This window comes from Ammospiza caudacuta, chromosome 1 (assembly GCF_027887145.1).
Source record: "Ammospiza caudacuta isolate bAmmCau1 chromosome 1, bAmmCau1.pri, whole genome shotgun sequence".
Classification (NCBI taxonomy): Eukaryota; Metazoa; Chordata; class Aves; order Passeriformes; family Passerellidae; genus Ammospiza; species Ammospiza caudacuta.
Window position 1 is genome coordinate 142343271 of NC_080593.1, and position 72089 is coordinate 142415359.

General features: G+C 42.3%; 1 protein-coding gene across 1 annotated transcript; it reads right to left on the reverse strand.

Moving 5' to 3' along the window:
* Positions 1-12981: 12981 nt before the first annotated feature.
* Positions 12982-32279, reverse strand: HAS2 (hyaluronan synthase 2). The gene is made up of 4 exons (XM_058806200.1): positions 31701-32279; positions 22484-23110; positions 17906-18007; positions 12982-15914 (listed from the first exon to the last, which is right to left on the reverse strand). Exons 2-4 carry the CDS (start codon positions 23108-23110, stop codon positions 14982-14984), a joined length of 1662 nt encoding a protein of 553 aa, XP_058662183.1. The 5' UTR covers positions 31701-32279; the 3' UTR covers positions 12982-14981.
* Between the last annotated feature and the right edge of the window lie 39810 nt (positions 32280-72089).

A 72089-nucleotide genomic window follows, 5' to 3' on the forward strand; every position in this document is an offset into this window, starting at 1 on the left:
TTAGTCCCAGTACACCTGATAGATAGGCTGCTCCCAAAGGCTTTCCAAAATATTTCTACTCTCAGGTCTTTTGCTCTACTTCACCTGCTCAAGATAAGACTTGCTACTGAGTCCAGGCTAGCAGGATCATGTCCCAGGCCATGCTGGCAAATAAGGAGATATTTTGGTTTCATGTATTGGCACTCAAATTTTAAAGGACACCTTGTGCTTTTAACCAAACTAATACAGGACACCAGTGATGTCTTTTTATTCTCCTTTTCTTTCTAGAGGAACTAGTTAAGGTTGGGGTGGGTTGATTGATCTGTCAAGTCACCTGGCACTATACAGACTTACTTATGATTAAAGGCTACGATTAATAATCCAAGTGGGTTTCATCAGTTGTATGTTTCCTAGTATAATACACCAGAACAAAAAAATAAAAGGCTCTTTACCTAAAACCCTAATTTATAGAATGGCCCAGTCCTAAATCACATATTATGAACGATTTTTTGAATGTGTTACAGTGTTGCTCATGTGTAAGTTTGCAGCTGGGACAGAATGTGAGTGGATTTAGCGTGTCAATTAAAAAAAATCCAATTCTCATTATGCAGTTTGATTTTTTTTTTCCCCTCAGGACAAAAATATAGGTATTAAAAAAGTTTTTTATAAATAATTATGGCCACTGTTTGTTTACACTTTTCATTTCTGCAATTTTTTTGTGGACAGAGCCTAGTAACGAAGAAAAATAATTTCTTAAATTCTTATTTCTTTCAAGTGGAAGGTGGAGGATACGTTCAGGGGAAAGATGTCACAAAAGAAGAAGCAAAGGGAGTGACAAACCAATGACCCATGGCGGCTTCCTGTGGAAGTTATACACTGAACAGATCTTAATGCCCATTTACAAACTGGGGAAATCTGGAAATGTCTCCGGATTTCACAATTGGCTTCTGTTTTGTCCTGAGACCAGCTGAATCCCCACATCGAAATGCTTTCAATCTGTCAGGCTCCCCCTCAGGCCCAAGGCTGTCCCTCACAAAATGGAAACATTCATCCAGCACAAGTGCCCCACTTCCAGCTGGGCTGTCACTGAAGGCTGCCCGCTGGGCTGGTTCCCAAGCAGGACAGAGCCCTCAGGGAGGTGTCACTGTCAGAGTCAGGTGTTGGGATGATCCATGGCCCCGGGGAACACCAGCCCAGGAGCCGGGATCATCCATGGCCTCGGGAATACCAGCACAGGAGCCGGGATCATCCATGGCCTCGGGAATACCAGCACAGGAGCCAGGATCATCCATGGCCTCGGGAAGGCCAGCACAGGAGCCAGGATCATCCATGGCCTCGGGAAGGCCAGCACAGGAGCGGGATCATCCATGGCCTCGGGAATGCCAGCCCAGGAGGCGGGATCATCCATGGCCTCGGGAAGGCCAGCACAGGAGCCGGGATCATCCATGGCCCCGGGGACCTGAGCCCAGGAGCCGGGATCATCCACGGCCTCGGGGACCTGAGCCCAGGAGCCGGGATCATCCATGGCCCTGGGAACGCCAGTCCAGGAGCCGGGATGACCCATGGCCCTGGGAATGCCAGCCCAGGAGCCGGGATCATCCATGGCCCTGGGAATGCCAGCCCAGGAGCCGCAGGCCACTCGGGCTCCGGAGCTCAGCCACATCAAAGCCGGGCCATGCCGCGGCCTTCGAGCATGGAGCAGCCGCCGCCGCTCTTCAAGTTACAGCTTTCCCTTCTCTGGGAAGGCCAGGGATTGTCAGGGATGTGTGTGAGGATCTGGGAAAAATCTGGGATCGTTCAAGCTGGAGCTGAGGACCAAAAGAGAAGGGCTCTGACTTAGTGAGGCTCGATGTAGATTTTGCTCAAATTAGCTGGAAATCAGAATATGTGGGGCATTGCTGCTTCACTTTGCTTTTGCACTGGCACAGGGCAAATTCACTTCAACTTCTCTTTCACAGTGCAGTAGACAAGGAAGAGTAGCTCCATCTTGTCAGTGCAAAAAAAGCTATTTCAGGGGTCCAGGCCTTGTACCTCAGTATGTGTGGTTTGTTCAAAGACCATATCTCTTTCCCACTCCTTGAATTCAGAGAATTTGGGAGTGAAAACAACTTCTTGAGCTTTTTTCCCTCCTGTTTTTAAAACCTAAGCAAAAGTTTGCCAGGTGTGTGGAAAAAACATGAATTTTACTAAAGCATCTGTGTGGTGAGAGGGGCAATGGACAGACCTGGAGCTGTCAGGGGAGGGAGAGCAGAGATGGGAAAGACTGGAAACCACTGGTCTGGATGAGATAGGGCATGACCAGAAAAAAAGAAATTTGTGGATTTTAGTTCATTTAAAGTTTTGAAAGCTGTTGATGTTTAGTTCATGATTGAATTATGTCTGGAAAAGTGATACCTTTCCTTCCAGTTCCATTTAAATGTATATACAAACTCTGTACAAAAGATGTTTATCTATACATATCTACATATGTCTATAACTAAATATATTTCTATCTATCTATCTATCTATCTATCTATCTATCTATCTATCTATCTATCTATCCCACCAGTGAAGGAGATATATGAAAATGTTTCACTGCCACTGAGTGAGTAAACAACCAGAGATGTACCTGTGTCTAGGAGACTGTTCTGGCAAGATGTGAAAAGAGTAAAAAGTGAAGAAGAAATGAGAAAGAATTAAGAAAAAGAAGGGGGGAAAATGCAGTTCAGAGCATTAAAATGAATTTTGCATTTGATTTACATGGCAGTCATGATTCATTTTAAGCTATGTCATTGTACAGTCTTTGAAATATATTTGTCAGCCCATAATGTCTGTAAGAAGTTTTATAAGACCAACAACAGCATTGAATAGGCTGTAAATAAACTTGCTTAACACTTTTGCTACCGCACAGCTGAGTGCAGCCCTTGGGGAGGTGAACACTCAGCCTGGGTCACGTCATAGGAAACTGTGACATCCACTGCTGGATGTTCCTGCCAGTATTCCTCTCTGCCGGAGTTCCCTAGGATTCCTCATATCTCCTTTTCTTCACCTTTACCGTGCTTTTTGAGTGCTCCCAAGTCAACCTGAAAAAAATTCCTCCGGGACAGGCAACTTAAGATGGGTTTGCCTTGCTCTGCAGTGGCTAAAATGTGCCCAGGACATAATTGCTCTGTAAGCAGGCAACACAAGAAGGGTACATGTGCTCAGTCCAGGTTTTTGATCTGGAACATACTGTAAAAAGGACATAATGTGATGACATTTATCAGCACTGGCCATCTAGTTAACAACCCTTTGAAATGAACAAGCAAATAACACCTCAAACCTATTGTTTTAAATGAAGTTGAAACAAACCCATAAACCTGTCCCACTTGCTCTGGGTCTTTGCTTCAAGATAACCCTAGCTGGGAGATTTTTACTAAAATCTGATTATCTAAGTGACAAGTTAGCCCCCCACAATACTTGCAGATGGCTAGCATGGTGCTGTCCGACTGTGAAAAGGTTTTGCCCATTTTTCCAGCTGTGAAGGCACAGTGGATTAAATTCCATAAAGTTCCACAGTGGATTAAATTGCATAAGGAACCAAGTGGTATTTGCACATCCTCCTTAAGTTCTGATATCAAAAAGCCACCTGTGGATATCATTGCTGAAAGGCAACAGGGAGTACTGCAATTGAATGTCCATGAGAACAAAATTGATCAACAAGGTTTTCTGAGTAGGCCAAGGGGTAAGGAAGGTCGTGCTATGTTATGCATATGTTATGCATGTTGGGATTTCTGGCTGTACCTGTTGTTGCTGTTAGTCTATGGGACTGTCGTTCCCACAAATTTCACACATATTAAGCTTGATTAAAAACAACCAAAGGAGTATTTAACACTCAAAGAATCCTTTCATTATGGAGAACACTGAGATGCTTGTTACATTTACACTTAATGAAGTGCATAAAAGACAGTTGCTAAAATATGCTGCACTCGGGCATGTAGCTCAGTTAACAGAATTTGAGAGGGGGTTTGAAACCTGGTCTCAACCCCAAATCTAAAAAAAAGCAACATTTCTGAAGGCACCAATCATACCTTGACAAAAGTATGAGAGGACCAAATGGGCTACAAATAGCCAAGTAGGTAGAAAAAGCCTGTGTAGAAATTCTGTATACCTTGGCAAAAATTCTGTCAACTGTCTGATCTCTTCCAGCAGAGAAGTGGAAGTTTCCACCCTGAACTCAAATGTTGTTACAAGGAGGTAAAAGAGCAAATGAAGGAATGAATTGCTCATAGTAAGGCACTCACTAGAAAATAGTAAACAGATAAGATAGAAATATCACAGAGCAGTACATGCTGCATATACCAACAAGAGGCAGCAGAAGGATAATTAGCACTTCAAAGAATTTTTATTAAGACAAGTAAAATAAAATATAACAGTCTTTCCTCAGGCAAAATGCACATTGAATTTAGACCTGTAGATGCAGGCAGAAATCACTGCCTCCTCCACTATATGTATGGGCTTAGTACCTCACAAGACTGGACCCGTAGCTATGCAACACTGGACCAGAAACGTGTAGCAGTTTTACATGGAGCTACACTGGGAAAAGCCTGCTTCTGAATTGAATACCAGTAAATTTGAGACTGGATTTTATGAAGTGTGTGGGTGGTGGTATGTGTCAATTAGGTAATTCCCATTATCCTAATGTCCCTAGTGACTTAGAATATACACATCTTGAATTCATTAAGTCCTGTGTTGGTCTAGGAAAGAAAATGAAGGGAATCCTCCTTTAGCTTACAGATAGAACTGATTAAAGGTTTAAGAACAGCACAGACTCAAATTTTCATCATTGCACAGTACATTTAGATAGAGGATGTAAAGTGCTCTGAACCACTCCAAAACATGTTGTAGCAACCACCTGCTTTCAGTTCTGGTAGCTCAAGCAAGTGAAGTAAGATAGACTTGTCAGGGAGAAGAAGTGAAATTAAAGATTTGATTGCCACATTAAATGTGGAAGAGAAGATTAAGTTTTGTTGGGGTTTGAGAGAACAGATGGAGAAAGCCTTAAACTCATTATTCACCTCCATATTTTTTGACGTGGTTGTGGTGCTTGTGTTTGCCTGAATATTGGTGGTGGCTCTGGACCATAGTTGGGAAACTATCTCCGAGCAAGGAGCAGAAGGCACAGTTGATAGGACTGGAGGTAGTCCAGCTTCATGTGCCTTCTGTTGACTCCTACTCAATATCTACAGTCTGGCCTGAAAGGAAAGACTGTGCTGAAAAAGCTATTTATGCAAGTGAGCATGGCCTTGAGCATTCACTGAGTTAACACAAAACCTTTTATGGACCAGCAGGAACTCTCCTGGACATGGTAGTGGATTGGAGGCTGGCATCATGGAAAGGAAGGCAGGAGAAAAGCAAGGAGGATAGAAAACAGTAAGTAATAAAGTTAGCTAACATGTCCTTTTTTGGGAACAAATACAGTCAACTGCAACAGCAGAGAGAGCATAAGAGAGGGAAGCTGTACACATCAATTTCTCATTTTGATGAAGCTTTCAAGACGTTTCACAGGACATGTCTTGAGCAAGGACCTATGATCCAAAGGAACCACTATAAGTTACATGGTTGGTGAAAATATATAGATAACCAATATATGACACCTAGTTGAAAAAAGAGATAGCATTTCAAAGAGGATGTTTCAGCAGGGGTACCATCAAGATCTGCCTAGAATCCATATTATATTTATGGCATTTGGGGATCAGTCAAATGGTGACTGAAATTTTATTCAAACTCTAGGAAGTGGTAATGGTGCCACAACCTAACCTAACTGGCTATTATTCAGCATTGAATGATGCCAGTTGATGCATCCTCGAAACATTTCACACAGGTTTATAAAATGTTCTTGAAATCTTAGAGTTCCATTGGAGGAAATCTGGTTTAATTGAACATTTATATGTACAGAATACATATAGAGTTAACAAACATACTTAGAACTTTAAGTGGAAAACAGTTTCTGAGGACTCACATTTTAACAGAGGTATGTTAAATGAGAATGCATTTCACTGGGCTTCAGAGTTCCTTAAATGGAGAATTTCTTACCTGTCTGCTAAATACTAAAGCAAAATTAGTGTTGAATTTAACACGAAGAAATTCAACAGTGACCTTATAGCCATTAGAGTTGGGAAAAAAACTCTCTTCAGTTCTCTTCAGTTTTCAATTAACTCATGGGTGAAAGTTACAAAAAAACCTGCAGAAGTCACAAGCTCACCTCTGCTGCTGGTCTCTTCTTTTAACCCATCTCCTCTGAAAACAACCAGTTTTTGAGGACTATCAGAGTTGTGGGTTTGGAACATACTTTTCCAGAGTATTCTGCTCCTATGTAAGTAACATAAGACTGCTCCTTTTAGCCTTTTAGCATTTGTATGTTCCTGTTTGCAATGAGTTGTGGCTTGTCTGAATTGTACTGTCTGAATTTTACTGCATGAATATAATAATAGGACAATCTGTGGAGGAGACCTCTTCTATTCTACTCTTGAACAGACTTACTGTGGTGTAAGAATGGCTTTTTTGGCTTTGATTCCAAATAACAGAGGCTTAAAAGAAAAAACAAAACAGGTGTGCCTGAATAAACTCTCAAGAGTTTCATTGATCTATTTGATTAAAATAAATGACTTAACATATACTAAATAAACTGACATGTGCAGACAAGGTTTTTAAAATATGCAGCCCCTCCCTCTCAGAAGTTTGGCAGCAGCAGCACAGAATGATGCCAGCTGGATTACAGTCTACTGGTATCAGGGCAAAGACAGACAGTGCTTTCTGATGGAGCTGTAACTCTCAAAGAAGTAAATAACCCTGGCTGTTGGCTGCTGCTGTTGCCTCCACAGCTGGGATCATAAAAGGGACTGAGATTGATATTTGCCTGGATAATGCTATTCAAGTATTTTACCTGAATAAGCACTGATGAGCATGGTTTGCATTAACCTGGCTGACCTGATGCTGAATCGGGTGAGAAAGCAAAGCATAAAATTTCTATGGCAACAAGTATAAAGGTGGGAGCATCTTGCAATGCCTCACCTATTTCTAAATCAATATATACTATTTATCATCAGTCTAGATGCAAGTCTTTTAAAGCACAGTATTCCTGGGCAAGTTATTTTAGTGGTTTGTCTCATACAAACAGGTAAAAGCTGCTCTGCTAGGATATAGTCCTCCAGCATAGCATGCTTTGTAGCCTAAATGGATCTAAGGAATGATCCATTTGCTTCTTTTTTGCTTTCTTAGAAAAACATGTGTCCCTGCATTGGTGACTTGTCCTGCCTGTGGTCAAGATGACAAATCAGGAGCAAATTATTTCATATGCATTAAACTCGTGCTAATTGCATGATCTTTTTAAACTTCTGTTAATGCCAAGGGATTCAATGTAGGTGAATCAAACCAAAGGTTTTTTCCAACTATTTTAGATACATGCAGAAGTACATGATAAATGTACAAAAAAGAGGCATCACTTAACCAATACTGGAAATGTGGCCTTATCTCCTTTGGAAAACATCTGTTTGTTGTTATGCAGCTGTGTTTTGGGAAAAGGAACCTTCAGAGCAGAGAAATACCAGTTCCATTCAAGCTTCAGGAGCAATTCAATTAAAACAAGTGTTAACTACTGGAATTTATGAATTGTTTCCTGCCTAATCTTATGAAACATGTGTAATTGCTATGGGTGGTTAAGACTTTAGCTTTATACCTGCCTGGCTGTGCTGATTGAAACAGAGAAGTAACAAATTAGATTTGAGGAAGTGGCTGGAAAACAAAGGGATACAGGTGTCCCATGCAATGATGCTGAGTTTCCCAGGGCTTTCCTTGTTAGTGCATAGGGTATGACCCAAAATTCACAGGAAGAGACCCACAAGGATAATAAGCTTTCTGTTTTGTTTTAACACTGGGTTGATCAGAAGACTTTCCATAGTTCTTGGCAAGCTGAAGTCAATGCCAGATATATTTCCAAATTAATGTTTCACTGGTTAGTTGTTTTAAAAAACCAAAACAAACAAAGGGTATGGAGTGATCTATCACATGTGCAGAACACTCTTGCAAAGACCAGCACTCTCCCCAACATTTACCACCATGCTACAGCAATGTATTACTGAGGAGTGCATTTCTGCTGACAGATTCTTTCCACCACAATTACAGAGAGAATAATGGCTGAGAAAAAACACCCATATGTGCTCATTAACTTTGCAATCTGTCTGTACTTACAAAGCCCTCATCACATCTCAGATATTATAGTGAGAACGGGAGAGATTAGACAGACTTCAAAGCTGCAAGAGAAATGTGAGTGTTGATTCCCAGCCATGATTAATTTGGCCAGAACCTCACACTCCTTTAATTTAATTAAGAACATAAGTGGCAATCAGAGCAGTGACAAAGCAAGAGAGGGACCGAGCTGGCAGCTGAGGACAACACAGGCTCCCCAACAGGTAAAGACATCCATGTGAGATCTGTCAGGCTGCCAGGGGAGTACACCCTGCTGGGGGTGGGCAGCATCCTCCATGGGATGAATCCAGTCGATTACAGCATGTGTTTTAGAACTGGAATTGTGTTAAGCCAAATGACCATCAAATAATTAATTACCAGAATTAAAGACTAATAATTAAAAAAATTGAAATTAATGGATCTGGCAGCTGCCTGCGATCATGCTGCCATCTTGCAGTATGTATAAAACAGTCTGTCAGGAAGGAGTAAACTGCTTCCAGTGGGCCAAGAGGACCATGCACCATGACAGCTGCACCCAGCACAAGGCACTGTAGGTTCACACTCTTTTCCCCCTTTGGTAACACACTTATATGCCAGTGCCAGAGCACACCACAATTCACTTCACAAGTCCCAGGTGTCTTTGTATGCACAGGGCACAGGCCCCTGGCTCACCCAGAAAGCAGCCCTGAGCAGTTTAAGGTACATATACATCTAAAAGCTTTCTATAGCCTAGAGCATGAGTTTACACTGCCTTAATTATCATACATTATCTGTCCAGTTTCCTCTCATGCCCTGTGGCCAATGCAATGTAACTAATGACTCTGACACTGCAGGCTTAAGCTACCTCAAGCTTACTGCAAAGCAAGGATTTGCCCAGGGCAGACCTCATGGAAAAAAAGTGCTGTAAATTCACTTGGCTTATCTTATGGTAAATCATGTGAGACTGATCTGGCATAGGCCCACACAAAAGTGTCATGTTTTTCTGCCAGTTTGATTTAATCAATTCATTACCACAATTTAGGTAAAATTTTCTTTGTACAGGCTAGTAAACAAAAGTTTCAGTTTCACAGTTGTGAGCATAATTTCCCAAGAAACATAAATCAAACCAAACCAAATATAATAACACTTAGACTACAACAAGTGAAATCACAAAGATTTTGGTTATGTTACACTTTCTTGTGTAGACAAGGCTTTCAGGGTGCATGTGTATTTACACTTTTGACCAAATCTGAGCATCTACAAAAGTCAGCATTTAGGGAAGGGCTGTGCTAACTATGGGATAGACTCTTCTGTTGGGTTGCTTTTATTTCAGAGCTATCCCTACTTTGAGCAAAATGTTGGACTAGATGATCTTCTGAGACCCCTCCAACCTGAATTAAACTATGAACCATGATCTGAGCTGGCCACTGAGCCTCCCTCCATTGGCAGTGAACAGCAGCAGCCATTTTTAGGGAAAAAGGTCTATTTCTCTTACAGTATAAGCATGAAAGAAGCATTCTGTGTACTGTGCAATTCTTTTATAGCTCTGTCATCAAATGTTTCCTTTCCTGAAGGAGGAGCCCTCTTCTATGATCTTCACAGACTTTTTCTTTCAATGCTGAGCTCTCTCCCAATGCATCTCACAGTGCTGTCAGGATTATCCAGGTATGATAGATGGTGGCAGAATCCAGGTCAGGACCAGCTCTTAGGAAGGCAGTGAAGACTGAGCACAGACAGAATTCACTGGTATCTGCAGCATCAACTCTGGATGGGTTCAGCCCATAAGCTACATTCATTAGAAAGAATCACTATGGAAAACTTGAGAACAATTTTGAGGAGCAGATACAGCCCACAATCTCATAACTAATTTAGAGCAAGCTGCCCACTTGATCTGTTTTTAGCCACATTCATCTCATTTCTTCATGACTAAGTGTTCCATGTAGCAGTATGTCCCCAAAGTGCTGTAGGGTCAAGACATAGAAAGAAGTGCTACTTTTACTCATAAAGACTATGAAATAAAAAATTATTTGGGCAAAAGAAAGGTGCGAAAACTGCAGAACTGAATGACATCTAAGGATCTCTTGAGAGAATAAGATTCCACATGATGTCAGGTAAATGCATGAGCTGACTTGCCTTTTGCTTCTGAGTGGGGTAGTGATAGCTTCTATTTAGACTGGTAAAAAACAAAAGCCAGGACTCTTTTCAATCTGGTCATCTTCTGATGATGGGGATCACACCTAAACTCCACAATCTCCCAGACCAGGCTAGTTCCTGCTCCATGTATCAATACCACCTGTGTCCAGCATTTTCTGGGGCAGGACTCTCTGGCCTATGGCAAAAACATGCCACAGGCTGTATTTACACTTCAACAGTAGAGGATTCTGTACCAAAGCACAGAAAGATGCCTGGATCTCTCCTTTATTTAATGACAATGTAACTACAAGGTTATTTTCCTCTAGGCAGTTTGGTAAGTTATAGAAATCTTAGTGCTATTTTAGGAGAGTAAATTGGATTTATTTGGCCAAGACAAATATTATAGAAAGTATAATATTTATTCTAAAAAGTATAACATGCTTCTTCCATAGCTAGAAGAAGCAGAAACAATTTGTGGCACATCATCCATCCATCCATCCATCCATCCATCCATCCATCCATCCATCCATCCATCCATCCATCACAAAGCTGAAGCAGCATATTTAAGCTAAATAAAATTTTGGGGGGGGGGGGGGGGAATGTACATTATTTAAAATAATTGTGTTAACTCCAGAGAAAAGTGGCATTTGCAACAAAGCCTCAGTACTACCAAATCTCATAAACAACTTTCAGTAGCTTTTACTCCTCTTTACCATCCTAACTCTTGCTAAGAAACAAATTCAGGCCTAATTTCTTAATAGACAGATTCACAACAGCTTGTGCATCAGGACATGTTTGGCAGCATGTGTCTGACAAGAATTTTTCTGCCTCCTAGGAAAGTTCTGCTAAATATTCATGCATTTCTCATTGAAAGAAACCTGATTCTTGGCCAAAATGAAGCTTATTAACAGACAAAAGAGGAGGGGTCCTTCCTCCCTGCTGCACCTCTGATTATTGTAGGTTTTGCATCACACCTAGTCTCTGCAAACAGTTGCTCTCAAACCCAAATTAGTCTACTATGGAAATGATTTATAACTTGAGATATTGCCAATTCATGGAATTTTTTGATTTTTTTTAAAACTTTTATGTAGAATTCATAATTTTTGGGACTTTTTTCAGCACCATCTGTCTATCAAAGGTGACTAAAAAAAAAATCTGTGTTTTTAAAAATGTTCAAAACAGACCAAGAATATTTCTTTTAACATGTTTTCTTCTTTTCACAGAGATCTCAAAAATATATTTACTATTAATGAAAAACAGGAAATGTTATTAAAGATCTTAATTTGTTTGAGAACACTTTCAATATGAACTGTTTCATACTCTATTTTTCTGCTGAAACCTTTTCCTAAGTGGCCACAAACATGTTGAGGAGAGTGACCCAGTCACAGGAAGGGCTCTGATGTTTTGGGTACTCAGTACCAGCTCTGCTGAGCTATTTGTGCCTGGGGTCAGGATGGATGTGTTTGGAACAGAGACAGAATGAGCGAGCCTCTGTGCAGGTGCAGCTGTCAGCACCTGCTTCAGAAAGGATGACAGGAGAGTTCATATCTCTGCCCCAACCCTTGCCTAAAGTAGGGGCAGCTCCAAGGTCAGACCAGGCATCTCAGGACTTCACCCAGTTTAGCCTTGAAACTCCCTCAGGATGGAGGGAGGATGCACTGCCCTGGCAACCTGCTTAGATATCTTCATATCCAGGCCAAACCCTGAACCTTGAACCTCTCCCCTTTCAACTTGGAATCTTCATCATCAAACCAAGCAGCCCTGTGAAGAGCCTGGAACCATTTTCTTGGAAACCTCCCTATAGGTATTGGATGTGACCTTAGGGTCCTCCTGCCAAAGCCATCCCTTGTCCCTCCCAACCAGTCAGGTGTCTCAGACACCACTCCAGCTCAAACCAACCTGGACTGAACTCACTGCAGTTTATCAGTGATGTCCCTGTCCTGGGGTGCTCAGTACTGGGCACAGTACAGACACAGGGTAACAAGCACTGAGGGCTGAGAAAGCTGTCTCCTAAGTCACTGACCTGTGGCATGCCTGTGTGAGATTTCACTTTGCCCCCTGTGTCCCTGCAGCAGTGGCTGCTGCCCATAACCTTCAGTGACACAAAACATACAGCTGCCCTTCAGCTGTGCCAGGGCAAAGGGGGCTTGACAAACAGCACTGATGAGGAGCAGGGGAAGGCCATGGGCCTGTCCTCCTCTGCTTCCCAAGCTGTGGAGGGTGATAATTTCCAGTGGACAGGAGGGCAGGAAAATATCAGCTCCTATGTAATGTTCTAAAGTACTTTGGCCATAAACTTCAAAGTGCTTCCCAAAAGAAAGCTGGACTGCTATTCCTGTTTTGTAAATCAAGAGGCTGAGGAAAAAGGGAAGGAAGTGTTCTGACTGAATTGATCCAGCAGCTGCTGGCACAGACTCTGAGTGCTGCCTATGCCCTGTGCTGCCTCTCAGAGCAGGTCCCAGCCCCTGCCACCTCAGGCACACACTGCACTCCACAGGTGCTCCTCGGCAAACTCCCTCTTGGAAATCAGGCTGGTGACATTAGAAATACAGCCTTCAAACTGTGCAGATTTATGGCTTCAAAGTAAAAGTGCTGGTGAGAAATATCATGAATTAGTCATAATCTTATCAAAAATATTTTATTTATGAAAGTAACAATTATACTATACAACCTATATTGGAAATACATTGAATAATTGCTAGAATAAATACAGGCAATTAATTCAATCTTTTTATAGAATGAGAAGATTTATTTGACATTTGAATGTTAACCCAAGCTTTAATTTACATCATAAATAGTTAAAAGGCATAGTCAAGTTTTTTTGATTTTTACTGTTTCTCTTGCTTTTTTTTAATACTGTTCTATTTTGTAATCAACATGAATCAACTCTCCAATCATTAACATAACATTAGTATGACTTTCAAGCAATCATGTACCTCAAGATAATCAGACAACAAGGTAGTGTGTGTGCAGTTCATTCTACAGCAGAATCTATTCATGTCTGCATAAAAAAGAGAAGCTGAAAATGCTTCTAAGTTCTTTAAGCATCATATGCCGATTTCTGCTTTACCACAGTGCTTTTAATACCAGAATCTAAGAAGGGCAGCTGGTCTTTCTGTTGCTCATAAAGTATATTAGGGCTCAATGCCACATTCCTTTGGCTGGTGAAGGACTGCAGAATTTAGTCCTGAATATTATTTCTCAAAACTATTGTCCAAAATAAATGTCCAGGACTGATTATTAGGCACCAAGGAAGTGATGCATTTGCTAAGGCTTGATGTTTTCTGATAAAAAAATTGGCTTCTTTTCTGGTAGATATGCTGTAGTCAAAAACAAATTATTGGGCTCAGTACTGGGGTCTGTATTACACTGGATGTCAGAGAAAGGGATGTGTTTATTTTCTGTAAACTGTATGAAGGACTCTGCAGAAGTTTCATAGTACAACACACACATTTTGAAAATGTTGATAAGTTCTTCCTTCCCTGTTTTTTTTTTTTTTTTTTTTAATAAAAACCTGAACTCTTTGCTTGGTAGTAGTAGATTATGGACAGCTAGGACCATCAGTGAATTCAATAGCAGTTTCATGTGCCCAAGATTTTTCCAAGTCAGAAGTTTTTGACTGCTCAGGTCCCATATAAAATCAGTGGGATGCTTTCCATAGCAATGTCTTTTGCAGTGGCATGGAGGCCTGCCTTGCTTTACGGTTTATTCTGCATGCCAGGGATATTAAGTTCTCAGCGGAGAAGCAAATTTCCCTTTTAAAATGTTATCAAAACAAAAACCCCAAATTGCACATATCTACCCCTTTGGCCTTTTTTTTTTATGCACAAATGTGTTTGTATGCAAAACCTGAAAATTTCACGCCTTTCCTAATAAATGTCTTAAAAGAGCACATTTAAATGCTTTTTCACAGAAACAACCATTCATTAGTTGCAAAAATGCAGAGAGACTTTTTATTCTTTCTGTTGTGAACAATACCATTTCAGCAGAAATTTGGGAGGAGAATGTATGATTTTTTTTGTCCCCAAATATATTAAAAAAGGCTAAAGAACAAAATGTTGGGGAGGCAGCTTTTTTTGGCAGATAGTAAAATATAAAATATGTGATTTAAAAAAAAAGTTGGCTTAAAAATACACACACACAAATAATACAATAATATAAAAATACAGCTCAGCCAATGGCCTCTTAAAATTTACCTTTGGCATTACATTTGGCAGCCTAAAACAAAAGACCCTTCCTATAAACAGAACTATAAAAAAAGAGAAGTTCATAAATTAGGTTGCAAGGGGTTGTACAGTCCTTTTCTTGATTCTCCAAACTCCCTTTCTTTCCGTCCACACACATAAGCATGACCAGTGAGGTATATAGAACGTAACACTGTCAGGCATATGCACAATAAAAAAAGTGCATAAACACAGAAGTTCTCCCCTTTTCTTGTGAACAGGTCGTAACTGTGTGGTTTGCGTCCTTCCCCCCTTTGGAAACAAAACCCCCTTTTTTTTTTCTTATTTTTTTCTTTTTTTTTCTTTCCTTACTTTGGCAGGACGAAAAGGAACCCAGAGGAATATAAGTGTCCTATTCCCAGCAGCAGTGATCCATTTCCCTTGGCAACATATGTCTGATGCCACAGATACTACAAGGTCATTGGGTTGCTTTACAACTCTGGGTAACTTCCCACGGAAACATCATACGTCTAGCACCATGTCGTAGTGTTGTTGCTCTTTCTTCCGCCTGCCACATTTGTTGATAAGAACCATGTACAAAGTCAAAAGCAAAACCCAGTAACATGCATAGAGTATTGTGCCAATGATGAGAACTGTCTGTTTTGACTCAGAAAATGGCTTTTTTGATTCCTTGTAAATAGTGAAAATTACGCCACCTAGGAGGATTGTAAACCAAATGGAGACTGGAATGAGTCCTATAAAATTAACTACAATGGTTTTCCTTCCTGACGTGCCCCACCCTGCTTTGTTTATCGTGGCAATCGCAAACATCTTTGCTGGCAGTAAACTTGACATGTACAACACTGAGTAGAGTGACATGAAAACCATCACAATGTTGCCCCTAAGGAAGCTGGCAAAGGAAGACTTTATCAGGCCAACTAACTGAACTGTCAACAGGAAGAGAAGAATGTTCCAGATTTTTCCCCTGTAGAAGAGCTGAATGACTGTGGCAATAAGGAAGAAAGGAAAGAATCCAGTGATTACAGCTTCATAGGTCATCCACAAATGGTGCTTGTGGAACCACATGGCATTATAAAGCCACTCTCTAAAGTAGGATTTACTCCAGCGGGTCTGCTGATTCAGCCACCTGAGATACTCTATCGGTGTTTCCGTAAGGCACTTGGATCTAGCTGTGTATTTTGTTGCATAGCCCAGACTTAGCACTCTGTTAGTTAGATGCCTGTCATCTCCAAAGCTGCACTGGGAGCCCATAAACTCTTGATTATACCAATCTTCCACAAATTCATGGAGTAAAGAGTTTCTGTACATTCCCAGAGGTCCGCTGATGCACTGCACACAGCCAAAGTAGGACTGACAGGCTCTTTCGATGTTAAACGCCATCCAGTATCTCACGCTGCTCAGAAAGGAGATCCAGGAATCATATTTGTTCAAAATCTGCAAAATAAAAAAAAGTTTTCCTTTTAGATGAGCTCTTAAAACAGAAAACATGCACATTGGATCATTAAGGAGTTTTCTGAGATTGGAGCACCATTAGATGAATTGTGATAGGAACCTCACTCCTGTGTTCAACTCATGGCAAACCCAGGAGCTACACAAACATTTCAGCCAGGACATTGACAGGAAGGGTGAGATGAAACCTTCAAATGTCTGTTTCACCAAGAGGTTCTTTTTTTCCTTGCAACTTTTCCTATTCTCCACAATGAAATTTCCTTACTTTCTGTCTCATTTTTCCTTCCCTTTTGCCCCCAATTAGACCTTCCGGATTTAGAATTTACCAAGAAGAGCTGGTGAGTTCATGGCCTCCTGCTGCTTTCTTGCCCATACACATCTTTGGGGCTCACAGGACTCCTTCCAGTCCTCCCAAAACTATGCTGGAACATAAGAAAAGCAGAGCCCATGGTCTATGGTGTCTGCCCTACATTTTTGGTATCACAAGTCTGGCCTTAAAGGTTTAACCTTGAACTGTATCCCCATGTCTAGCATTCCTTGGAGGAGCAACCTGTCCTGTCTCTGCAGTACCAGCCTGTTACCTTGTCCTAAGCCATATGGTGATACTCCAGCAGAGCCTTCCTCAGGCCCACACAGATGTCTCAGTCTTTCTCTTCTGCACAGCCCAGCTGCACATCCAACCTGAACACTCAGCACATGCATGAGCGCAAGTAGATGTGCAAGTGTGTGGCTTCACATCCAAGTTCTCAACATGCACCTTGTGCCAGAGGATGTGACAAGGAAGTGTGTGGATCTTTGGCCTTCTACAACTATAAAACATTGCCCTGCAACTAGAAAAATAGTCTTTTGCTCTGATGGTCCTAATTTCTGTCAGTTTTAATTCCAGAACATATTAGAAGCAGAAGGGCTTGCTGGGAGTATGCTGGAAAATGAACTGGGGGAAAAAAAAGCCCAAAGCCTTCATTCTGTCACCTTTCCTCAAAGAGGGCACACATCCTTCCCAATGCAGATGCTTATGAACCCTCACTGCCACAGCTGAACCTGTCCTGCCTCCCTTCACTTGTACTCACACATGCCTGGAATTTCACATGCATGGGCTGTGTAGCCTGGTTTGTGGTCAGTCTAGAGCTCCAAAGCTATTCAGGTTTCTGTGGGAATCCTAATTTCTGCAGTTATGAGCCACATGCCTGAAATACTTCTGACTACTTGGGCGTTCATTAGCAAGTTCTTGCTCATTTACATAGCTCTTTCTCCTCTGTCTCACATAAAAAGTCCAACTGAGTACAGGGGATTGATCTTAAGGCTAACAGAAATATTCATACACACTTCTCTTTACAAATTGCAGCAGAAGGAGTTGTTTCAAAAGGCACCACCAGCCTTTTGCTGTAGCAATCAGCAAAACTCAGTAATGCTGAAAATCCTAACACACATGGAGCTGGTCTGACTTGGAAGTTTTTATTGCCCTGCTTGACAGAGATGGGAGACCCAGTAACACACAGAGTGCACACTGCAGAGCGTTTCTAAGTTATTTTTTCTTTCTAACAATCTTGGCTGCCAGTAGTAATATAATTGAAGTGCTTGAGGTTGCTGGACATGGCTATGGGACACCTGTTCTCAATTTCCTGCCCCCCTATAGCTTTTCTTTGGTACCTTGAGCAAGCAGCTATACTGAGAGACTCTAAGATGCCACAACAATCCTGACAATGCCAGTGCCCCCCTTTTCACATATTGGGGCAGAATATTATTTTTTTTGCTTGCTATGGATGTTAAAACCATACAGTGCTCACATCCAAGAAGAGTTTCCAATCAATGGACAAAAAGGTTAAGGTATGAAAAGAGCATCTATAATGGCATATTATATATGCATATAATACATACACATATATTATATTTAATGCTATTTCAGGCAGAGGAATCTATTGCAATGCAAATAGTTGCTGAAACACCTCTGTTAATCTGAAAATTGTTGTAGTCACCTGCACATCACCTCCAACTCCTCCAACCATTGGATCTTCTTCTAAAACTTTTACCATCTCCACTGATGAGGCTGGATCAAGCATTGTATCTGAATCACAGACCTACAAGTAAGAAAAAACAAGAACAAAATGGGTTAAGGAGTTCACTACAGAAGAAAATAAAAATCATGCAAGTGATTATAATGACTCTAAATGCATATTCTCCTGAATGCAATTAAATCTGACTTTGAAGTCTGCACTGATATTTCTGCTAAAGGTCACTTGTACCAGGCAGCAAGGCATAGTGCTGCACAAAACACAGAGCTTGTTAATGCTGTGCACACAAACAATCCTCTGTATCAGCTCCATTTGTTTTACTGGCACACTGGACTGACTTCTTCGAGTAAGATATGGGGCACTGCAGAATAAGATGGTGTTTGTGGGTGTGCAGCAGATTCCTGTTCTACTCTGACATAGAATTTCTCTGCATCAGCTGCACAGTTGGAACACCCTGGTTAAATGTTTCCTACTGCCATATGAGGGAAAGAGCGAGGAGTTAAATCCCAGGCACTTGTTATTAAAAAGAAAAAAAACCAAGTAGGAGTCTGGGAAGAAACCTAATCGTTCTTTCACTCACAGAAGGGTTTAGCAATTAATGTAAAATATGTATCTTATATTTCAGAAAAAACTCATTTTAATTTTAGATGCATGATGTATTACTACTAGTGCAGGGATTTGACATTTGATGTAGAGAAATTATTTGCTATTTTTCTCTGGCATTTTTTTAAAAAGATATGTAAGGCCAGAAGGCGTGAGTCCCGAAGTTCAGTACTCCAAAAGACCAAGGCAGAAGTAAATGACACACAAGACATTTCAGCTACACAAACACTCCTAGTCAACTAAACACTGTGTACATTAGGAAATTGGCTTTCCCCTGGAGAGTAGGAGGAGGGCTCAGACAGGCTGGCTGGTCTGTGAGACAGCTGGCATTGCTTTCATTTGCTCTGAGGAGAATGACTCGGCTGCAGCCTGTTTAAAACAAGAGGGTGTCTCCTTGTTGTACTGCTGCAGCTGAAAGAACTGGCCACATCGTGTGTGAACTCATTTCACAGACACCCAGGAACTGGAGCAGAGACTGTCCCAGAAACCCCAGAAACACCCCTCTGACTGACTGAATCCCACCCTAAAAATTCTCATACTGCCTCCAGTTTGTCCCCACATTGCATTCCTGTGACTTCAGACAGGGTCAGTAGGAGCAAGTCAGTGGCTCTGCCTAAACAGCATATCAAAACAGATTCTGCTGAGGCTTTGTAATGGGTATCCGACTTTTGGTGTCTTTTCATGCAAACTTTCAATTCAACCTAAGCCCTGTCACTCCAGGGGAGAGGTAAGCTTTACAGCTGCTCTATGAAGGGGGAGAGCACTGGGGCTTTGCTGTGGACCAGACTCAAGAGGAGAGGTTACCCAGGATAGTTGGACTGCATAGTTTGGGATGAGCTGGGACTCTGCCAACATGCTCCCCTCCATGCCCACTCAGAGGGGCCCAAGAGGAGAAAGGTGATGAAAGCTCTCATATCTCTGTCAGGATAAGAGCCACAAGCCTCTCCAGCTTCCGCTAACTTGATGCATCCATCCACAGCATCTTTGTATCCTGGCCAAGGCCTGACTCCAGCTTTAGTGGAAAGCTGTCATCAGTGGCAGCACTGGGTGATAGAAAGGGAGCAAAACAATGAGGGAAAACAATGTCTATACTTTTACTTGGGTCTTCCTGGACAAACCTGTTGCAAAGTGCTTTGCACAGGGAATCTAGTTTGCTGAATCCCCAGGGTGCTCAGGCAGTGACAGGCATGTCATTTCTAGTGACCATGAGTGGTGGGCTGGGATCAGCTGCCTCCCAGCCCCTCTGCTTTCCCTCCAGCACCTGCCACTTGAGCAGCTCCCACCCCATTAGATGTGTTTACCTGTGGCAGAAAGGCCTGCCCATGAGCCACATCACTAATATATTAGGGATGAGGAATCCTGAAAACACTGGATTTTTTTAACAAAACACCATCACATGTCCTGGGCATGCTAGCACAGTGGGTATGTCTGGGTTTCTGGGAAAAATCTAATAAGCCATCATTTTCCATCTGGATGAGGTTTTTGCAGGTGAACAGAGGACACACCAGAGAAACACAGACACTTAGAAGCCCAAAAAAACACTGACACCTGCCTAGCCAGGGTGTGCCCAGGACAGCCCTGAGAGACAATTTCCACATAAGGGCTGAGTGACCCAAACATCACTGCTTTGGGTCACAGAGTCACATGAAAGGGACAATTGACCTTAAGGGAGCTGGTTTTTAACTTGCTGTAGGCAGTGACAGTTTATCCCAGCTGCTCTGAGTTCAGACTGCACTACACTGTCCACACAGGCACGTCCATCAAGCCAAGATGAATTGCACCCTGGTTACCTCACAACTCTGCATTGATAATACCTGCCAGATTAACTCCTCCACCTGATTACCTACACACTCATAAACTCTTCTAGGATGGAAACAAGCCTTCAGAGCAGTTTGCAGTACTTAATGAGACACCACTACTGAGTAACAGCCCGTTATCTGCACTGGTCTGACTGTTTATGATTGCCTGTTCATAATTCCAGGGTGTCTTCTAAGAACTGTAAGGCTTACAATTTTGAGGGTGGGCAGTGGTGCTGACTGGCCACTTTAAAAAGTGCTTAATCATTGTTGCAGACTGCTTAGCCCTTGAAATATAGGGCTTGTTTAAAGTAATTTACCCTGGGTCTCCCCAAAGGACCATTTGAAATATCTCAACCTTTATTTATTCTTAAAACAGAGCCACATTTTAGTTCCTTTTTTTTATGACTCTGCAATAGCCAGGGCCACCAAGGGGCTGCATTTCTACTACAGATGTGACTGTAGATGTGACTGTGGCATCAGTCACTAATGCATACTGTGCTCACAGCACCACTACAGTCTGACAAATTCATTAAACCTTCTGAGCCAGGTCTGGAGTGTTAACTGAACAAAAATATCTCTTCTCTTTTCTGAATTTATGCTATGACTATTGAAATAGAAACATTTTTTCCAGGTTCCCTGAAAAATACAAGAGCTGAACTGAGGGAGGAAACTTGCAATGAATCTGCTTTCTCTCTGCCTTCTTTCTCTGCAATCCAGTATGTCTGTGTGTTTATAAACCCATGCTAATAAAGAAAAATCAGCATTTTTATCCCATCATAGTTCCTCACAGCACAAAACCAAAGTGCAGACAATGGAGAGCTTAAGCCCATTGTTTTGAAAGAATAAATCAGTTTCAGTTTGAGAAGTGGCGGAGGATGGGTTTTAAATCTTGGCTTTACTTTCCTAGCTCCAATAACAGAGCAGTTCCTGGCACTCTTCACTTTCTGCCCCTCCTGTGCACTGAAGACTCGCTGCTCTCAGCCCAGCTCCTGGCAGCCCCTCCAGGTCCCTGGGACACTGCACGTGGATGCTGTGCTGTGCAGAGCATGCACACACCCACACAAGGCTGGGCACAGGCCCCAGAAACACACATGGCTCAGCCATGCAGCTGCCCTGAGCCAGCAGAGAGCACCTCACAGGGAGCTGCTGCTCCACTGCAGGAGACTGCTGGATGCCCTGACTGTGGGAGAAGCTTGGAAGAACTGAGGGTGGTTCTTTTGGAAAATCATCTCCTATTCAGTGGGATTAGTCAAATGAGCCTTCTTGGCCTAGAATTCTAAGGAAAGGTCCTCAGTGTCCAGCCAGAGTATCTGATCCCACCCGCCTTCCTCCACACATGACCCTTTCCCCTTCCCACAGTCAGCAGGGACGTTTGCAGGAGCAAGGAATCCATGTAAGTAAGGCAAAAACATAGACAATCTTTCAGGGGATCCAAGGCAGCTGGAAAGAAATGTGCCTCTGCTGCTTTGGAAACAGGGAGAGAGGACCCAGCCTAATTCATTTTTAAGTGAGTAGTGTGTCATAAGGGCCTTAAAGGCCAAGTTGCAGTGAGTGAGGTAATGCAGCTGTAAGTGATGAAGCAAAAGCTCCTTCAGGCTTTAGCTGAAGAAATTTTCTTTCAAATCTACACATTGACCCTTTTATTGAATGCTCCACATGGCCTTCAAAGCCTTTAAAATATATCCCCATCTTTTTTACAGCTTCACCACTTCTCCAAGATATTCCCTAGAGAGACCAAATACCTGTCTGTCTGCTTGTAAATGGGGCCACTGACAAACTCACAAAATAAAGCCTCACCCGAGACCTTCACCCACAGGAGCAGAGATGGGGCTTTCAGGAGGTCATTGGCTTTGTCTGAAGCAAAGCCATTTGAATGAGGGCACAGTACTGAAGGCAGGGGAAGGATTTCAGATTTCTCCAGTAGCTGGTACACAAATTTAAAACAGTCACAGATAGACTGGCCATTTTAAAAGGTAGCAAAATACCCTTTTAACGGTCAAGCTGTTTCCAAACAGACTGAAAGGAGCACTGTGTTCATCAGGGACTAGGATGGCCTCTAACATGCTGCACAAAATATACAAAAGCTGCTTTCTTTCCAAGTGTGTTTGAATTGGCACTGACCTGGTGCTCTAATACCTACCTGTACATAATCCACACTTCTCCCCAGTGCTTTGAATGCTGTGTACATTACTTCTCTTTTTCCACCCCATTTCTGCATGATGCAAACACTTTTGTTGGACAGGACCAGCTGAGATACGTGTTGCATGCTCTCTCTGTGAGACTCCTCTGTCTCACCAGGACCTTTGTCGTGGAAATTATTACTCCAGATATAAGTGGCACAACTGTCCCTACCCATGATTTCAGTGAAAATGTCCATCATGTAAACGTCGTCTTCTGAGTTCCCATCAATGACCATAACAACTTTAATTCCAGGGTAGGTCAATCTTTTTACAGAAAGTAAACATTTTCTTAAGTAGTCAGGATCTTCTTGATAGGCAGCAATACAAAGGGCAACTGTTTTGTTCAGTTTGATTGGAGTCTCTAGCGACCGTTTCATTTTCCTGTGCTCTAGGTAGGCAAACAGGCTTTGGATGATGAGATGTGATGCCAGGATAGCACCATAGAGTCCAAAGGAGAAGTAGTAGTTGTCTGTTTGGATGAACTGGTAGCCCACAATGTAAGCAGCGGTGATTCCCAGCAGGAGGGACACCCCGAAGAGTGTGGTTCCAAGTATTCTCAGGATGCATATAAACCTCTCACAATACATCTGCAAAGAAGCAGGGAAACCATTAGCAGAGCCACCACTTGCTGATATACGACATCATAAGGGGTGCACGTGGCTGCAACACAGATCTCAGCATCAACAAATACACCCTGAGCTTCTAGCTCACAGACTCACTGCATTCCCTTGCCCAACTGAACATCTCTTTGCAGGACTTCCCCCATGTAAAGTGCAATCCAAACAGACTTAATGTAGCAGAGATTATTTCTGCTACTCACAGTGCTCTCACAGAAGGTGCTATTTGTGTAGGATCTTATTTTGGCAGCCTGGGCTGGTTGGATAAGACTCTCTTGTCATATTATCCTGAGGAGGTTGGAGAAGGGGCTTTTGGGCCACCACTCAATTTGTATGGTCACAGGGGACTGGAACAGCTGAATGTCTGGGCAGCCCCTCCTCATCCCCCATCCATGTCACGACTGTATCCCACCCTGAATTGTTTCTGTCGCTTAGTTATGTTTGCAAAAATATTGGAAAGACATTCTTAAAACAGATGCCTGAATGTATTTATAATTTTTTAAACAGATGTCTGACTATATATATAATTTATATTTATATAATCAGACATGCGCTTTAAAAGGCCTTCTCAATACCATTACAAAAATGCATTATTCATATACTTGTGTACATAGATACATGCACATGTAAGCATGAGTGTATAGGGGCTAAAGCTTAACTGAGATTAAGTCTGTGGAAAAAATATGCATAAATTTAACAGAGCCAACACTCCACCCTGGACTCGGAAATTCTCTAGGACATCAGCTGATTCTGATCACTTCTACATATTTAGCTTACCTGGCTGTTTCTAACCTAAACTCTGGGCTATGGAGCAACTGGCTGGCACGGAGGGTGCTCTGGTATTCTTGAAACAAATAAACAGTATGGGCAGGCAGGCAGGTTGACTCTATTGGTACCTAAATACCTTTTCTGACAATCACATTACCCATTTTATGCAACGGCTTTCTCAGAATTGTAAGAAGTTAATGACAATATTTTCTGTCAAGAGATGCATTTCATGTGAAGGACATAAAACAGGTGATGTCTGTTTAAGGCTAATCCAGCAAGTGTGTTGCAAGTCAATAAAACTCATGCTTGAATATTTTGCTGAATTAGGTCCTCTCAGAGTAAGAGATTTAATATCTGTGTTTTCTTGCTATTATTCATATTTTCCCTGCTGTTATCATCTCACTCATCTGCTGCTCATGTTTGTTTCACCATCTGTTGGCCAAAGTTGAAGCTGGAACAGGACTTCCTTACATCATATATGTTTTTAACTCTTCCTTGAAAAATGACTACCAAGACACAGCAGCATAGCTGTCATCAGCTATATATATGTCTGAAAAGCTACAGGCTTGGAACAAAAAAGTCAACACAGAATCACTTACAACATAAAAATAAACTAGCCAAGCATGAAGTTTGAGGTTACAAAGACTTTGTCTTTTTCCATTGGCTACTTAGGGTCTTAAATTTCAAGACAGGAGGAAGCCTCCTAAATGTATATTTGGAGGCACTGTTAAAGAAATCAGACCCTGGCTCTAGGACTTCCTTGAATACTTAAGGCTGGGTTCTGACAGGTGTTGTAATCATCTACCAGCAAAAGGGACCCTCCCTGTTCTGGCTGTCTGAAAACCTTTCACAGCAGGGGTCATAAGGATGCCTAATAAAAGACAGCTTATGCCTACCACCACTATAGGTGAATTGAAACTCAGTGCCCAAAATAGACTTGCTTTAGAAAACAGATTAAGTAATGGATCCCCTCTAGATTACCTCAAAGTAAAATAGTCCATGTGTTTACTAATCTCTCAAGCATGCAAAATGTTACAAACATCAAGGTAAATGTCTCATTAATGGTGCACTTGTACTCTGCTTTCCCATTTGGGGTCCTAAAGTCTGCTTACATGAAGAATTATATGGCTGAAATAAATAGGATATACATTAAGATCTGGAGTGGCTACATTTGAATGACCATATATTGTAGCAGACATCTTTTACATTAATTTGCTATTGTTTTGCTCTACCTATGAAGTCCTTCTGCACAAAATGAAAACAAACAAACAAAAACAAATTCTCTGACTTTATCATTACAGCACAGATCCTCTTCACTGCAAAAATCCAGTCTTTTAAGATCAAGAAATTATTTTCTGGTGTTAATAAAAGAACATTTCTTTTTCCTTTTCTCTGTCAACCTTACGAAAATAATAAGTGTTTTGATCTAAATTCATGGCTTTCATCAAAGAAATTTTCCCCTTTGTATGTGCAATTGAGGGTTTTATGTATAGTCTTTTAAATGACTGAATCTCAGGGGAACGGGAAAAGTTGCTCAATAGTCTCAAGATTTAACACGAGGCATTGATAGCTTGCCCAGCAGAAATGATCTTTATCAAATTTAACATGCCCAAACAATAGCAAAGAAGCCAAAAATCTCCACCCATCTCCAAGAATTAAGCTAAGAAGTTAAAAAGGAAATGATGCTTGTACAAGTCTGGGACCAAAAATGAACTGCTGAATCAAATATTGATACTGAGGCTAGGCAGCAGCTGCTTCAGAGACTTTCAGATCAGACAGTGCTGTTGTGAGTATCTAGCCTGGCCTGACACAGTGAAATATAATAATTCTATCCTGCAATTTGGGCACCTAAATCCCTTACAGGCACCCTCACCTAACCCCATGGAGTTGAACCCAGTATGAGTTTTACACAGCCTCCAGCAAGCAGACCCAAGGTTTGCATGCACAAGGCGAGCGTATGTAAAGAGCCTTCACAGTCTACCACTGAGCAATTTGTTGTTGTGATGTTTCAGCTCTTTCCTTTCAGGAATGAGCTGAGCAGTGCTCACCAGCCCATCTTGTAGAACTGCAATGTGAAAGCCATATGTTAAATCCTGATGCTGTGCAGGCTGCTGCTGATTCAGTCGCACATTTTGATTCACAAAGCAGTGCCAAGTATATGCATGCCTTGTAGTGATTGTACAGTAGCAGGCAAGGAGAGCCTTTCTTTGGAGGCTGCTATGGAAAAGCATGACCAAGAAATGAACCCTTGCATGTACTTGACATCAGAGTCCACCTGGTGAACTGTTTGGCATTGTGTCTCTTGGCATCCTGATAAAGCCAAATATATATACAAGAAGAATATATTCCCCTCTGTGATGAAGGGGAATTTTCATTGTTATGAACAACTGGCATAACTAAAATTGTAGTATTCTAACAATGCTTTCATGAAAAAATCAGGTTAACAAATGACTGATACACAGTACATCTAATGATTGGGGTATTGACTGTAGCACTAGAGATCACACTCCTTTCTCACACTGAATAAGGCCTTAGATCTCAAATTAGAAGAACATAGCAAAATATGCTTCAGTTTTCTCTATTCTGATAAATATTTAGACTAGTGTTTACTGTAGTTATGGTACCTAGATCTAAATTTTAAGATCTAAGTTTAAGATGTAAGATCTAGACCCTTGACTGAAAGTCAGCAGGTTCTTATGTTTTGTTTTGAACTGGGTCTTTACTCAGCAAAGAACACTGGTGACTTCCATGGTAAAGTACCAATTTTTCTTCCTCCAAAATCCTGTGGCAAAGTTCTTCCATGTGGCTATTAATCAGCTTTCATGCATCTCTGAGAGTAACAGGGCCTGAAGATAATTTATCCCTTTATGAAGTCAGGAGGCAAAGAGACAGAAAAAGCTTATTTTGTTACTAATACTGAATAGGGGCAAATAGATATCCAGAAAACCAATGTGCACTGGTGCCAGAAGACATCAATATTATCTGCAGCCTGTTCAATTCTGCACCCTCTGTTGTGGGATACATCTCACTACATCATCTCTCTCAGAAATCCCCTTTCATACAACACTCAAACATTGGCACATAGTATTTCTGGGTAGCTTTTCCTCAGAAGATTAAAAAGCAAGAGAGGGAGACAGAAAGTTTGCACCTAACATGATTGAATGATTTGGAAGGTTGACAGAATTATCACTTAGTAATTCCAAACATCTGAAGACATTTAGAAAAACCCTAACCATAAGTTGCAAAAGCCAATATGTACCCAGGAGGCAGTAATAAAGGTTTGATCACAAATGTGCTCATTGTGTCCCTGTACTGGGCCTGGCTGAGATGGATTTTTTCCCCATAGCCCTCCAAGTGCTCTGCTTTGTGCTGGTGGGTGGGAAGGTGTTGCTAATGCAGCAGTGTTTTGGCTACTGCTGAGCAGTGCTCCCAGCATCCAGGATGTGTCTCCAACTTTTTCTCCCACACCAATATGCTATGGGTGGGCCAGGTCCTGGGAGGGAACATAACCAGGACAGCCGATCCAAACTGACCAAAGGGATATTCCATACCATGTGACATCTCAGATAAAAAAGCTGAAAGGAGGAGGGGGAAGCATTTGTTATGATATTTGTTTTTCAGTACTGAAGCCCCACTTCCTGGAAAGTGACTGAACATCATCTGCTGATAAGTAGAAGATAAATCTTTTGGTTTTGTTTGTGTCATGCACAGCCTTTGCTTTATCAAGTTGCCTTTATCTCAACACACCTGGAGTTTTGCCCTCTTTTTTTCTGCCCCTACATCCTGCTGAGGAGGACAGTGATAGAGCAGTTGGGAGGGCACCATGCAGCAGGCCAGGGTCAACCCACCACAGTCCCCTTCACTTTTAAAGGTTACAAAGAGCTGTGGCTTTCTCTACACATCGAGGGTTGTGGTCACATCAGCAAATAGTGCAATACCACACCAACAGATCTGCAAAGAGGAACACCTGGTGCTGAGGACCTAACTCCACCCTCCATACATTTCTGTGCTTTACTCTGAACTAAGTATAGTCAGACCCAACGGAATAAAAACCTGATAAGTGTCTTCCAGAGGTAGACCTTGCAATTAGTTTCATTCAAGAGGAATCCAATTTGGGTGTCCAGTTACTGCTATGCAATACAAACTCAAGCAATTTTGTTGAAGGAGGGACACTTGTAGCAGCAGCTTCCATAGCACCTTCTCATTGAAAACAAATTGATAAGACAAATCAACCTCACATGTGAGATCTGCAGATCAGATTTGTCTGGAACCTTTGTGGAAACCAGAAGTGCTGAGCACAGAAAACCTTTGAAAATATCTCATTTTTACATGCCTGTATGGAAGCTGCATTCTTAAATATCTATTCAGCCTTAGTGCTGAGGCTTTGAATTCAGCAAAGCATGTAAGTGTGTCATTAAAGATAAGTGTGCACTTAGGTATTTTGCTGAAGAGGGAAATCAGTGGATAATTTATCTTGCAGTTCCGTAGTAACTGCAAGATAATAAGGCATAAAAAAATCTTTCTCTGAAAATATGCTATTTCTGAGACACTCAAGGTAAAAATGCAAGTATATTTTTGACAAATTTACTGTAGAGATTAACCTCCCTTATGAAGGTTGTTTGATATGTCAATGCTTAACCACTGCATTTCTTACATTAGGGAATCTAAGAGTGGATCAGGGCCTTGAAAATTTCAATTTCCTTCCAAGTATTGTCATTCACCTGTTGGGTAACCTTAAATAAGTGAATTCACCTTTCTCTGTCACAGCTTCCTCACCTGTAAAATGGGGATCATGATCATGCACAAAATTTTTGGAGGGCTCCATAAGGCTTAGGTTACTCTTTTTAATGCTATATGAGATCCACCTGTTCTCTCCTTCCATACAACTGGTTTTAGTCAAAAAACTCCAACAAAAACCAACACCCCCCTTGCTATTTTCCTTGCCTGTATTCCCCTGAAAGCATAGTCTGTGGGGATCTGTCTGTAACAAACATGCAAATCTAACTCAGCAGGAAGCCTGAGAGCAGTGAGGTGGGCACCATAAAAGCCAGCACACACAGCTTTAAGTGCATACCAAGGGCTGTTTTGCACACAACCAAAGGAAGAATGAAATCTTTATAATCCTTAACACCTACTTCCTTACTAATGAGAATGATAGCACTGGCTGCCACAGAGCTGCTGCTTCAATGACAGAGTGTGTCAGAGTGCACGTGTGGATCTGGGCCTGTATACGCTCTCTGGGAGTACATGGTGTTTGAGGCTTACAATTTCTCAGACAATATTTAGACTCATTATTAGGCTTATTTTGTTGGTAAATCAAATCATATATCATTGGAGTACAAATGATTCCAGGTAGATATTAATCACAAGCATAAGACAGCCATCCAGACTCCCTCTTCTATTCTACAGCCTGAAGAGAGGAAAGTGAAAAGTTATGCTCCATCTGTACACCTTTATTACAACACAATTGCCATATCTGGAACTTTTGGTTATTTGTAACTTCCAGATTTTGTTATGCTGTGGATCTGGAAAGGGTTCACATAAAACTAAAGTTAACTCTGAGGTTAAATTAAAAGTAAAGAACAGGATTACTGATGATGGCAAACTCTATCTGTATGCACAGGCTTTGATCAGCAAATCAACAATCTCCTATTTGTTCAGTGTATGTTTCCCACCAAACTGCTCAAATTTAATCTCTTACAGGTTTAAATAACCAATGTGGAAAGAATTCTGTGGCTGCAGGTTGGATTTGACCCTCATGTACACAATAATACACTAGTTGTTAAGAAAGAAAACTTACAAAAAAATCTCCAGACAAATGCTCCAAAAAACGAAACAAGAAGTAAATCATACTTCTACTCAGTTATTTTGGATTGTGGGTAAACAAAAATCTAGTTTAGAAATGTTTTCTGGTTGCTGGTTAGAATACTTTGCTGCTCTATACACTAATCTTGAATAGCAAAAAAATGGAGCAAATACGCTTCCATGTCACAAATATGAAGACTTGAGTTTTCCCTAGTGAACTTGCCTGAAAAACTCCACTGAATCCAGTAGAGCAGCTCTTCCTACTGGGAAAACCTTGATCTGAGTTTTTCTGTGCTTGGATACAGGGTAAGAAAGATTTATTACCCTTATCTAGTCCTCAGAATAACCCTCAAGGAACCCATATTACACACAATGTGAGCTTTCAAAGAAGTATATGGGTGCCAATGGAAAAATGATCCCAAAGGCAGAAGACTCAAGCAGAGCAAAACATGGAGAAGCAGCTGTGCCCTAAGAGATATGGGGTCACTGCCGCCCTGCAGAATCACAGAACCCTTGGGGTTAGAAGGGACCTGTGAAGATCGCGGAGTCCAACCCCCCTGGCCAGGTATGGTCACCTAGAGCAGGTGACCCAGGAACATGGCCAGGTGGGTTTGGAATGTCTCCAGAGAGGGACGCTCCACGAGCTCCCTGGGCAGCCTGTTTGGTGCCCCGCCGTTCTCAACGTGAAGAAGTTATTCCTCCTGTTGAGGTGAAACTTTTGTGGTTTAGTTTAAGGCCATTGCTCCTCGTCCTGTCGCTGGGCACGACCGAAAAGAGTCTCGCACCGATCCTCTTGGCACCCGCCCTTGAGATATTTATATTCATTAATGAGATCCCCTCTCCGTCTTCTCTAGACTAAGACAACGCCCATCAGGAGTGTTGTACTACAAGGGGATCCTCTCGGGGCAAGGAAATGGGGTAAATTCCCTCCCAAGGGCCAATGCCCGCTTCTGCCAGCATCGCCATGGATGCTGCGTGGCGAGGCTCTGACCAGCAGGCTCTCTCTGTGTCCGAGACACGCACCGCGGCTCCCAGAGGAGCCGAGCGGGGCTGCCGGGGACTGAGGGCTCTGCAGCGGCCAGAGGCGCCGGGCCCCGCGCTGGCCGCGGGCTGCACACGGAGCGGGGGAACCCCGGCCCGGCGCCGCGGCCGCGATCCAACGGGGCGGAGCGGCGTCGTCACCGGGCGGGGCCGGGGATCCCCGCGCGGCCGCGTCACGGGCCCCGCCCGCGGGAGCGACCGGGCCCGGCCGTGCTGGCGCTGCCATAGCCCCCCGCTGCCGCGGCCCCGGGGCGGCCCTCCCCCGGCCGGGGCGGGCCCGGCGCGGGGAGCTCCGGGCAGCCCCCGCCCCGCAGCCCTCGGCTCCCGGCCCTCCCGCGGGAAGCCGCCCTCCCTCCCTCCTTCCCTGCCCTCCCTCCCCGCGCTGCGCGGCGCCCGGGCGGCTCGGCGGCGCTGGCCGAGGCGGGCCGTCAGCCCCACGCCCGCCGCCTCGCCTGCCTCCCCTCAGGGCCAGCCCTCCCTCCGCTGCCGGCGCGTCCCCGCCCGGCTCTGGATGCAAAGGCGAGGGGAGGGAAGCCGGATCGGGCTCTGAGCAGGTCTCGCCTTCCCCGCTGCGATCAGCGGAGCGGCTGCCCAGCCTGTGCTCGATTTTATTCTAATTTCAGCGGGTTTATGAGGCGGTTGGTTTTTTTTTTTTTTGGCTTTTTGAGGTCGGGATTTTTTCCCCCCAGATCCTGAAGCTCAGCAATGTCTTAAACGGTCTTAAACGGATTACACGGAGGAGGGGTTGAAGCTGAAAACTTCATTCATCCTCACGGCGGTTCTATTCATTGCTGAAATAGGTGTAGCGTAGGAGCCGGTAAGATCCTCCCCCAGCCCCACTCGTATTTTGGGGATCTGTTCCAGCTTTCCTCCCTAGAATAGTGGGGATGGGAGGAGGGGGTCTTCTGCTCTTGAGCTGACAGAAGCATAATCATAAATCACCTACCTTGTTTGTCCTTCTGTCCTTTGGTCATAGAGGGGCTCCAGCCAACTGTGTGGTCTCACGTACCGTTGCTCCCGCTGAATAGTTTCCAAGTTTGAGGTAAAAGAACAAATCGCACTTTTCAGGGACTTAGTAAGACGCTCAGAAATAAAAAAAATAATTAAAAATGAAAATAATAAAAAATCTTGTAAGGCTATTCAGTCCTACTCATTTTCTCCCACGTGTTTTCACAATTATCGTGCATTTGTCTTTCTCTGCTTCAGTTTCTAGCTGAAAAGTTGTGGGATTTTTCCCCAAATAATAGTAATAATTTTAATAATAATAATTAAAAAAGTTAGAAATAATAAATTAGGAGTTAGTTTCTCGTGGTCGAAGCTGAAGATCTTATTTCAAACCCGGCTAGCCAGGAGCCTGGAGAAGTTGCAAGGCAGTGTCTGAAAGTTTGAGAGATCAGCATCAGATAAAGTCTCTTTGGTGATACCTTGCTGCTGTCCGAGTAACTGTTTCAATGAGGTTTCTCAGCAGCAGCAGCAGCAAACGGGTAATATTTTCCAGACGTCTTTTTCTTTCCTGCTGCTGCTTTTCTGCCTCTTCCACGTTATGGGGTCTTTTAACAAGGGAGACTTGACTTAATAGGCGGAGGATGGGAAGAAGGAGGGAACTCCTGTAAGGAGGAAAAAAAAAAAAACCCAACCCTCCCAATTGCCATGATCTCAGCCAAGGACCAGTTCAGCGCCAGGAATTTAATTAGCCAAGTTGCAAATTTTTTCAGAGAAATACAATACACATATGTTGCCACCAACTGGTTTCCTCTTCGTGCCCCGCAGTTGGGGGAACCCCCACCTTCCCCACTCCCTACATCCTTGGGCTTGGGGTGTGGGATTCGTCCCTCCCACAGCCACTATTCGGCTGGGACAGTTTTTACTCCTGCTGGTTTTTATTAATAAAGGCATTGCGTCTATGAATGGATGAACTTCACAGCTTTATATCCTGCTTTACCCGTTCACTCTCGGGAAGATTTGTTGTAGTAAATACCCAAGGAAGCTCCCACTGATACTCATACCCATGCCTCTTGTGTTAAAACAAGCTGGGAAACGTGTTAGGCCATTTAAAAACTGTAAAATTGTGCTGTGGGCTTTGTTTTGGTGTTTTGGATTGGTATACTTTTGGTGTGGGGGTGATAAGTTATAAGTCAGAAGTGTTAATTCTGTCGAAGGTTCCCGGTTAGCCAGGGGCACCAGCAGCTCACAGCACGCCCCATTGCCGCTTGCCGGCCGCTCTCCCTCGCTCCCTGCGGCTCCGCTCTGCTCACAGGGCGGCTTTCCCGCTTTCAGCCGCCCTTCCCGGGCAGTGCCCCGGGCGCGGCGCTGGGTGGCGCTGTTGGGGCGGCGGAGCGGCGGGGCCGTGCCCCGGCCGGGACCCGCGGCGGCGGCGGCGGCGGCTTCCCCTGCCCCCGCGCTGAGTGCTCAGGCACCGCAGAGCTCGCCGCTCTGGGGCGTCCAGCCCACAAAGGGAACCGTACCCAGACACCGTTGGGAAATCCGGAGATGACTCTTGGCCGAGTTATCGCCCCTCGTTACCTTCTGCTGTGGGAGAACTCCGGAGCGCTCTGGGGGCTTCTCGTGTGCTGTAAATGGTTTAAAGCCGGTGGTTACCTCGGCTGGAAATTTTTTGAGTACCTACTTCGGAGAAGTGTTACATTTACAGGTGTGTTCAGTCACTGCCACGGGGGAGTGGCTTTAGGATGTGCATTGAAGCCGAGCTCCCTGAACCATCACTCTGTCTCAAATAACAAATCTGATGCTAGTTTAAGCCAGAGTTTTGTGGGCAGTTTTAACCTGGCATTGCCAGGGAAAGCTACTCTTTCACCCTCCTCCTCACTGTCCTTTTTTTTAGGTCAGGAGAACTGTCCTAGGTTAGAAGTTTGTTTGGGGAGAGGGAGCAGTAATAAAGTAAGAAATAATTTGGGCTGATGAAGACAAAACAACTGCTTTGGCAACAATCTGGCTTTTGGTGGTTTACAGTGTCCTTTAAAGTACAGCACAACTTAACAAGCATAGACTCTATCGGGGCTTTCAGGTATTCCTTCCTCTCAGACCTTCCTCCCATGGCAGCTCCATTCCCATACAGTAACCACCTCCAAATCTGTGTCACAAACCCTTCAGATACAGAGCCCTGCACACCTCTGTCATCAGGCAAGGGACATATGGCACTGTCTGCTGCAAACAGGGGCAGAGGGCAGAAAGGTGTCAAGAGGGCTACTTGATCCCGTCTCCACAGGAGCCACCCTGATAGCCAAGGATCTGGTGTAAGCCAGGCTTATAACACTATCACAGAATCACAGAATGTTCAGGGCTGGAATGGACCTTAAAGATCATCCAGTCCCAGCCTGCCCTACCATGGGCAGGGACACCTACCACGAGACCAGGTTGCTCAGAGCCCCATCCAGCCTGGCTCTGAACACTGACAGGGTTGTGGCATCCACAATCTCCAGTGCCTCACCACCCTCACAGTGAAAAATTTCTTCCTAATATGTAACCTAAATTTCCCCTCTTTCAATTTGTACCCATTGCTCCCTGTCCTATCACTGCAGCTCCCAATGAATGATGAATGTCATTTAGGCAAGGGGCTATATCAGCAAGCTCTGCTACTGTTGTACACATAACCAAGTCCTTGATGTCTGTGTGAGTCCTAAGGTGTGATCACCTGGCATCAGACTTTCTCTGGCACTGTCAGAGGTGAGAGAGGATTAGCACAGGTGTCCCTAGTCCATCCATCCATGGCTACTCTCAACACTGTGCCTTGGGGAACTGGTGTTGCCTGCCTCATTTGTGTTCCTTGGGCGCTTGGTGGCCTTGTCATGATTCAGGGATATGGATGTCCTGAACAGGGGACTTCATGTCTAGGATAATTTCTGAAATGAGGTTTCAGGGGGAGGATGGGTTTGTATGGTTTGGTTAATAACTAAATGTTGCAGATTAATTTTTTCAAGTGAACGTGACTCTGTTATAAATGAAATATCTTTTTTGTTTGCTTATTTGCTTGGAGGTTTTTGGGTTTTGGGAGGGTTTTTTTTTTTTTTTTTTTTTTTGTTTTGTTTTTGTGGGTTTTGTTGGGTTTTTTTATATTTCACCTTTTAATAGTTAGAATGCACATTACTCTGGAAGTACACAGTATCCCACTGGCTTAATCCCACGCTCCTTAGGTTTGAACAGGGATCAAGAGACAGCAGTTGAGGCACAAATCTTGGTGCAGCAATAAGCAGCACTTAAATCACACCAAAACTTTGATTTAGAAAATGACATAATGGGAATGGTGAGTCTGTCATGTCTATATCTGTTTCCTTCTAAGCCATAGCTCATGTTGTGTGTCAGGGCAAGTGGGATAACGTAGGTCGGGAAGTTAGCTTTGCCTACCGGGAAGGAATTAAAAGTAGGAGGATATGATTAATGCCAATCCACACAGTGCTATAGAAACCAGATGTAGATGTGTTTCATTAGAAGTATATCACATCTATATATATATATGTTATGTTATGTCTACATGGTTACCATTATCAAACAATCCTGGCTCCTAATTGTGATTTACACTCACAAGCAGTGAGGAGAAGGGAGTTCTTGGCTGTCACTGTCCACAGGCATAGACTGTCACCAACCATAAAGAATAATAATAATGAACTAACCTGACTTAATCTTCTAATGAGGCAATGGGTTTGTTAGAGAGAGGTCAGACAAAATATGTTTTGGGGGAGATTAACACAGACCATGGTTGAATAAATTGGTTACTGCAGAGTAAATTAGTGGATGAATTGATGGCATGTAAGCCACTCTTCAGGAGCTATTGAGTACTCACTTTTACCCTGAGGGAATGGCTCCATGTGCATTTTTCCTCTCTCTTCTTTCCTTTAAATATCTGAATACTCACCCCCAGCACACACACGTGCTTGGGCCAGCAGAGTTTGCAGTGCATCTCTCACCCCTGCAGTGACCTGTGCTGCAGGCAGCTGCAGAGCTCGATGGCCATTTCCTACGTGCCTGTGTGAGCTGGCCACGGAGGGAACGGGGCTGATCTGCAGTGGGAACGAGCAGGCAGTGCTGGCTGCCAGCAGGACTGCCCTCAGCAGCCTCTTCAGGAGTTGCCAGCAACACAGGACAGGTGTGGTCCCCCAGCAGTGGCTGCTGAGGGCTGAGCCCACTGGGCTGAAGGCTCTTATCTTGCATTGTCTCTAAGGTAAGGATTTACACACACCCTTTTACTGCAGATCAGCTATTGTGTAGGGCTTATCAAAAAGAAAAGCAAGAAGCAGACTCTTTGCAATGCATAGTTGTCTTCAGGTAAGAAAATTAGAGAAAATAAGGATCTTTGTCATGTAACAATGAAAAGCTAAAACTGGAAGGTAGATGTATTCATGCTAGACAGAAGGCACATTTTACAGCAATCTTTCTTTAAAGTTATCTGAACGATGAAGGGGAGTGGTGGATTCCTGTGTTTTAAAACCTCTGGATGCTTTTTTGGAAGCTACATTTTAGTTCAGTGAAAATTATTGGGCCCACTACAAGAATAACTGAATGGATTTCCATAACAGGCAGCTCAGACAAAGTGATCTAGCGGTTCCTTCCACCTCTAAACTCCATGCAGCTATCAACAACCAGACTGACATGTCAGGTGTGTTCCACACCTCTTTTCACATGTAGCAAATTCTGCTGGAAGTGAGAGAGTTACAGAAAGCCACCTCCCACATGGGTGTAAGTGAAAGCAGAATCATGCCCTAAATTATCATTTTATGGTAACTGAGAGTCCACTTGCAGATTTTAATATAAATATCATGGACACTTTAAGGCTTATGAGGACTGGGTGTAGACAGACCAAACATTCTGTGGTTGTTTTCACCATATATAGAGCCATTTTAGAGGCTTTCAGTGTTCTGGGAATTTAAATCCAGGGTTATTTATATGCAAAGATTTACAGGGTCCAGCAAAAACCATTAGTCTTTAAAATTAAATAGCTCTTGCAAAATTGAAACTTTCCAACAATTTCTTTTTAATATAACAGGGAAAACGATGACTTGAAGCAAGTTAGAAGTTAATAGCAGGCAGGTTCAGACTAGAAACAAGTCATGCACATTTGGATGTGTCCAGAACTCTTGGCTAGAATGGACTGTGACTGTTAGCAAAAATGCCTGTCAGGATGGTTTGAAGTAATGGGTTTTAATGTGCAACCAGCATGGAGCAGAAGGAAAAGCAGGTCAGTTAGAGGTTTCTTTTGTAAAGTCTAATTTAAGAGAAATGACTTAATCACATGCCTATAGTCTAACGTGACAGTAGTGAGAGTCCAATTTAGAGTGTCTCAGTGTTAAAGTAGAAACATTATATTCTGCAGGATGCACAGATAACACCACATGAAACAAAGGGCACATGCAGATAAAGGCAGATCTATACACAATGGCTCTGCTGGTGAATTGGACTGACCAGAGCCAGGCAGCTCTAGCTTGGCACATGTTCATCCACACAATTTCACTGCTGCCAAGCTCCTGGCAGAGCTGACCCTGACCAGTCTGGAGACTCTGACTATCCCTGAAGGGGACCACGTCTCCCCTGGAAGAATGGCTGGGCTCTCATCTCCAGTGAGCTTCTCACAGGATGGGGAAATACTCCTCTACATTCCCAGACACCTTCAGATGGAGAAACTGGAATGAGTTTAACACATGCCAGCATAGTGGTTTTTAGAAGCCTCCATGACTGGTTGGAGGCAGTTGCCTTTATGAATCTCCCTTCTTCCTGGGCAGAGCACTGGAGTGGTGCAGCCAGTCACAGCCTGCTGGCAGCTTTGCCCTGGTCTCTGACAGCCTGGTGGGTGCAGGTGTCCTCCCAGCAGTGATGCCAACAGAGGCAGTGCAATTCCCATCCACCACGTGGGAACAAAGACACAGGGACCTCTAAAGGGCGTGGTTTTTATAATGACAACAACAATAATAAAATTTAAATATAACTGACATTAAATACAAATTTTAATTGACTTTAAATTTCCTTTGGAAAGAAATTTTCATTAACTCAAATAAAAAAAAGAGCGAGTGAGGCTTTCCTAGAGTGTGTGAGATTTAGGCAGGGAGGTAGGACACCCCTTTTGTTCATTTTTAGGCTGCTCTTTTATCTGTTGCTGGTGCTTACCAAACAGTTCAATCAAAGTTGCCACTTAACCTAAATAATTACATGGTCTCTTGGTTACTTCCCACAAACACATATTGCAGATCAGTGTTAGGAAGGTGAATATGACTAAATTGATAGGCCCACCCTACCATCACCAGCTCCAAGAGAGATGGGTCACATCCTGCAGGCATCAGAGTACAACTGCCCCAGGAGACCTCAAGGAATGCAGCTGCACTCACACAAGTTAGAGGCCCATTTTTTGTCCATGTTATATGAGAATTCACCAGAAATCAGAGGACGTATCTCTTATTCCTTTTTCTGGAAATCCCTCATCAGAGCATCAGCTCTCAGTTAATGACACATTTTTCTTCAAAAGTAGCTAAAAATCAAGAGTGAAACCAACACTTGTGTGGTGCTGTGCACCTCCAAGCTGGCTGAGCAGCATGGCTGTGTGGAAATTTGGCTGTGACATACAGTTTACCAAGGATCTCAAGATGGGACCCAGCAATTTTATGACAACACTAGCAATCAATTCCTGCCCCAGGAATCCGGATTTTTTTCCAGTCCAAATTCTTTCTTGCCTGGCATATACACTTGGGCTTTAGGAAGGGTGCAGGTTCTATTTTGTGAAGTTCTGTGTCCTTCATGGATTTTCTTGGCATGTGGTCTGGGTTGAATATTGGCTTGCAGCATCCAACAGCTGAGCTGTTTGGGTTATTACATGGTCAGGCAGTCAGTAGCTGAAGATTTTTGCTCCATGTTACCCAAACATCCAGAATGTGTGAAAATGTCTGGCAGTGCTGCTTTGTGGAGCAGGAAATGAACCTGAAAAGAGCAGGGCTGCTTACAAATAACAAGTATCAGAGAGTACTAATGATCTCCAGCAGCTTCCACACAAAGCAGGTGAGATCTCGTCACAGGCAAACACTTTTGTTGCTTTCCACTACAATTTGATTTGCACAGGCAACATCCCTTTGACAAAGCTACTTTTGAATGTATGTGCTGATAACAAAGCAAACATGAGAGCAGTGACAGTCTGCAGACCCTGCTGATTCCTGGCTCTTCTGATCTTTCACTGAAAATGTTTTCTCTTCTGATTATGAGGGCAGATTTCAAAGACACAGCCTTATGCCTGTTGTCAGACTGAAGCCTTGATGATGAGGTCTTTCCCTGACCAAAGCCACAGGACTAGGTGACACATCAGAGCTACCAGTGAGTTGAGAGAGACCTATCTGGGAGTATTAATGTGCCCTGATGTAGAGTTCAGCTTTTCCTGCTGCTGCTTGCTGTGCTCTGAAGTGACATCAGCTCTCTGGCCTTTGTGGGGTGAAGTCTTTCTGCTGCTGGGAAGTGGAACTGTCCAGGTAGATACCAGGGTGGAAGCAATGCCATGAGAAGATGTGAACTTCCATGTGCATCTGTCAGGGAGAGCTGTGACCCTTGCTACCCACTGTCCCCAGTGCAGCCTGCAGGCAGCCACTGTGCCTCTGACGCCCAGGCAGGGAACAGCCCCCCGGCAGGAGGGGAGTGGTGTAAGGACTGAATGGTTTTTCCAAGATCTTTCTAGAAAGTCTGCACCCTCCTGAAGTAATTAAGAGCTGTTGTGTTATGATGTGGACTGACTCTTAAAGGAGTTGAGAGGCTAAAGAGACATCCTCCCATTGCATCTTCCTGTGCTCCAGTGAGTGGATTTTCCTCACTGTGGCTGGAGGACACATTGATCTGGCTATTAAAGTGACTCTGGTGCTCCTGTCATGTGCCTTTTTCTAGATGTTAAACACAGCTTACACTACTGATTTTGTTACACAATGGATTGTGCAGGCAAACACACAATTTAGCATAATAAATAATCATTTAGGTTGGAAAAGATCTCTAAGCCCAACTGTTAACCCAGCACTGCCAAGTCCACCATTAAATCATTATTTAAACAGTGATTTTGCAAACCCTCATATTCTGTGACCAGTGGTAAAAGATGCCATTGTCTATCAGCTACCTGTCTGAAACTCTGTGTCCTTCTGGACTTGATACTTAAAAAGTCTCTTGTGTGAAAGTACCTTCTGGAGAGGCCCATGTCCTCCCATAACATTTAATGTCACCTGCAGAGGTTTTAGCTTTCTGAGGTCAAGAAAGATTTTTGTTGTCATTGTTTTGTTGTTTTGTTTTGTTTGTTTTGTTTTTGTTCTTTTAATATGCTCATCTGACAGCAGGTCAGACTGTCCCAAGGCAGGGAGGATGAGCTTAAGGCTCTAGTCTGGTCATGAGAACACAAACCTTAACATGACCCTTCAGAACCAGTGGATAGACTCTAATTAATTTCATTTACTAGAATAAACACAGACATGATAACATATTAGGCATATGATTGCTGGGAATTATGTTACAGCAGCTTAAGATCTTGCAACTTATCACTTGACCCTATCAAACACATTTATTCAGGCCATGCTAATCTATTTTTGTGCAAATGCCTTAGCAATTTTGGTGTGTGGTTTTGTTTGGTTTTTTTTGCAATGGGTTTGAGCTTATCATATTCTGTGACTCAGATGAGTATGCACCATAAATTCCAGCATGCACAATCCTACATGCTTGAAGCAAACAGATACAGCAGACACGAGCCCCTTTAACATAGATGCAGTAAGGTCTCAGTCCCTCTGCTAGTCCTGCAAGAGTCACCAAGCCTTAACAGGCTCATTTCTCTCACTCTCTGCTCTCTAATCCACAGTACTGATGGATTTGTTCTGCATATTTCAAGAAATATTTAAGTATATCCATGACTTCAATACTAAAATCAAAGGTATAGATGTATAAAGAAGGACAGTTAAAATCTCTTCACAAAAATCTCTGGATTTTGTAGGTTGCTCAGTTCTTCAGGTTACTGTCCTGCTGATTGCCTTTCATTAAAACACCCTGGCAGCAAAGTGCCACTAAAAAGATCTTTGCCACTTCCTATGAAGCTATCATTGAATGGGCAGTTACATTGGAAAATGAGAGCACAGCATGATCCCTTGATGGGCTCACCTAGGGATATTCTCAAAGGATTTTCCTTCTCACATTTTCTGAAGATTAGTATTAACTGATATCAATAATTATTAACGATGAATTCAATGAACACACTTTTGAAAGAAAAGCACAAGATGTGTAGCTACAGCAATGGCACAGGGCACAGATTTCACACCATTGGTCTGCAGATGGTGGGTGAGCCTGTACTGCTGGGGAGCAGCGTCTTGATTTGATTTCTGCACCAGCAGCAGCATAAATCTCCAACTGCTGTCTGAGACCCCAAGTCCATTCACTCTAGCAGACCCACTTCATTGCCTGGCTTTTGGCCAAATCTGTCATGGGGAAGAATCATGTTGTAATGCAATAGCATCCTGACTCTGCAGGATGCTGTTTGATCTTGCCTGTATAGATGGGGCTATGTCCTTACTATGACAGCATTATGGCAATGTGCTGCAGCCCTTTGAAGATCAGGGATTTTCTTCATTGTTGTAAGTTGTACTCCTTGCTGGAAGGAGACCCATCCAGGGTGGAGACAGAGAAATCTTGGGGAAAGCAGAACTAAATTAGGGAACACCTTCTCATAAATCTCTGTCCTCTAAAGAACAAGAGAAAATTTTGCCAATGCCCTTTGCATTCTGGTCCAACGTTGGTGACAGCTAACAGACACTTCTTTCCCCACTTCCCTTCCAGACACATCTGCTGGGTCCTTTGAACCTACAGCCTGCCTCCTCCTAGTGCTCTGGATCAGCAGCTGGTGGCTTTCCCCTAGATTAACCCTCTGGTGTCCCCAGCTGATGCTGATGGATGTACCAAGGCTTTCTCTCTCCTGGTACCTAGCACAGCAGGAATTTGTATCTATCCTTTAGCTACAATTCCTCATAACAAAGGAAAAGATGGGGATATTAATAGTTTCTTCTATTCAATAAATGTGGATGAAAGTATTGAGGTGGTTTGTGAAGGCAGGTGAAATCCAGTCATTGAAGAGACCTGTAACATTTTTACTGCTTCCTTGGAACTACAAAGCCATTTCCATGGGATTCAAGCTCAAGTCCAGGCCTCAGCTAGGGATACTTTCATAGCATCTGTGCACCAACACTCACAGTCTGTAAAAACAGGGTACCCACCACCTCACCCCTTCCTGAAGTTTGGTTGTTATTTTTAGAATGGAGCAATGGAAAACCAAAACCTCAACTCCTTCTCAAAGCTGCCTTTATCTTGCATCCTGTCTTTGAATTTGCTGAGCTGCTCCAGCCTTTCTCTTCCAGAGGAAGTACAGGGCCATGTGTTTCAATGAACTGTCACTGTTTGCCTTGTAAGAGGTGAATTTATGCCCCTTTACTCCACTTCAGACCAACAGTGCTTGCTAAGGCAAGCTTGAAGATTCAGGAGGTAGAATCACATGTTCCCTATTGGAGCTACCAAAGACATCAGAAACCCCCAGCTGCATGTTCACAGGGAGTTTACAGGTGCACATGACAACTGATAGGCTCAGAGTGATGGTAACTCCTGTGTGGGTGTCTGTGGCCTCAGAGGGAGCTTTCAGCCCTTTGCCCCTCTCACCTTTTTGTCCATTGCCAACCCAACAAGGAGTTGCAAATGATTTTCCATGTGCTGGTGCCTTGTCAGCCCTCTACAGCTCCAGTGCCAGTTCTGCCCTCAAAAGCAGAGAGGTCTTTCAGCTGAGATCTGTTGGAATACCTGAGTTTTGAATATGGGGTGTGTTAGCAGCCTGGGAGTGCCTATTGTGATGTCTTCCCTCCTAGGCAAAAGACTCCATGGTCTCCATTTCTAGCTGAACAGGTGGGAAACCTGAATGCCAGACTTTCTTTTCACAAATATTTCAGTCTCATTCAAAAGATGGTGTTCTGTGCAAAGCAATGAAAGACAAAGGTGGTACATTAGATTTACTTGTGAAGAAGACCCTGAAGAGAAAAGATCACAGACATTGAAAAAGATAATTCTATAAAAACAATTTTGTATCAAAGCAAACGATGCTCTGACCATCAAGACTTTCTTCCTGTCAAATTTTGCTTCTGTGTTGTCTACTAAGGGTTGTGGCTCTGCTGATCTCAGTTAGGAAACTCAGTCATCTTTTGGACACCAATTCAGCCAGTGCTTGAAATACCTTAATATTTTGGAAATTTCTCTATCACTCTTATTAATTTCATAGAAACTGGCATGGGAGTTAAAAAACACTGACAAATCAGAAGGAAAAGTTAAAATAGAGGAGGTAAAAACAACTTGCCAGAAGTTAAACAGACAAGCTAAAAAACACTTTTGAAAAAATACTCTTAAAAAATTAATTAGAAGTGCCCATTGCAGTTAATCCCCTTTCATATTCCAATATCTTAGCTGGTTTTTGCCTGTGTAATGGAATATCTACATTTTTAAATGCCAATGAAGTTTAACAACTCTTAGTCAGAGGGAGTTGCAGGCGATTAATAATGATTCTGGCATAGTGAAAGCTTCCTCTCACTAGTATTTTCACTTTTTTCCATCATTAATCTTGGATGATCTGTCCACATCTCTTTCTTTATCTTCTCTCTTCCAGGAGCTGGTCTTCCCCAAAGCAGCTCAGCAGTTGTGTGGGCTGCTTGAGCTGGCTGCACAGTGCTCTGAATCCTTATCATGTGTCTGCTGCAGGGAACCCCCATCTCATCTGGTGTCATTTGTTTCATCATCTTCTGGGTGGCTGATCAAACCCCTCCCCAGCTGGGCATTGTTTCGGTAAATTAAGTCAGGAACCAAATTCCCCAAGGTGTGGAGGTACTCAGAGCTCGTTCATGGTGTTACACTTGCTCATCTCTAACTCTTTCTCAGAAACAGAGAGGAGCAGCTCATTGAAGCAAAATCTAAAAGGGTTTTTTAAATTATTCTTTTTCTTGCTTTCTGTCTTCCTCTGTTCCTCCAGAAACCAGGAGCCCCACTGATATTTATTTCCCCATTTCCCTCTCACCTTCTTGATGGGGGATAATCACCCAAGCCCCTTGTGTGGTGCAGGGTTAGGCTTGTCTCACTGTACATGGCACAAAAGGGGCTCACAGGCATCTCTACAGGGTATAAATAGCCCTGAGGCCATGCTTAAGTGTTAGTTCTCTTTCTGCTCGTGTTTCTTGACTATATGAGCACCTGTGGGGCTGCCTCTGACTTGGCCCATGTAGGTTTCCAGGTAAGTCCTGGAGGTCTGGGAGAGCACTTCCCCCAGACCTCCAGGAGGGGCTCCAGCACCTTATGCCTGGCCAAAACTTTCTATTTCCATAGGCTGTCCATAGGCTCAGGTCATATGAGTGTTCTCTGCTCAGCAGGCCAAGCTGCTGGAGCTCTTTTCTAGGAAAGCCCATTGCTGTTCAGCACAGGAGAAGATGGAATGTGAAAACCTGAGCTCAGACCAAGGTTCTGAGAGTGGTTTTCACACTCTGGGCTGAATCTATTTGGTAATTCAGACATCAGGCATGGGATGATCCTTTCCTCCTGGTCCCAGGTGTCCTTGGGTGCCCTTGTGTTGGGTGCACCCAGCCAAGTGCACTCTTCACTGCCTGCTCTGCTCCCTTTCACCTCCACCCGAGACAGGCTGGAGGGGAGCAAGAGAAGCCGTTCCCTGTGGTGGGGTGTCCCATCGACACCTGGCATGGCCAGGGATAGTTAGTCAGAAACCACTGGAAACGGAGCAGCCTGGGAGGAATCTGCTCCTCACACAGCTGCTATTGCCCAATGTGAGCTTTGCACAACTCAGGAATTGCTTCCAAGTGACTCAGAGCAGAGCTGGTGAGGAAAGCGCACGTCAGGAAGGGCGTGCGGCTCCTCGTCGGGGACACGACATCAGAGATGGCAAAGGAGCCGGGCAGAGATCAGTGAGAGGGGATCCTGCACCGGGGTCTGTCACAGGGAGAGCCCTGAGAGAGAAACACAGCCAGACTCGCACTGTTCTGTGCGGGAAACACAGCAGATCCCTTTCTCTGTGAGCACTGTGTGTGTGTGGAGGGCTCGCTCCTCTGGCCAGAGAGGGCACTCTGAGTGCAGATATTTAAAGAGATTTGCAGAGGCAAGTGATAGCATGGCTGATTGTAAACTATTACTGATATTAACTAAGAGCGTTTCTTGCTTTTGATCTGAGCTGTGAATATTATATCAGCTCAAATCAACTGTACTTAAGAATATTTGAAATCTGTTAAAAACAGACTCACACTTGTCTCTTTGTCTGGTGCTACTGGCCAATAACATTATCAGTGCTTAATATTGTATCCTTTACAAAGGGGATAAGTGACAACATAAAGGCAAGAACAACATGAATTCAGTCTTTATTTACACAGGCAAACATTAGGATTATTAGGATTTACTCATTCTTGGTCTGCATTTGTTGTAGCCCTGCTTAAGCTGACAGCCAGAGTGAAACCAGGTTTCAGTGCACCATGGTTGCCTTACAGCTTTAATGTAACAGTTTTGAGTGAGATGAGTTTTGAGATACAGGATTTTTTTTGCACCAGAGTTGTAATTTCTGACACTACCCTTTCCAGAGATTTATAATATCAGTGGGATGGTGTTTCTTTCTTTTCTTTTACTTTTTTTTTCTTTCTTTTTTTAAACTGATTTATATATGAATGAGGCAGTGCCCTTTTCTTTTATTTTCTGTTCTTTTTGCTACAGCTCACTGGCTGCTTCCCTTTTTTCCCAGCCTTGTAGTATTTCTACCCTCCTCTCCCTTCCCCCAGTCTGCCACAGTGTCGGTGAGAAACAAAACTGCTGAAACCTGAGCTTTCTGGCTAGAGAAGATGAAGAATGAGAGGAGGTGGTAATTAAACCCTCCCCCATATTATTCATGCAAAGGAATTGTCTTTGAACACCACTTCATCCTGGGAGCCTCTCTGAGTTCAAAGAGAAAGTTGAGTTGTTGTCATTCTGGGGCCATAATCTAATCACGGTGTCCCCCTTTGATTTAAAAATCTTCTTAGGAGGTGGCAAATATCTCTCCCTGTCTACTCTTTTATATTTTATTTTTAATTTTTAGTTTTAAGAAGGTGGTTCTTGTTGTTTTGGCGTTTTTCTTGTAGTGCAGAGTTTTATCACCCAAGTTAGGCTGGTTTCTGTCACTGGCTGTGGTTTAAGAGATCTAAGCCTTTAGCAGTATCAAGAACAGACACATTTTCCTCTCTGTAATTGCAGACAATTCTCTGTATGCAGGATAAGACCAAAAGGCTCCCCAAGAGCCTCCATCTTCCAAGGTATTTCCAGATTGATGCTTTCAGAAGCAGCTCTGGTATGAGTGCTGCTTCTAGGGACAGGCATGTAGCATCTACTGGGACAGATCTACCATTTTTAATCTCTTGGCAGATAAAGAGCACTGACTGTGTTTCTTCATCCTCTTCTTGCCCTCTTTGCTCTAAAGAAGCCCAGCAAAACATCTCTAAACATCACTCCATTTCCACACAGACCACTGACACAGGTATGTGCTCACAGATAGAAAGTAGGACACAATGATCTCAGCAGTCTTTACCTTTTCAAGGTAATTCATTATATGATTCTCTGATACACACATTTAACATGTTTTGTATTCTGTCTTGTGAGGGCTGTTCTGCATCAGCCACTTGAAGGAGAAAAAGATCATCCATTTTGGTTTCTGAGATTTTTAAGTGAAATGTCCAGTATTACTCAAGGGGTTGGTGAGATAGGGCCTACTCCCTGAACACCAGTAATGTTCCTCCACCCTTGCTGTCAGAATTTATTAGGTCTGTTCAGGGCACACTTACTTGTTCAAGGTGCTCCTGCAGATTCTTGCAAAGTTCAGTCTGCAGATAAATAAAGGCAGAAATAAGTTATGGTCACTGCAGGCTGGGGTGTTGCTGAGCACATGCAAGTGTTTGTACAGTGAATTTTGGCTCCTTGGCAGTGTAGTGATGCTGAGGAATTGCCTGTCCAATTGTAAGTGTGAACACCTGCCCTGTGTTTCTCCTCCGAGGCACAATGTCAGGACATCTGAACACTGCCCTTTAATTCTATTATAAAAATGTTTAAAAAAATAAAAAGGGCACTTTTGTTGTGGATAATAAAAAACTTCAGAAAAAAATCAATAACAAGAAAAGTAATGACATAAAGTAGATTTCCTTGTGAATTTAAGGCTTTCAACACATGGTGTCATTTCAAAAACACCAAATGCTAGTAGCTCCCCTTAAGCCCATATGGCTCTGCTCAGCAGACACACTTGAAAAATCCTTGCCCTTTCTTTAGATATCTAAATATACACCTGTCACACTTATTTTTAACATCTTGTCTTAGATTTTTGGTTCTAACAATTTTTATATACAGATTTAAAGAAGAGTGATAATTTCTTTCAATCTGTATCTGGTCAAATCTCTTTTGTGCTGCTTATATAATTGTAATTTTAAAGGTGGCTAAGTAGTTTTTGCATATACTTCTTATGTTTGAGTTCATCTCTGCTAACTTTTTGTATCTAAGTATTAGATATTTAGCTCAAGGTGGTCACTTAGATTCTTTTATTTTCAACCATAGGCACTGGCAATGGCTGTTCATCCTTTCCTGAGGTTGCCTGGATAACTATTTCATGAGGAATCTGGAGTGATAACTTTTAAAGTGCCTAATTCTTAAGCAGCTAAATGAGAAGAGGCTTATCCTTCATACCCTCAGCATTGGCTTTCACAGCAACTAAATCTGCTTCATTAAGAACTGATGTTTAGCTAAAATGCTGCATAATTATTGCATAAACTGTCTGATATTCCCAAATGCCGGTGGAGCACAGCTGATAGAACTCTGACTTGTTTCCTGCTTCCCCTGTGAAAATGGCCAGGCTGAACACTGGCTGGTTTTGAATCAGAGGAGCAAGGAGGGAAGAGAAGATCACCTGAGAGATGCCTCCCTCTGTGCAAATGTGTATTCAAATACACAAGAAGATAATATGAAGGAGAGCAGATTTTGCAGCAGTCTAGTTAGGGATTAGTATTTGTATTTTTTAGATAACACCCTTCATATAGGTGAATAGCTCTTTTTTCTGGCAAGTGGATAAAGCTTGTCTTTTTGTGTGAAATACACCATAACTTGCACAATGGGGTGAAAGTCTCATAAACAGACAGTTGAAGAAAGAAGCTGTCTTTCGCTAAACAGATGTGGGTTCAATTTCAGATGTCAACAATAAAAAAATAAAATCCTTGACAACGGGAAAATAAATAACTGAACAATAACATGGAAATTAATAATTTTCTGTAAATTAAGCCAGGCTGTTAGAATCACAAATTCTGCATTTAGTAACAGATATTGCAATTCTATGGAAGCTGGTTCCTTCTCTTGGGTGATGTTTATCTGCACAAAATACACATGGAAGGATACAGAAGCAGGTTCTTGATTATCTCTGTAATCTTATGTTGATCAGTTTACAGAAAAATTCAGGATGCCCTGACCTAATCTGAATGAACTCAGGCTATATACAATCACATCAATATCCACAGTAGAGAAAGAGGTATTCTGTTTAGAATAAAACCAAACCACAACCAAACCACCCCACTATAACCCCTACCCCAGAATTCTGGTTTCCTTTCATAAAAGTTGAATGAATGAATATGCCAGGTTATTGATGTGGCTTCCTGAGACACACTTCCAGCATAACATGACAAAGGCTGAATTTGTGTTTAGAATTGACAGAATCAGTGACTCCTAATCAAAGTTATGAGTCTGGTTCCTTAAAATGACCAACACAGCTATGATCAGCAATTGCATCAACATTAGACAATTTTGCAATGTGTAATGTGGTTTATATCTGTGGCTAGAAGGCAGGAAAAACTAATTTAATAGTCATTGCTTTTTTTTTTTTTTAAGATAAAAAGCAATGTAACAGCCTTAAACAAACAAAAAAAGACCCCAAACCACTTATCTTTACAATTGTGTTTATTTGTTTCAAGAACAAATACAAGATGGCTAGATCTTACCATTATTTTTGCTGACATATGTTGGGTATGTTTCCTTTGTGCTCCACTGTTTGTGATTAACACTGCCATAAAGAGAGCAAAGCCATGATTATTACTACTGAAACTGGAGAAGAAAATATCTCCTGATTGAAATAAGCAGAAAGTTTCACAACACACCATGGCAATTCATTGTGTGACTTGGTGCAAGCAGCTTTAAATTTGAGTGGAGGCTTATGGGGCTCTTAATTGAATTATTCATTAATATTTGTCATCTACAAAATTAGTTTACTGCCTTTGAAGTCTTTAGACTCTTGTAGATTTTTGTGGTAAAAATCATCTTTATGGTATTGGTAATTTAATTAGTCTATGATGTATTGGGAAGCCAATGTTAAGTCACATCCCCATCTGCTTTCATTACTGGCATCTGTGATGATCTTTCCTTTCATGGGCTGAGGTCAGCCTTGGTGACTTGCCCTGTGGATGCCCACCCTTCCTCTGAAATTCCCTGAACCCTGCTGTCACCTTCCTTCTGAGGCTTTTAATTTCCATTTGCATTTTTCTGCCCACTGACCTTTAGTGACAGGTGTCCTTCAGTGGACCTTGTCTGGGCTGGTAACAGAGGGCTGTGGGAATTTAAGGTGTGTCCTGATTTACACAAACAGCTGTGTTTTGCATCTCTTTCAACAGAAAAAATCACCCCAAATTCCAGCATTTAAGTGGCAGCACATGGAGACTCACTTGGATGCTTTGGCCAGCCTGAGTGTCCATATTATCTCAGTGACAAGAATTCCTTACTTATCTCCAAGGATTCATAGGCTCCTAGGGAAGATGTTCAAATTTTAGCCATTTGACTTTAACAGGTTTGGTTCTCATGCAGTCAAAGCCCAGGGGTACTGCCTTGAATGCTTAACTAGAGGCAAGAGCCAGATAAACACAGAGCAGAAGGCCAATGAGATCCTATTGTAAATCTGTCCAGCAAACACAAACCCCTCCCTAACCATCAGCCTGATTCCAAAAATGTGCTTAATGGAAGATTCATGTGCCAAAGGGCTCCTGTAACTGGACAGTGCAGAGCTGAGGTATTATTGAATCCTGTGTCCTCCTCTGCATTTCCAGCTATGTGACTGGAGCTCATGTCCTCCCCTGCTCTGTCCCAGTAGCTGCAGAAACCAATGGAAATATAATTGAACATGTGAGATTCAGTTAATTCAGTTATTCAAAGCATGTGGCTGCTCTATCTTCCAAAACAACCTCCAGCCAAGCAACCCTTAGCTTGGCCATAGCTAAACAATGTTCTAAAATACTCTTAGGATAGGGGAGTGCAATTGCTGCAGGCCTGGGTGAGCACATTTCCTGCAAGGCTCGGAAACGCCGCTGCTGCTGAGGCTGCTGCTGCTGCTGCTTGGAGAGAGCCCGTCCAGGCTCCTTCCTAAAAAGTCACAGATATCCACTGGAAAATCCTTGATATTTATTTTTGGATACAGGGCTAAACCCTGGCTTTGTAGAGGTGAGGAGAGTTTCCATTGATTAGATTAGAGCCCAGACTTCTTTTTCCAGCTTGATTTCTAGCTGAGCCCTGTCTCAATCTGTTTCCTGAAGGAGTGGCAAGGAGAGTTTTGCTTTTTATGTTCACCAAGGGCAGGGTCTGAGGCTGGGAATTAGCCTTAGCTACCACCATTGCACCAACTGAGTGATTAACAGGAATTTGATAGTGGCACACTCTGAATACAGACAGTATAGATTTGAGCTCTGGGCAGCTGCAGATTATTAATCTCAGCAGCTGCTGCTGAGAAATCTTCTGGTCAGCTTCCTCACCAGAAGGAAACACATTTACTCAAATGGATTAAGTTCCTCATCTTTTATTTTTAATTTCTTCTCTTATTACTATGTGCAAAATAAGAATACCCAGCTCATCTCACCTTTTCTGCCTGTAGATTTTCATCCTTCTCCCAGGAAGGTCAGGTTTACCCCCTTTGCAGATGGGGAAACTGAGTCATAGGGAGAGGTGTCTGAGGTCATTAAGAAGCAAATGGAAAAACTGTTGTGCAAACTGGTCAATGGGTCTCTGCAGTCCCTGCCCAGTTGCTTGCTCCCTTAAATGTCAGTCCCACAGGGTTTAAGCTAAAACTAATGGTGATAAACAGGAAACTCCCCACTGATTTAGATTGTCTTTGAAATCAACATACATCTCTCTCTCTCTCTCTATATATATATATACGTATAAATATATGTATATTTATGGAAGGATATAGATATATAAATATATATCTATATCCTTCCACAACCTCGAGTGATTTTAATATCCTATCTTGATCTTATCTTGATCTTATCTACAAAGTGTTAGATTGACAGAGCAATTACAGTTCCTGTGGTGAGTCAACAATAACATTATCATCACTGCTGCAGGATGACTGAGGAGCTGATTAAACACACCCAGAGGAGAGTTTGCCCAGTGAAACATGCAGAGTCCATTGCCATGGATTCAGATGTCAAGCAGACTGGCCAGACCTGGAAGTCTGCTTCACTGGAACATTGAAAGGTTCCCTCTGGCTGGATGGGGCTCATGAGATGGGTCCAGCTGTGTGGAATTCATGAACCACAGCACGCCACCAGAGACAAGCTACCTTCCAAGCCCAGTACTGGATCTTCTGTTCTTCCTCCCAGATTTCTGCTGTCCCAGATCACAAGGATTCCTCTGCTTGACGGTGGGAAATCTCTGAAGTTTGTGACCAGGTCAGGGCTGGGCAGCATGCAGGCAGCTCTCCCTGCACGGAGGGCTCACTCCCGCTGGCATCAATATGGCACTCCATCCTTCTCCCAGCTCCCACACCCCAACCAACATGCACTGTGCAGGTGTTCATTGTGCTCCAGTTGGATGGGACACAGAAGCTCCCAGAAAGGACACAGTGCTATAAATGAGGCAGTACCACTTGGAGTTTGAGCAGGTTTTTTGTCTGGTTTTCCCATCTTCTGAGTGAAGTGTCACCTAAAACCTTGAGCTGCCCAGGTGGCTGAGGTATCCCCAAGTCTCTGGGTTTCTGTGGGTGCTGTTCTTTAGCTGGGTGTTCACTATGGGAGTGATCATTGTGATCATTGTCACCACTGAGCTTCCCAGCTCTGACCTCCAGGATGGTTCCTGGGTCCCAGTGAGGCTCCAAGAGCAAGGCAAGCACGGTGTCTTTCCAAGGGCTGGGTGGGAGGCAGAGCTGGCAATCCTTTGGGCTGCTCCCTGGGTCTGCTCACTCCTCTTCCTCTGCCCACTCTTGCTCAGTGCTCCTCTAAGTACTTTCTATAAGAAAAGGGAGCAATAACAGCTCCAGTGAGCCCAATACATTTGTAAAACTATTTTTAAAGCTTTTATTTCCTGAATGTAAGGACTCAAACCTTCCAAGTCATGTGTGCTACTAATCAACATTTTCCTGCCCTGCCTGCTTAAACTTCCACTAACTCATCCTGAGTCCTGCATTAAAGATATGATAACATTTTGTATCCAATTTCCCCTATAATTGGATGCACAAACACTGTTAGAATTGCTGAGAATGAGACTATCAGTAACAAAACACTCCATCAACTTCCAGCACTTTAACAAGATCCCCCTTTTTTATTTTATCAGTCTGATGTGAATCCCTCTGATCAGGTGTTAACAAGCCAGGCTATTTTCCCTCGATAATCCTCTAGGACTAGAAATATATACTCACTACTCAGACATCAAATCACATGTACTATAAGGGATTTTAGGTTTCCCAATCCTACCACATTTTTATAAATCTTTGTTTTGCAAATCTCTCATATTAATTGTTCATAATAGCAGCATCAGTATCATATCCGGGAAGGAAAAAATAGTTGGCTGTAAGGAAAGTTTGTTTATGTTCCTATATGTTGTAAGGAATTTATTTGATTTATATTATATTATCCATAGACCTTCATTTTAATGGATAATATCAGTGATCCACCACTATCTGTCCAGTACATCTCATTTTTGCTTGATGGGTAAAGTATATTTGGTGATCGCAACCATACAACAGACAAGAGCTGAATTCTGTTTTGCCCTTGGAAAAGACACCTCACCTTCCTGCACTTACTGCTCATCTGCAATGGCTGTGGTCTTCTTGAATTTACCAGCATCTCTTTTTGCCTTTCTGGGAATTCCCAAGACAGAAATGGGAACTGAACAGAAGACTTCCAGTAACTGAAGAGCCCTGAGGAAAAGAAACCAAAACAAACAACAAATGCCCCTCCCTCCCAAAATGGTATAAGGAGACAATATATTTATTTTCTAAATTTGTATAGGAACACAATTAACTCCTGCTTTATTATGCAGTTTCTTATTTGGTTGTAAGAATTTTATCATATCCTGGGAGAAAAGGCAAATAATGATATGATGAGAAATAATGATATGATATAACAAATTTTCAATCAAATTTTCAATCTTTTGGGATTGTATGTAACAAAGTTTCTAATATTGTCTCTACCACTCTTTTTTTCTGTAACTTTGTAAAAAGCTGTAAATAATTTTAATGCTGAATTTTCCCATAGAAGTCACTAAGTCAAGGCCACAATACTTGAAATCTAGAGTGACTATTTAATTGCTTAATTTAAATATTTAAAATTCAAGCCAAATATTGAAATTAAATTGAATTAAATATTGAATGTTGCACAGGAAAATGTCTACATCAATATTTGCACCTTTCTGGCTTTGTATTGCATCAAACTCCTTAGAAATTCTTCCCATAGCAACACCAGCACTTCCCAGGAGCTCAGTATGGGAGGGATGGAGCTCCTCTCCTACAGAGATGGGCTGAGGGGGCTGGGATTTTCACCCTGAAGAGAAGAAGGCTTTGGGGGACACCTCATTGCAGGACATAAAGGAGGCTTAGAAAAAGAAGGGAGAGGTTTGGGGGTTATTTTTGGGGTTGTTTTTGTTTTTGTTTTTTTGGTTTTTTTTTGGTGGGAATTCAGTGGCAGGACAAGGGGCAATTATTTCAAACTTAGAGAGAACAGGGTTAAATTAAGTATTAGGAAGAAATTCTTTACTCAGAGGGTGGTGAAGCACTGGAACAGGTTGCCCACAGAAGTTGGGATTATCCCGTATCTGGAAGTGTTGAAGACAAGTTTGAATGGGACCCTGAGCAACCTACCAGTAGGCATCCCTGCCCATGGCAGAGGGGATGGAACTTGCTGGTCTGTAAGGTTCCTTTCAACCAAGGACATTCAATGGTTCTGTGATAAATGAACTCTTTTCATACCCTCAGAGTCTCACAATTAATGCTCAGTCAGTGCTAAAGAAGTTTGCTTTACATATGGCTTTACTTTTTGGACAGGTTAAAAATTATCTTAATCTAAAAATCTGAGTAATATTTAAAAAAAGGTTCCATTTACATGAAAAAAAACCAGGAAAAGAACGATGGAACTGCCTCCAGCAAAACAGTAGCACAACTTACTTCTCTGATGACACATGATTGTCCTGTCCTTTCTGTGAAAAATTTTGCCCTCTGCAGTATTACTTAATTTTCTTACTGTTAAACCATCTTGAACAAAGAGTGGTGTTGGTATTGAGCATCCTCTGTAAAGATTAACATACAGATTCTGCCAAATGCTTTTCTTCTCCTCTGTCATTTTTAAAAGAGTTTTTATTTTTTTCTGGTGTTTCAGTTTGAAATTTAACCCAGGAAACTTCCACTGCCAAGCAAAACAAAAATAAAGCAGAAACAGGATCAATAAGTAAAGAATTATGCAATACACTGATGCCAATCAACATGTGTATGGCTTTTGCATGGCTGGGTTTGGTAGCTGGGTCTCTATGGGGTGGCTTTTCTGAGAAGCTGCCAGAAGCTTCCCCAATGTCCAGCAGAGCTGATCCCAGCCTGCTCCAGGGTGGATCTGCTGCTGGCCAAGGCTGAGCCCATCAGCTGTGGTAGCACAACATATTTTAGAAGGCAAATTAAGTTACTGTACAGAAGTAATTGCAACCAAAGATTGGAGAGAATATGTGAGAGAAACAGTCCCCAAGGTCAGTGAGGAACGAGGGGCAGGAGGTGCTCCAGGTGCCAGAGCAGAGATTCCCCTGCAGCCCCTGGTGCAGCCCAAGGTGAGGCAGCTGTGCCCCTGCAGCCCATGGAGGATCACAGGGATGCAGAGACCCACCTGCAGCTCAGGGAGGATCACAGGGATGCAGAGACCCACCTGCAGCCCATGGAGGATCACAGGGATGCAGAGATCCACCTGCAGCCCATGGAGGATCCATCCATGCCAGAAGAGGTGGGTGCCTGATGGAAGGTTGTGAGCCTGTGGGGAAAAGGCTCTTGACAGGAACCCTTGGAGAGAGGAGCCCAGGCTGGAGCAGGTTTGGTGGCAGGGACCTGCACACCTGTGGAGAGAGGAGCCCAGGCTGGAGCAGGTTTGGTGCCAGGACTTGTGACCCCGTGGGGGATCCATGCAGGAGCAGCCTGATCCTGAAGGACTGCACCCTGTGGAAAGGGAGCCACACTGGAGCAGTTCATGAAGATCTGCAGCCCATGGGATGGACTCACATTGGAGAAGTTCATGAAGAACTGTCTCCCATGGGACAATCTCCTCTCCATAGCAGGGGAAGGACTCCTGTCCCTGAGCAGCAGCAGAAACAACCTGTTATAAACTGTGTAACCCTCATTCTCTGTCTTCCTGCACCTCTGAGGGGAGGAGGTAGAGCTGAAAAGGAGGGAGGGATGGGGGGAAGATTTTTTTCAAGATTTGTTTTATTTCTCATTATTCTGCTTTGATTTTGATTAGCAATAAATTCAAATTTTTTCCCCCATTCAAGTCTACTTTGTCTGTGATGGTATTTGGTGAGTGATCTCTCCTGGTCCTTAGCTCAGTAATATTTGTTGTATTTTCTCCTGTTCACTTGTGGAGGGGAGTGAAGCAGCTTTGGTGGGCATGTGGCATCCAGTCTGGTCAACACAACATAAATGATTTTGTGGAAAAAAGATTTTCTACTGTTTTGGTTTTTCAGGAAATCACATAGAGGTTAATAAACATTCAAATTTAGCATGGGTGTATTCCTGCAAGGTCACTTGGTTTAGCACCATGGCAGTTAACGTGAGTGTAGCACACACTAAATGGATTAAGAGCTGGCCAGCTGGCAGATTTCAAAAGGTATTTGTTGATGGGGAATTGTTACCAAATGGATGCGTTTCTCATGGAAATTCCCCAGTGGGCTGTTCTATGTCTAACACTGTTCAACACTTTTATCAACTCCTTATTTGCACATGTTGTAATAAGCTTTGATTTTCCTTGATACGCCTGACAGATTAGTTGGTGTTTAGTGATGTACATGTTTTCTGCAAACTGTTAGCCTCTTACCAGGGTTTTGCTGTAATTCATTCTGTTGCCTCTTGTGGTCTGGACATAAAGTTTAGCTTTTTAAGACCTATTGTGAAATTCCATGTAGAATTCTGCCCATTTTCCTCTTTCTCCCACAGATAAAAGAAGACACTCCCATTACAAGTTTTGGTAGTCAGCTGAAGTAGCTGGAGAGTCCACTCTAGTGACTTGTACTTTGGAAAAAAAGTTGAAAACTTTGAAGGAAAGAAAGGTTTAGTTACACATTGGAAGCCTCTGGTTTTGGATCTGCCAAAGAAATTTAGCTCTGACTTAGAAGAAAGTCTTCAACTGTTACCTGAATGAGAGATGTGTCATTCTGCTAATGTTTGCACACATATAATGGTCTTTATTTAAGGATGTTGCAGTGCTGAAAAATATTACATCTTTAGGAGAAGAGCATAACAATATAAAAATACTGACCAAAGCTAAGTCACCAAAAGTAATGCTAGCAATGACACTGTCAGTATAAATCTGCAGATTTGATTGTAGAGGAGACATCCTGATTACCATGAGAGAGGTACCCTTGACTGGTATGTGTTCAAAAGCTAAAGGAAGAGGCTAATGGAGTAGGATGAAGTGAGAATATAATTTGATTTTTTTTTTCTGTATTAGGGACCATTTCTTTTATGAACAATCAGATTTTAAAGAGATAGAAAACATGGTAGTATTTTTCACACTGGGGAAAGAAGGTGCTAGTCAGAGGATGAAGCCTGAAGGGTTTTCCTCTGGTTTTGAAGTGAGGAGTCCATGGGTTTTGCATGTTGCATCACTGCAGGGGTTGTTGTGAAAGCCTCTCTGCAAACCAGGGCAGCAGCCAGGAAATCAACAAGGAAAGCAGCAAATAGGTGATGGGAAAGATTACTTGGGAACAAACCTTGCTGGAACAACTAGCTGAGAGCAATTAGCAGGGCAGCCAGCACCAGAGCCAGCCACAAAGGGTGCCAGCAGCAAGCACCTCCAGGAGGGACAGTGGGGAAGGGCTGTTTGCACATGGGCTGTGCCTGGCTGAAGCTCAGGAGCACTGGCTGCTGGCAATGCCCAGGGCCGCCGCTGAGGGCATGGGCAGAGCTCAGGCATGATTCTGCTGAGAATGACCATCCTGCTACTGAGTCTGGATCAAAAGCAGAGTGAGATGCAACGAGAAGAGGATATCCATGGCTGACACCAATGCACTGATCTTTCAGAGATCTCTTTTGGCCTCTCTGGAGTGAGCAGGTACCTCAAGGGGGAATGGGATCACGTTTCCTTCTCTTGCTTGGATTTTCTAGGTGGAAAGGTGTGTCTGAAGCTCAGGTGTCTGCTGTAGAAGCACTACCAGGCTCATGGTTTGTACTTTAACAGCAAACTACCTCTGGAAATTTATTTACTGTTAATAGGTGCAGATCCCTTTATTTGCACTTGGTTTGCCTACAGCTGGTAGTTCCCAAAATCTGGCTTCTCTTTCTTCCCTATGAGGAATCCTCAGTCATTCAAGAGTCAAATTACTCTGATGCCATCTTAAATGGGAAATAAGCCCAAAACTCAAAAAAAAAAAAAAATGCTTTCACTCATGAGAGTGAGGAATGTTCTTGTACCAAGTATATAAATTGTAAAAATGTAAATGTATTTGATGATCTTGAAGAACGAAAGATTGAGAAGTGACATGATGGGCCAGAAGGCAGTGCCCTGCTGAGAGGTCAGATCCATCAATTTCTGCTGAAGCCAAGAGGAATCAAAGGGGGTTTTCAGGAGAAGTTTTTCTTCAGCCATAGGCACATCTCTCTCATCTCACAGACCAGCAGCATTTCTCCTTTGTAGCACTGTCTCTCTATAGATCCATAAAGGGACTTCAAACAAACCTTATTGGTTTTGGAATCTTGGTGTCTCGAAGGCCTGCATGGCATTCTTCCTTCTTGCAATTTCCTTGCTTTTACTTAAGACTGAACAAGCCCAGGAGCCAGGCAAGCAATGCTGCTGAGCAGTGGCAAACAGCTTTCTTTGGACTGCTAATATTATTGGCAAATTCAGTGCTGAGCTGCAGACTGCTATTTGTTCTCTTTAAATGTACAGGAAAACTGCTGTGAAATACGAGCTGTCAGAATTATTTTGTGTAAGAAATTATCTTCTATCTTGACTGGACTGATGTGGGCTGGACACAATTTTCCTTTGTAATCATGTAATTGCTAAATGAAAACACAAACTGGTGGGCAAAAATGCAGAAAAGGTGTAATTGATGTTTCAATGTGACTGCTACTGAATGTCACAGCATCTGCCATATGGACCTCCACTCTATGGAAAAGAGAATTCATTGATCATTTAATACTGTGCCAGTGTTTTCAGGTCTTAGGGCTTCATGGGCTCCACTGTGAAGCAACTGGATTGATTGCAAGCATTCAAAAAGTTTAAAATGAGTAAAAGTAAGTTAGGAAATAACAAAAAGAGAACTGCATTCTAAACTCCCAATTTAGGCATGCAAAAAGTATAAAATCAAACAACAATAAGCAGAGCTGAAGTCTTTGGGGTCTGTTATTGAAAGAGTATGTGCAAAGAGGAGAGAAGGGCATACAAAGCATCACCACCTCCCATAGCACTGCTGAAGAGAAAGGATCACAGAAAAAATAAAATAAAATAAAATAAAACTAAATTAAATTAAATTTAAAAAAAAAAAATGCAGCCACCCAAGACAAGAGGAGTGCATACTATTTCTTTTAATTATTTTCATTCTGTTTTGTGTATGTTGAAATATTTCTCTCCTCCAGCTACAGTGGACTACCCCAGATAGAGTTTTATTTTAGTTCAGTGACACAAGATAATCTATGTTATTACAAAATGTCTCACATAGGTAGAACAGCTGAAAAAGTAAATTTAGCCATGGCAATAAGGAGCTCTGGGCTTACAGAATGCATAGTTTAAAAACTGAAGCACAGACTAGGCCTTGGGGTCTCCCATGCTTCTGGGATGAAAGTACAAAGCATCTTTATTAATATTATAAAAAAATTTCCCCATAGATGAAGTAAATCTGAAGTAAGCCTTTCTTCTGAGGCTTCCTCTGTCTGTCAGACTTGTGTTTGTTTGTGAGGTTTACATGCTTCCCGTGCCTGACCAAAACCAGGGCTACTGAAATAACTTGAGAAATGTTATCACTCTGATGTTTCTGAGACAGCTAGGATTAGAAATGACTGGAAATGTTATGGAATAATCTGTTTTCATGAGATTTCCACCCAGATATGTAGACCAAAGGGGTTTCTTGCTTTGTGAACTTACAGAACACCTTTCAGTGCTCTTTGATGTAAACTCCTTGCTTCCTGTAGCATAAAGAAAAGTCTCCCCTGCATTGTATCTATGCAAATTACAGCAAATAGAACAGTATAAACTCACATTTTAAAGTCTGATCTTTTGTTTGAACTGTTAACACCTGAAAGATGGAGTTTTTTCAGTTTTCAAAGCTGGGTATTGCAGTTTATTTGTCAAACTAGGAAAGGATTGTCTTATAACCCATCCTTTCAGGGCCCTGCAATAGGCATAGGAAACACTGGATTTTTGTAACCCAACAGAAACCAGACCACCCAGAGTTAAAGTCTGACTGCATCCTGAGAGTACCTTGTTTTCTTTACACAATTACCTGTCGTCTCAGTTTGTCAGATGATCTCAGCTGGCCTTCAAAGTAATACTGAGACAATTGACAGAGGGATGGAGTTTCCAGCTTCAGCTTGAAAGACCCCTTGTGTTTGTGGATTCAGGTCAGACTTTTAGTGTTACCTGAACTTAATTGCAGTTTGTTTGTGCTTTGCATTGTCTTCTAAAAAAGCAGTCCAGAGAAAGAGGGAGGCCTGGGAAAAACAAACCGCTTGACCAAAATGACTCCAAAAGCAGCATTAGGACCACCTCCAAGTCTAAACACATCTCTGTCAGAAAGGTTATGTCCCTGCTCCCCAAACCTTGCCACTTCCTGCAGAAGCACTGGGGGGTTTTTTGTTTTGGGCCATAACAAAACCCAGGACTGCTATTACTTTACCCTTGTCTCCCATCTCAAGTTCAGACTGCTTGAGCAGGCAGTGCAGCCCTACTCTGACTCCCTTTTCCCAGTTTTGCCTCAGAATTTTCCTTTTCAGTCCCATACGAGGAGGTTGGGTGCCCTGGCTGTTAGTGACCATCATTAAGGACACAATTCTCTCTAGTATCCACCTGTGGTTGTCATGTTTGATTAGCAGCTACAGTCCTACTTCTCCTTTCTTGAGTTAGGGCAGGCAGTCTCCTTCTTGGTTTTGGGTCTACTTTAAATGTTGGCTCAGTCTGGGAAGCATTTCTAAATGCTTCAGACACCACTGGTAAAATATGGCCCTTGAGATTTGTGTGCATGCTCACATCACAGCATTTCCTTTTAATATTTTAATGTGGATATAAAAGTGTTGGATATAAGTTGTGTGCTCAAATTGCAAACTCCATTAACTCAAAACTTTATTTGACTCGAGAGCTAGCAAAGAATTCTTCTGAGCTCCATGTACATGCTGATGATCTCTGCAATGCATTTGAATACTTGCAAATGATGATATTTACTACTGAGACTTATCTCAAGATTGATATGTCACATCAGAGCAGGCAGATGACATATCTTGTTATATCAGTTTAATGGGTTCCTGCAGATGAGCTTATTGGCAGTAAATGTTTGTGCACATACTTGTAGCTAAGACACGGTGGGCTGACAGCAATGTGCTAATGTTATTCATTCCCATGAACAAATGATAATTCGTTCCTAATTCACCTTTCTTTTGCTGTAACTCAATCCACACAGAGTCAATTCCCATTGCTCTGATGATGCACACAATATATTAAACTCTCATGGCTGGATCAAAAATCACTTCAGTTAATCTAGCTTCTGCTATTAAGATATTATAACTTTTTCTTTTTTATTCTTTCATAGAGATGAACAAAATGGATTTGAAGTGAGACTGTGGTTGCTAAACTCTCTCACCAATTCATATAATAATGAACCATCATAATAAAAAATATGTCTGAAAAAAAATGACAGTTCTACAGTCGTTCTTGAAATCGTTCTAAAGCAATAGAGTGTGACTGTCTGAAGGTGCTAAATGAAACTAGGTAGTTTCAAGAAATGGATTGGACAGACTTTACTTATGTAAACTCAATTTATGTTTAAAACAAGTGCATAAAATATATCTGGAGAGTTCAGTAAATCTTTAAGGAGTGAATTCTGTATGCAAACTGCAGTTATGGCAATAAACAGACTATTCTGCCAAAGCAGTACAAGGAAAGCAAAGGAAAATGGATCTCAGACTTTGTGCAGGAACTCAAGGTAAAAGTTAACACCATGACAGTAATGACCATGAGCCTCACATGCAAGCAGGCATTTGTGCTGAAAGCAAAGACTGAAGAAACAAACTATGCCAAGATGAATGCAACAGAACAGAAACAGATAGGGCAGCAAACCACTCATGTGAAGACAGACTGACTGCATTTTAGAACAAGCTCAGCAAGTAAATGAGGAATATATTGCTTTATACCATAAGGCATTAGAAGTAGAATGTCAGGAGGCTGGCAAAACTACCCACACTGTTTCTTAAAAAAAATAAATTGCCCAAAGTTGCCAGTCAATACTAAATAGTTTGGTAAAATGCAAGGAAGCAAGTCATGTGCATGTGAATAAAGAGACAAACCACATCATACACATAATATTCTTTTAACTGAGTAAACTTACTTCAGGGTATGGAGAAGGCACCTCTCTCTGCTTGTTGGGTCATGTCTGTCCAAACCACTTTCACTCTGCATCAGGAGACTCTGCAAGCAGCATCTACACAATTCAGGAGTACAAAGTATTGTGCAATGCATGCCTGGTAAGTAAAAGCAGCAAACATCCATAAATGTGCTCATTGCCACCTGGATGTGCTCATTGCCACCTGATGGTGGCCTGGCACTTACTGCCCAGGGGTACAGCAGGCTCAGTGATGCTGTTGAGTTGCCATCTTTCACTTTTCAGTTTTTTCCTTGGGGGCATATACCTCACATGCCAGTATTTTTTCTCTTGAAGCCTCCTTCCAAGGCATTCAAAAAGAATGGGAAGTATTGAATTGCCAAGTAAATCTACCTTTAACAGAGCTCTGTGTCATCAGTGTTAACACTATATTGATAACTGAAAATGAATGCAATTGGATTTATTAATGCTTATTAATATTTAATGGCAGCACCTTTTTGGAGGGGAAGAAGGAGGAAACAAATACATAAATCAGTAATTACAGACTTATAAAATAGTATTGAAAAGAATTAGGCCTCACATGTTGTCACATATAATAAAATATAATTTTAAACTACTGATTAGCAAACAACAAAGTACCTGAAAATCATAATTTTGGGATCTATAAACAGTTTTCCAATAGCAGCATCCATAGAGTGTCTTGCTTACACTGAGATCTGGTGCCCAGCAGTTTTGTAAATTGCAGTATCAAAGCTTAATGACGGGTGAAATTTTATGACCTCTATCTGGTTATGAATGGTTAAACTTTTCCTTCAAATTTGCTTTCCTTTTTGAGCCATAAATTACCTGTGGTCTTGTTTGTCAACTCCTTCGAGGGTTGAGGGATGTGTTTAACCGATTCTCTATGAGATTTCTAAACTCTTTCAATTATAAATTCCCATGATGACTGTTATTGCTCTTAAAAACACTGATTCCAACAAGATATGACCACACAAGAAAGTAACATTCAAACCTGTTTGATTAGTAGATAACTTCACCAAATAAAAAAGAGCAATCAAGTTCATTTTTGTCAGTGAGTTAACTATGTGAGTTATATTAATTCCTGCAGAAAACACTTTATTCTCTGGAGTTCGTTAATAAATAATTATGACATTCTCTTGAGTCAATCTGTCTAAATGCAAACATCAAGACAGATCATCTTGTAGCCTGTAGTGTGTAAAACAATTTTCCCTCAGTAGGTGGGCTGTTCTAAAATGTTGCTGTTTTCATATACCATTTTATTTACTAAAAAGAAGCACAGCTCACCTCTTTGAAGTGATTATCTTATGGAAATATTTATTACAGGAACAGTGATTAAGTTTGGGTTCCAAGACAGGTATAAACACCCTCTAATCTACACCATTTTCCTTCAAGCTAAACTGTTTCTAAGTTCAATCATAATATTCATTATTCTCTTTCATTATTAAACCCCAAAAGTATTTCAACCCTAAACTGCTTATGTATTAGCAGCACTTAATTAGTCCATCTCTTTCAAGCATTTTTCCAGTTCTGGGAATGTGAATTTTTTATGTTGTTGAAGTTATAGCGAAAAGCTATTCACCAGCATGGACCGAGTTTACAGTGAGACAGTCTTCACTACAGAATTATGATGTCTGCCATGAAAATCCCCAAACTACATTTATATGTTTCAAAATCATGACCAAAATGTTTAATAAATTTGTATTGGGGGCTTAAGCCAAGCAATTTTTTCTTCTCTGTCACTCAGAATGGGTGTGGTGGAACATCCTCTTCAGTGTGAGCAGCTACACAGATTGCAGGGGAGCCACTCTTTGTCTGCCCCATGGTAAGAAGTGTGCATCTGTCTATATTCTGATGGATTAATTCTGTTTGAGTACCAGGATGAATGAAATGGAATTTGGCCCTGTAACTGTAAAAAATTCAATGTACACAGATGTCATCTGAGCTTCACTCTCAGAACCATATAAACTTCCAGTGGCAGCCAAGGAGTTTGGATCAGATCCTTTATTCTCTGAGCTATTGCGTGTTATATTGTGTCTCCTTCCCAGACTCCAGGTCATATGTGACAATTCTTGACTTCTGGATAGTGAGAGTCCCATTGTTTTCCACCTCTCACAGTCGTTTTCTCAACAGTCCATTTCCCTAGCAGAATTAATTCCAGCTTTGTTCTATAAATGCTAGTCTCTTTCCTTAGTCACTCTAGGCATTGAGCCAATGAATTCAGACTAAACAGAGGATATTAATTTTACTTTAGCATGTATATATTGCACAAAATCTGTGGTGCACAAGGTTTCACTGCCAAGAAGTAGAGTGAGACAGTTGTGTAAGTTTTCGAATTTGAACGTCAGAGATAACTTGCTGAGGGAATTGGAGACACTTAAGAGGAAATACTCTAAGATTTTCTGCTTTTAATGACTAAATACCACAAGAAAGTGGCTGTGAAGTATGAGTCCTTCACCTGAAGAACTGGATGAGATCAAATAAACTTTGGGCTACCGCCTTTTGATATTCCACAGGCTGGTGGTTTCCAGGAGTGGATTGCGGGAAGGTGTTGAACTCTGTCATGAGAGATTGAGAGATTTTGTAACAGAGAGGGAGAAGACAGCAGCTGCTGGAATCTCAACACTCCCAAGGGCATTTGTTTGAATATGATTGTGATATTGGGAAAAGTGAAGCTCACCTTTCTCAGCTCATGGAAACAGCCTTGCAAGCAGCGCAAGCCGCCGGTCTGTGCTCCTGAGGAACCCGGGCGCTGCCGATGCCTGCCCGGAGCTGGCAGCGCAGCCAGGAGATCCAGTTCAGCAAATGGTGTTATGAACTGCCCTTGGCTTTAGGGGAGAATAGCAGGGGTGTTACTCAGGCAGAACTTCGGTAGCTCAACAATAAACATTTTCTTGAGGCAGACAGCTTCCCCACTGGATTCTCTTGAATAAAGGCATGAAACCGTTACCAGATCCCTGGACAAAAGGAGGTCTTGCACCTTATATTTGTGGGACTGATCGGATTTCCCTAATTGCTCAGGGGCTCTATTGTTCTGCCTCAGCAGAGCTGTGCAAAGTTTATCTCTCACAAATACGTGAGAAATGCAGTCCTAGGCACCCGCAACTCCTTGCCACCGTTATCAGCTAATTAACAGCACAGAAACAACAAACCTTAGCCCAAAAGGCATCACAGAAGTGAATTAGTTAACTGCTTACAGAGCTGATGAGAATGACTGCTAGAGAAAATACAATTTAGTGCAGTTTAAAGTCATTTTCATCCAACCTAAAACTGTTAAAAGAAGATTTACTTCCTTGAAGACAAAACAGTTATGTCCAAGATGTTATGTGTATGCCTGCAAGGACACATCTGTTGATGTATTTGGGGAACTGTTCTGGCTTAACTGGCCAGCTGTGCAGGAAATATATGTGGGATCTTCCTCGAGACAGTTTGTGCCATTTGTGGGGCTGATTAGTAGTCAGGAAAACCCTGAAGTTTTTCAGTCCCAAGCTGTGATCTGTAATTCAGTGTCTGCTGAAGTGGGGTGAGTCTGAGCTTGGAGGTGAGAGGGGAAAATTAGTGAGTGTGTCCAGTTGTTCACATGTGTCTTATAGAACCACAAAGGAAAGAGATACATTTTCTCCAACCAGGTACAGCTGGGATAAAGCAAGATCCCTTCTGTTCCTGAACCTTGCACATTTCATCTCGCCAGACACACTCAGCTGAGCTGCAAGCAGCAGCTTTTATAGCCCCCATCTACTTGGAAGTGTTGATGATGCTGGCTGAAGCTCTGGGGCTTGGCATCAGGAACTAAAGTGATACCTTCTAAAAGTGTAGACATAACCCTTTGGTGACAAGTCACAGAGATCCGTGAATTAACTGGATAGATTGTCCTGTCATAATGTCAGCTGGATATTTCAGTGCTAAATATCAGAAACGTAGGAAGCATGATGAAGTGGAGAGGCAAGTCCCTTTCCTCTTTGCTCTTTTTGATCCAGCTCACTGGTTGTCCCCTCTTCACAGCCTCTCCCCCTCTCAAGGGCCCTGCTCCTTCTTTTGTCTTTCTGCAACAGAGTTCCATCTCTGGCCTTGCCATGGAGACATTTCTCCTGTACCCACCTTCTCCTGTCCCTTCAGCCCTGGTCTGTTGCTGACCTCCACCCATATCCAGTGTCCTCAGGAACCCAGGACCACGTAGGCATGTCCCACTAATTTCGGGAATTGCTTGATTAGTTCATGTCTGAACATTTTGCCCTCTCTGAAGAGGCATAACACCATGTGAGTCAGTCTTGTGGAAATAAGTGTTACTCGTCAGATCTTTGCTTAGGTTCTTTGGTGAGGGATTGGTGGATTTATTAAAAATATATTATTAGAACATGGAGAATCTTGCTTCTCAGTGGATAGTGATGTAATGTATGCAGCTGTCTGGCTTAATCCAGGGCAAAGCTAAGGGAGAGTTGTTATGGACAGTACTACCCATGTTGTAGAAATGGAAAGCCAGAGTGAAATAAGGATTTTTATTTGTCTCAATGTGACACAGCTGATTTCCTCTTCATTCTACCATGCAGACACAAACAGGGTTCATGAACCTGCTGTGGCCTCTTCTCAGCTCTGTCCTTGTCACGGACCTCTGGATGCTTTCATCTCTTGATGAGCTTCATTTACTCCATAGAGATCAGAGAGAAGAGTTGTAGGGTTCAACCACTGATTCAACCTGTGCTAAGGAGTCTGCAGGATGCCACAAGCTGCTTCTGCAGTTGTTCCTCATGGGCTCTCTCTGTTTCCGTGAAATAAATGAACTCAATGAAGTTAGTATCTTTCCCATCATGGTACACTCCCATCTGTTTTTGTAGGACCAGCCTGGAAAGTATTGCCCATAGCTTCAGTAAGTAACTAGTCATATATTCACCAGTGTTCACAGTGCTGCTCTCCAGAGTCTTTGAGAGCAGCCTGATGCTGCACCTGTGCCAGCTTTTCCTCACCTCAGGTTTCCCATCCCTTCCAGTGGCATGCAATCAGGCAGCCCACTGCTCACCTGACCCAGGTAAATCTTGGCAACACAATGGTACAATTGCAGTGGCTGCCACTGGTGGTCTACTCTGTTTTCCCTCAAGTTAGTTCTAAGCCAGGGTTCTGGGTGCTGTATTCAAGGTGTCTGGTTCCCTGGTGCATTGCTGCAGCACCTGGGCTGTGCTAGGAAACAGTGACAGCAGGGTTACACTGCCCTGCAGAGCTGAAGGCAGAGCAGCTTCTACATTTGAAGCTCCTCTTAGTAGTTACAAAAGTATTTACAAAGTTGAAAGATGAGACTCCTTTCTCATATTCTCTGTTAATCATCATGATAGTTTTAGGACAGATGTCGACATCTGTAGAGTCCTGCCACATTATGTGAAACTCCATGAAATCAGAGGTTTGTGGGCAACGAGTCTGGGTATTGTCCAGGTGCCATGAGGGAATGCCAGACTTAGTGCTAAGGTTGTCCAAAAATGTGCAGACATCATCCAAGCGTGTGGTTCCTGGACCTGACTGATAAAGCAAAGGGCCCCTGATGGGGAAGAACAACCAAAGACCTGGCATCTCCTTATAGAGGTACTTGGAGGTTGTGGATGAGGGTTTCAGAACTCAGGTTGGGGCTAACTGGTACTAATTGGCTGCTAAACCTCACCAAACTTTAGTGAGAGCAAATCTGTGTAGAATCAGTTCAGCTCTCTACAGTGGGAGGAGTATCAGAGGTAGAAAGTGTATTAATGTGAAAGAACCCCCTGATGATGGTTAAGTAGGTGGAAGCTGATGCAATGAGCTGATGCAATAATGGTGTGTCTTAATTTACTGGGTTATTTAACCAAAAGGAAGGGATTTTTCAGACAAGTAGGAAAATGTCCACTCTTTAGGAGCACAGTTTGAAAAAAAATAAAGTATATAGAAAAGTACAAAACTATCTGCTGTCAGCAATGACACTTGTGGCCATTTCTCTTAGCCAAACTTAATTTTCTGGCACGCTGATTTGATACAAATGTTTTGAACAGCTTCCATTCTTATTCCTCGGGCAAACACAAAGGAATACCAGTCCTAATTTGAGTTCAGCTCCATTGTATTTTTCAGTTGTGTCAAAATGCAATAGTTGTAGAACAACTGGCAATATTTTGTGAAATGCAGTTTCCATGCTCTGCCTTTGAAAGAGGTTTGGAGTTTTTCTTTCTCAGTCTCAGCTAGGCCTATCAGTAACATGTTGGTGTTTTTCTTCTACTGTCACCATATTGATGTTGCCCAAAATGTTCTGCAAAGATAGGTGGACACATATTACCTTGGAACTGGTGTTGGAAAACATATGCCATTCAGTTTGTTTCCTGACGGGTAGCATGGGTGCAGGCTAGGAATAAAAGTTTTACTCAGCAAAGGTGATGTATTAATATACAGCAATAGTGTTGAGCATTCAGTTAGGGCCTTCTCATGTCAACCTCAAAGCCCCTTGCATTGATGAAAATGTGATCTGTCTACAAATACAGTCATTATTTTACATAAGTTAGTTGTTACAACCACTTTTTCCTTTGAGGAAAGAGAGAAAGGTGAAGGGAAAAGTTCTTTCAGGATTCTTGACACAAAGTTGGTAGATTCACATGCTCACTCTGTACAAACAAGCAGCAAAAAAACCAGATGCAACTAACCTTATGGCCATGTCAAGCTCCTTACAGCCATTTGTGTTTCTAGGCTGAAAATAAATCCCATGGGTGCCTCAGGCAGAGGAAAGAGATGCCCTTCTCTTCATTAGATCATAATATTATAAGCTATGAGCTGTTGAAGTGCAAAGCGAAGTAACTTTTATTCTTCTAGTAGTGTAACCATTGCTATGCATGGAGTAGGACAAGGCCATTTAAAACAGTGTGGAAAAAATGAAAATATGTATTTTTTTAAGAAATAGCTTCTAGGGAGGTGAGGATAAGTGTATCTGGTGTGATGGGAATGGTGGGAAAATTGAAAGTGCCTGTGAGGAAGAGTGTTCCATGCGAGTATAACGTATAACGTGGTTTGCCCTGACAAGATCTTGATGATCTTGATGATCTGATCAGATGAGCCAATTGTGTTGGCTCATCTGTAAGGCAGAGGATCCCTCAGTGCCAGTCTGCAGTGAAAGCGATACAAAGGCCTGACTCATCTGATAAAAATGTGTCAAAACTTTCCAGAAAGGATCAGTGATTTAAATGGTGTGATTTTTGAGAGAGGATAAAGAAAAGGAAAGGGCAGGTAGAGAAGAAAAGAAAAGGTGGGTAGAGAATCTGATAATGGACAGAGGACATTACACTGACTTTTGTAATATCATAAAACAGCTTTTCTGCAGGTTGCATTTCACAGAAAACAAGGCTTTTCTATGGGGAGAAAATGTTCAATTTGCCATCTCTTAGAAACTCCTTCAATAATCATGGGTATGATCTTGGCTCTAAAACAATCCTGAAAGGCATACCTTTATCTAACAACTGAGATAAAGAAAGAGCATCTGCAGGGGCCTGGACTCTTGCAAATGCTGTGACACATCTGTGCCAGCAACAGGCCAGTGTGAGTGAGCTTGACTCTGGTCTGTTGTTTACTCTGGACTTCATTTCTGGATTTCAAGTTTCTGGTGGCCTTTGTTCAGATTCCCAAGCACAGAATTATTGTAAAATAAAGAGGAGGCCAAACTTGGACTTGGAAGAGGAATCTCTGGCACTGTTTGAAACATATAAAAGCATGAGGTTTGGCTAACCTTGCCGAGATGCTGTTGCACAATCGTGTGTGTCAGAGATCAGCAATTAGCCCCCATGCAGATCCTGCTGTCTTGGTGGTCTTGGGAAAAACATATATTTTTAAGTCACAGTGGGTTTAAATGCCAAAGAATAAGTATTTGATTTTTCAGATAATGCTACTGCAACTCACTTTCAACTTGAATGAATGTTGGCAGGCACAGTCAAGTTTCTTGCAGATCTTTATTATGTCTGTCAGCTATGGAGTCATTATATCACAATCACACTGCAATGAGTGATTCCTTGACTTAAGTATTACTGCCCTTTCTCCTTAGGAAGGGAACTACTTAAAACACCCTTCAGATGTAGAGAAGCTTTGTTACTTACACTTTACACAAGCATAGTGGAAGCATCATATGTTCGAGTCAAAGCCTTCAGTAATGGCCAGTTGTCTGTGTGTTTCAAAGATTGACTATATTAAGCACAGATGATCACACAAGTTCTTTTGGTAGACTGGGGAACAGAACCCTGGCACACCAGCCTCTGGCTGAAAGCACTTTTCCATTAGCATCATGGTGTTTCCAGAAGACTATATCCTTTTATTAGGTATTTTCCCATTCTGTCATGAAGAACATTCCCAAAGGTGCAGCATTGACTTCTGTTTAGAAGTAATGAATGTAAAAAATTTCACTGAAAAATCCCTGGAAATCCCTGAAGAAAAAGAACTCCAAACTTTTAAAGCTCTCCCCAATATTTGTTTTGATAATATGCATTCTCAAACCTGAAGTAAACAGAATATACATATGACGAAATTACTTTCTTGTCCTTACCACTATACAAAAAGAGGAGAATGTTGTATCAAAAAAAAACCTATTTAAAATCTTTTTGGTGCAAGTCTATCATGTCAGTGCTCATTTCCAAGTGGACAGGCCATTGTAGGCAGCAGAGTGTCCCACTAAGAAATATGAGCATCTCCAGTGGGTGATTTGGTCTTTAAATGACCAAAGTGCTGCCTGGAGACATGGGTTCCTTTTCTCCATAGAATTCTCCAACTCCTAATTTAATTGCCAAAGGGTAAATATGGGGAAATCTCCACTTAGAATTATGTTTTAAAAGGTCTTCTGTGTTACTGAGTATAGTTTAAAATTTGTCACTGGTGTGCCTGAGGACAATATTCTCTGTCACACACAGATAAACCCCATGTTGTCCCTAACCTGATTAAAATTGTGGGTTATCAAATATTACAGATATGTGGGATGCAGAAGTGTTCTATTTAGCCCCAAATCTTCTTTCAAGAAAAGTCATTTAAATCCCCTGAGTGTCTCCATTTCCCATATAGCTGATGTCCTTAGCTGCTTAATACCACAAATTATTTAAAACCAGACATAAAATTATGTTATTAGAAGACTTGGAGTTGTTCAGACACAAATATGGGCCTAAAAAGTATAGTGAAAAGATGAAAATGCAATAACATGAAAAATATATTTTAAAGCAAAGCAAAATATTAAACATTAGCACCAAAAAAATCCCACAGAGAAAATGTTGGGTAATTATCACCCCACAAAGCCTGTTTAAATCAGATCTGTTTGATTAGTTTTTAAATGAATGGTAGGTAAAGAGAGTGTGACAAACAGAAATGGAAAGAGTGGGAAAAGGAGGAGATACACAGTGGAGCCCCAGAAGTGCAATGTCCATATTAGAATGGATAGAGTCCACTTGGAACAGAAATGGGTGAAATAGGGTGAAATGTTGGTGTTGAGGGTCTGATATCTCCAATTGGTTGCTTTTAGGAGAGTTTTTTGACATTGGCTATAGTTTGTCCATACAGCACACAGATTGAGCAGAGCAGATCATTCCAGAACAATCTCTTCCCTAAGTGAACAGAATTTGGGTCACTCCACCTGAGGCTGCTGTACAAGGTAATGATGAGATTTGCATCAAATGTATAAATCTGTTACAACATGAAATATTAATGTGACTAATGTGACATGCAGGCCTGCAACATAGAATGATTTTATGAAAAGGAAATTTCCGTGTCTTACCTCAAGAGTCTGATGCCAGCTTTATGAGGAGATTGTAGCAGAAGAATGAGCCTGTTCTATTTCAGAGCTATGCAGCAATGGTAAAGCTGCACTCTTGCTAAAGCATTACCACAAAGAACACTTAAATCCGTGTACTTAAAAAATCTCCCAGCAGATCTTCAGTAATACCAAATCCATTACTGAAGAGAGGATGGGATTTTCCTCAGACCACAGAATTTTCTGGGGAATTTATAAATAAAAAAAATCACATGAGGATAAAAATGAGAACTTCTTTTTGGAACCATCTTAGTCTGTCCCCTTCCCAAGAAAATGCACAATGTAATAGATGAGAAAGCATTGCCCTTGGGATCCAACTCTCCAGTGAGAACACCTCTTAAAAAACCAATAAACCTCAAGTCAAGGTTTTGTTTTGATCCTTCAATGTTTAAAGCTTACTGTGACCTCTAATGCTGGGATACAGCTGGGACATGAGAACCACAGCCCTGCTGTCAGTACTACATGAGCTGTTACAGAGAAGGGAACGGGGTTGTTCAA

What these genes read in the sequence shown, in the direction of transcription:
- HAS2 (XM_058806200.1), bottom strand. Translation starts at nt 23,110, where the DNA reads ATGTATTGTGAGAGGTTTATATGCATCCTGAGAATACTTGGAACCACA. An exon ending in GAAGTGTGGATTATGTACAG is followed by an intron (nt 18,008 to 22,483) that starts GTAGGTATTAGA and finishes TCTTACTTGTAG; the next exon opens with GTCTGTGATTCAGATACAAT. An exon ending in GAGTTGGAGGTGATGTGCAG is followed by an intron (nt 15,915 to 17,905) that starts GTGACTACAACA and finishes TTTATTTTGCAG; the next exon opens with ATTTTGAACAAATATGATTC.